This window comes from Ornithodoros turicata, chromosome 3 (assembly GCF_037126465.1).
Source record: "Ornithodoros turicata isolate Travis chromosome 3, ASM3712646v1, whole genome shotgun sequence".
Lineage (NCBI taxonomy): Eukaryota > Metazoa > Arthropoda > Arachnida > Ixodida > Argasidae > Ornithodoros > Ornithodoros turicata.
In genome coordinates this window covers 33537788-33609876 of record NC_088203.1, presented here as the reverse complement: position 1 = coordinate 33609876, position 72089 = coordinate 33537788, and the positions used below count along the sequence as shown (strand labels likewise).

Genomic DNA, 72089 nt, shown 5'->3' with positions numbered 1-72089 from the left:
AGTGTACGCTCAGCTCTTCAACCCGCTGGTAAGCACACGGACAGCCCCTCACCTGCGCGCCACCCACCGCGCGCTGAAAAAAATAATAAAAAATCGCTAGAGAAGTCGGCCCAGCTATTGTTCTTGAAGTTACATATCAGAACTTTGTAATTAAAACTTCACTATGGTGGTCATGTATAATGACTATATAATAAAACTTTTAATTTTGATTGTAATCGTATTGATTAAAAATGTCTTCTTTGATTAAAATGTGCTACTCCTTCTGCTTAATTGAAAACTTGCGTGATTATCACTAATAAAATACCCCTTCAATGTTATTGCATCAGATTTTTTGGCTGAGTTTTTCTCCTTCACACAGAGCATAACATAATTCCTGACACTATTGACTTTAATAAATATATTTTCACTTGTACTTTTGTGTATGGCTATCCTTTGCATGTAAATCGCCTACTGCACACCTGCTGTAGCGGGAAAAAAATTGCGATTGAAGTCGACACAGATTGAAAAATGATGAAAGAAGTCGGCTCAGGCTGAAAAATGTGAGCAAGTAAGCGCTCACGCAACCCTCCGGCCACGCTCCGCCCACCGCAGCAGCCCTCCACCCAAGCGCCTGTCGCGCACGGGAAAAAGTCGCGAAAAAAGTCGGCGCAGATTGAAAAATGACGAAAGAAGTTGGCCCAGGCTGAAAAATGTGAGAGGGTAAACGCGCACGCAGCCCTCCCCTCGCCGATAAGCGCGCGGACAACCCTCCCCACACGCGCCGCCCCCGAAAAAATACGCGAAGGACTCAGGGTAGGGCCCAGGGGTCTATGTCTCTGAATCGCCCTGTCTGTGAATCGGCCAGACCAATTACTACTTGTGTTTACCTGGAAGTCACATTTTTAAGGCCTGTCATTCTTTTGTCTAGATGAAGATTTATGTTAACCCTGTATGAAATAACAGACATGTATCAACACGTGTGCAGCTTGTGCACATTAAAACCAGCCATGTAGAGACAAATGCTTGTTTTTTTAAAATATTCTAGCCTATTCATGGTTGCTCTTCGCTTCTTGCAGGTTTACTCATTCCAGAAGCAAGAATTGTACCATTGTAAGGCGACTGGAAATAAACTGACATCGACCGAGATAGGTGTTCCGTCTTGGCCAGTGACTGCAGGATGGCTCCAACAGCGTCACAACAAAGCCAATATTCATCTAGCTCTCTACAAGTAGCTAACTCCACATAGTAGCCTGCTTCACAGCAACATCAACACTACCTTGTGGGAGTACACATTACACAATATGTTGCATTGTGCTGTGGTATGATAACATACCATTTGTCTCGCAATATGTGTATATAAATATGATAAGGGCCCTAAGGGCACAGTGCATGGCTTATGCCCTGCTGAATATATATCCATACCTGGCTGCGACATAGCATATCAATGCAGGTTACAACACACATTTTCACATTTGGCCGTTATGAGACATCTTCGGCCGTATTGAGACTTTGGCCGTAATGAGACCCTTGGGGATTAAAGGATTATAGGCCGTATTGAGACTTTCGGCCGTAATGAGATACAATCGGCCGAAGGTAGTCTCATTACGGCCGAAGATGTCTCATAACGGATAAAAGTCAAAATGTGTATTGTAACGTGCATTGACATGCAATGTTGCAGCCAGCTATGGATATACATTCCAGAGGGTATAAGCCATGTAGTGTGCCCTTAGGGCCCTTATATATATAGGGCCCTTAGGGCCCATATATGGGTCATTCCACGCCAAATGATCCAAAGGTCCAGCTCGACCCCTCGCACTTCTCGACCAAAAAATTATCTTTGATACCCTATGGTATTAACAGACATTTCCCAAAGTTTTACTAGTGAATATTAAGCCCCTGTCATTTTACGCGGGGTCAAAGTTTTCGGTAAGGACGAAAACCATAGTATGCTTGAAATAATCGGGCAGGTGCATCGCTCGCGTTATACGCATAATTATGGTGCTGAAACAGACCACTGGGTTCGAAAAATGTGCTGAAGGAGAAATTTTGGGGAAATATCAACTTTGAGTGCCCTCAAACGCCCCGGCTATCGACGCTTTTTCTTGCTACTTTGCGAGTTTTTAAATATACACTCTAAAAAACATAACTCCTTTTTGGGTGTAATTTAACGATACCCTAACTGACTCCCTTTTTGGTGTATATATACACCCTCTGGCAAAACTACACCCCTCAGAAAGGGTGTTCTCTGAACACCTCTTTTGGTGTAATCTAGCGGTACCCTAACTGACTCCCTTTTTGGTGTATGTCTACACCCCCAGGCAAGACAACACCCTTCAGTAAGGGTGTTATGCCGAGGGCAACAGAAACACAACGGTTAAAATAACAGGCATATTCTTTATTCGGATTACCTATAATACACTGCATGCACTGCAATAACAACACCAATGGTCACTGCACAATACAAAACATAAAAGTGTCCACCAACATGTCGACCAAGATGAAGGTATTACGGTGAGGCCAAGAGAAGTCCTGCCTCTGTAGTGAAAGAAAAAATGAACTGTGAAATGTCTTAATCAAATTAAGGGCGAAATACAAATTACATGACAGTTACGCAGATGGCTGAGGCTAGAGAAGAATTAAGAGTATACACAAACACAGCCCTCGTCCACATGCAAGCAGCTCAAGATAGAAAGTAAGAGAATCGATAAATGATGATGATGATTGAATTTTATTGGCGCAAAAGCAACTTAAGCTATAATATGCCAAAATCATGGTAATATTGTGACTAGTTAAAAATCAGATGATTATACTAAAAAAACGTAGAAATTAAGAAGCACACAATCATAGTGCAGTTAAAAGACCAATGTCCCTACAAAACTGCAATCGGTCAAGGGTCAGGGTCGAAGAGTCGGTAGCGAGACCAGAACCCATACCTCTCTGATTTCTACCTCTCGCCTCTTGAGTTGTGGCTCTTGCCAGCTGCCTTACTTGCTACCACAAATTGCACCAACTTCGTTTGTTACGTATACCCCTTGACTCTGCCTAACGACCACATGTGACGCGCGACGACACAACACGACGCGCACTGTTCTCTTATCTAATCCGTGCATTTCACTTAAGGTTCAAACATAATCTCAAAATACCCGCTTCAAAGGCACCTCAATCAACCAGACAAGACAAAATACACCGACAACACTTACCAAACAGCACGCTGCAGAAAGACGCTCGGACAAGTTACTCGATCCGATGGGCACGGCTCATCTGTTGCTTGCATCCGCTCGAGACCCGGAACCATAATCCTTGCAGTGTCATACTAAACTCAGATGGTCAAATGACCTGTAGTTCACCAAACGACCTCCCCAAAGAACACGAAAACTTCCACAACTAACTCCAAACCGCCATAGCTGGAGAACACAGAGTAAACAGCACACTGTTGCAGGACCTGTCGTAGCGAAACGTCAGAAATTCGATGGCCACTGCACCTTTTTCACACCAATTCTCGAAATTACACCCTGCAGAGCGGGACATACACATATTACACCCATTTCAAACCAAAAACAGGGTGTATTCTTCTTCCTGAGGGTGTAATAAGGGAGTAAAACAATTGATACACCCCAAATACACCCCAATTACACCTAAAAAGGAGTTCTATTTTTTAGAGTGTACTTTGCGTAACAGCTGGAATCCTTGAAATCTTTGCGGACGTTCACGAGGACCCATTATACAAGCCAGCTGGTTTTCAAAGCCGTCAATGCAGTAGTTTTTGCCACAGCACACCTTAAACCTGGCGATTTTCGCAAAGTTTGACGTTTTTACGGCCAATTTTGAAAAGGAAGCGTTCGTCATAGAACAGTCATTTGGTATACATTTGGTAAAGAAAACCCTCAGACAAAACATATAAAAAAACTAAAGAGCTACTTTTTGATAAGCGCGAGAAAATATTTTTTTCCCTGAACGTATTACGCGGAGGCGCACGCACTCTCCGGTGGAGGGAGAGCGTTGGTGAGTATCGCGGGCCAGGCGCGCTGCAACGCGGCGGCTCAGATACGCCGCTGCTTGTCGCACGGTGCCAAAAACGATAATTTTGACTTGTGGGCACCGGTTTAGTGCATGCACAACCTACTGCCAATGTCGCGACAGGTAAGGAAACTGCCTCCACGAGTATATAGCAACGCGAGTCGATACAAACCCGGCCGAAACATATAGCCTCATGAAAGGACTTTTACTTACACCTTCCTCTGATCATTTTCATACGTGTTGTACAAAAGCAAAGCGTCTGCAACAAAAATAAATGTTCCTGCTCAGTACTCCAGTATGCGCAAGGAACCCAAGATGACGTCCCAGAGTTGCGTGCATCATATACGTAGTCTACAAAGTTGAAAATTTATCAGTGGAAAAGGGTTGTTATCCTGGTCCTCCATTGACAGTTGCCTGCTTTTGGAGACAGTAGCCTGCGGTGCAGGTGGCAGCATGCCACAGGCTCTACACGTTAGTCAGCTTTGCATATGCCGCCAGTTTATTGCGCTTGTAAAAGGCAAAGATATAGTAAGATGGGAACCTTTTGGAGATAGCGGTTCTAGAGGATACAAATCTCCTCTCTGGGATGCAAATCCCAACATACGTGTAATACACTTTAATGCTCTGTGGCTGACAGAAAAGTCCCTGACGGGACGACTTTGTCGATCACTTGACGCATAAATTGGAATCACTGAAATACCACCACTGGCGCGGCAAAGCAATAACCAGAGTTCCTTCGGAATCTAAAAGATTCGCTCCCTCCTGAAGAAGGTGTCATCCTAATACATTTTGCCGAAAACTACAGCTTTATCATACATTACACTCCGCGATCTTTCTATTGGGATCAAGGAAAGGCCACCATTCATTCGAGGGTATTTTACAACCGCTTCCCTGGTGATATGAACTTGCGTCACCGTACATTCGTTGTTATATCAGATTGCTTACGGCACGATAACGCCGTGATCTGTACCTTTCGGACAGAGCTCACACGCAGAATAAGAGCAGACTATTCCCATGTCAATAAACTTCACTACTTCACGGACGGCGCAGGTTCGCAATACAAAAACAATAAATGTTTCGTCAACCTCTGTCACCACAACTCGGATTTCAGCATAAGTGCATCATGGTACTTCTATGCGACTTCACGTGGGAAAGGGCCGTGCGATGAAGCTGGGACTCTGAAGAGGAGGAGGAGGAGTGTTGTTGGGAGGAACCCGAGAGGTCTGCCTGCCTGATTAGGCGGCATGTTTCTCGGGAAGGGAAAGGTGGTGGAGAGGAGGAGAGGAAAGGGTGAAGTGGAAGACCGAGCGGAATCCGCTCGGGGGGAGGATAGCTGCGTCCATGGGCCGACTTCAGGGGAACTGTGCCGGCATACGCCTATTACACATCTGAGGGAAACCCAGGAAAAACCCCAGACGGCACAGCCGGCCCGCGGATTCGAACCGCGGACCTCCCAGTCTCCAAGCGCACGCGTTACCGCTGCGCCACCGGAGCTGGTCTCTGAAGAGGCTTGCTGCTAAAGCCAGCATTCAGAGGCCCTTAGATGGTCACATACTGAGATCCGTGGATCATAGAGCTGGGCAGAGGCAAATCTCGACGCCATTACATCGATCTGGGTGCTGGAGGAACAGGTAATGCGGCAGCAAGGGGCGTTAAGAACCGCTACGACAGCGCAAGGGCCGTGCCTGAAACAAGGAGGTATCGCTGCTTCGAACCCGTTAGCCGCACTGAAATCACCGTGAAGACAACATTCATTCCCAACTGCATCGGGTATTTCGGGTGTTCAAAAACCTGCTAGAAACGCGGAGCCGCCTTCTACTGCATCTACTACTGGACATAATCCTGAGCGCCTACACTGTGCTAGTGTGCTGAGCACAACCATTCATTTGTGTTACAGACGTTTGTTTTTGTACAACTCGTATGAAAACGATAAGAGGAAGGTGTAAGTAAAAGTGCTTTTACGTGGCTATACGTTTCGGTCGGGTTCGTAATGCATTGGCGCGACATTGGCAGTAGGTTGTGCATGCACTAGACTGGTGCCCACAAGTCCAAATTATTGTTTTTGGCGTCGTGTGACAAGCAGCGGCGTACCTGAGCTGTCGCGTTGCAGCGCGCCTGGCTCGCGATGCTTACCAACGCTCTTCCTCCACCGGAGAGCGCGTGCGCCTCCGCGTAGTACGTTCAGCGAAAAAAAAATATTTTCTCGCGCTTACGAAAAAGTACCTCTTTAGTTCTTTTATATGTTTTGGCTGAGGGTTTTCTTTACCAAATGTATACCAAATGACTGTTCTAGGACGACCGCTTCCTTTTCAAAACTGGCCGTAAAAACGTCAAACTTTGCGAAAATCGCCAGGTTTAAGATGTACTATGGCAAAAACTACTGCATTGACGGCTTTGAAAACCAGCAGGCTTGTAGAATGGGTCCTCGTGAACGGTCACAAAGTTTTCAAGAATTCCAGCTGTTATGTAAAGTATATTTGAAAAAACGCAAAGTCTCAAGAAAAAGCGCCGATAGCCGGGGAGTTTTAGGGCACTAAAAGTTGAAATTTCCCAAAAATTTCTTCTTCAGCACATTTTCCGAACCCAGACGTCTGTTTCAGCACCATAATTATGCGTGTAACGCGAGCGATGAACCCGCCCGATTATTTCACGCATACTATGGTTTTCGTGCTTACCGAAAACTTTGACCCCGCGTAAAATTTTGACCGAAAACTTTGACCCCGCGGGCTCAATATTCCCAAGTAAAACTTTGGGAAATGTCTATTAATACCATAGGGTATCTACGATAATTTTTTGGTCCAGAAGTGCGGGGGGTCGAGCAGGACCTTTGGATCATTCGGCGTGGAATGACCCATTAAACATATTGTGTGACAATCAGTATGTTATCATACCACAGCACAATGCAGCATATTGTGTAATGTGTACACCCCAAAGGTAGTGTTGATGTTGCTGTGAAGCAGCAGGCTACTAGGTGGAGTTAGCTACTTGTGGAGAGCTAGATGAACATCGGCTTTGTTGTGACGTTTTTTGGAGACATCCTACAGTCATTGGCCAAGAAGAACACCTATCTCAGTCGACGTCAGTTTTTTTCCATTCGCTTTACAATGGTTCAATTCTTGCTTCTGGAATGAGTAGACCTGCAATAAGCAAAGAGCAACCGTGAATAGGCTAGAATATTCAAAAACAAACAAACAGGCATTTGACTCTACATGGCTGGTTTTAATGTGCACAAGCTGCATACATGTTGACATGTGTCTGTTATTTCATACAAGGCTAACATAAACCTTCATCTACACGAAAAAATGTGACTTCCAGGTAAACACAATGCATAATCATTAGATGAATTTAGTTGCATTAGTTCATTCACTTAATGGAAACATGTGAATATGAAACAGTGATATATTACAATTCATGAAATGATGCATGCATGACTTTCCTTTTCTCGTTTCTTCTTATAAAAGTAGTGCACGAATTAACTCTCGTGCACTACTACACAATTTTTCACTTCAGACAGAACCGTATGATACAATTGGTAATCTTAACAGCTCACCTCTTCAGCCAAGACTCCCTGGGCAGCAACATCCTGTTAGCCATGTTTTTTTTTTTTTTTTTCGGAATCATTCGCGTACCCACACAACAGGACTGGAATGGAAAATAGCTATAAATAACAATGTACTTAAATGACTTCCTCTTGCAATATTTATTGTAATCAGATATGCTTTTGCGCTTAGTACAGTGCAAAAGCCTGCGCAACATTTGCAGATGTTCGCGGTAAGCAATTCGAGGAGATCAACTCAAGTATGCCGACTTGTGTTTTTATTTTTGAACAAATATGACGTCAAATTTTAAGAAATGCAATATGGCTCACAATGATAAATGCTGCTGTACGGTGCGGCATTATCGGTGTCTTAACTTCGAATGAATTTGTTGTTCCTAAATGCGCAACGAACTACAAACGGTGCAAATCTTTTGATTCAGTCAAATTACTCGTATGAGAATGCAACTATGTGTGGATAACACATTGCTAAGCCAGACAGTCTACGAAAGCATAACTCACCAGAATTCTTTGTTCTCGGTCTTGGTCAACACAGCGCGATATACGTTGGGACTGTGACGATTCATTCAACTCAATTTTCACCGGAACAATACGCGCTGCTCGAAAGACAACGACGGAAAAATAAAGTGCCGCTTAAGTCCGCTAATTTGCACGTTACAGCACTACAAATCGATAGATAATACTGCGTCGTAAACTACAACTGACCGCTAACACAAGAAACGAGATACCCAGCGTTGCTAGACACCATCCGAACTTCCGAAGTGAGAGCGTGAGAGTATATATAATGTATATAATAAGATATCAAAACACGAAAGGAAGAGTATTGATCGCCCTCCTTCTATAGCATGCAAAATGTGACTAGCGCTGAGATGAATATGCATGTCCATGACGCGAGTCATTTTCACTGATCAAAAAGAGGTCACGTGGGATTGCGTGACGCTTGCGAAATGTGCGGCAATGTGCGGTGAGCATCATGGCGAAACGAAACTTTTAAATCGTGCATTGCACTTCATGGTAGCTGCAGGAAACGAAGCAAACTTATGAGACACTGGATTACAGGTATGTTGGCATTTTTTTCATTCCTGAATATCATTTCACATTACACTATACGTGAATACATGGTGTCATGTCATGGGTGTCATGTCTCACGATGCTGGGGAAGTGTGCATGGTTCTAGACTTTTAATTTTTGATCGCGTAATCGGAATATCGGCACCTCCCGCGTTGTGGCTTGCATGTGACCAACCAAGTGCTGTTCCCTTACTAGCGCTTCCTACAAACGACAAAACGAAACATGTGGGAATGTATATTTTTGATTACTCATATATAACAAGAAAATGTATCGTTTTCAGGTTGCTGCCACTACTCCATGTGCCCGCAATTGTCCTGCGTGTATGATTGCACTAACGACGTCGCCCACCACGGCGGAAGTATTTTGCGTACACGCGTTTCAGCATGAAGCCTGCAGGTAACATCTGACGCTTACGCTTCGGATATTCTGAATTTACATATTGTAGCTTAGAGGAATTCCGAATGCCCAGAGTGACACACACTTATAACATTGTGACATCAGTGCAGTGGCATAAGCTCTAATGTAGTGCCCCACGAAAATGAACGAGGGGCAGTGGTTTATCCAGAATCCCAAGCACGAGAGGGGTGTTGGAAAAAATTGTGGGGGGGATGTCATCATTATAGTTACGTCATTACAGCTTAACATATCATTACAGACGTGTCTGAAGCTGAAATCGCAAGGGCACTCCCTGTAGGGGGTGCACAGGCAAAAAGGTTAGGGGGTGTAGGGGGGTCTGGATAAAGCACTGACGAGGGGGACTCCTCCACCCAATGTAAAGCCTCATAAAACACCTCCTGAAATATTTTCCTGGCTATGCAGCTGCATCATTATGACGTAATTGTCATTGTTGTCCATAATTCTTGAATATGTTTTGAATATATGAAAGAAAAGTCTGCTTGACAGCATATGTCTTATGATCATCATCAAACAACAGCATATGTCATTTTGTTCAGCGCCTTATGTACTTTTTTTAAATTTCAGGTGGACGTAAATTGTAGAAGACAGCTAGTGGGGGAGAAGATCATGGTCATAGGTCATGTGGCTCCTGGAGCTCCCAGTGGGCTCCCTTGTGGAGTAACTTTTCAAAACACACACACACACACAGTTTGCTGACAGAACCAACGAGTAGGATGTTGCTTGAATACTGAGAGAAAATGGCGTAACACATACAAATATCTTGTGACACATATGACAATAAAAACATTTTTCACGAGGGATGCATGAAACACTGTCGCAATATTGTGTGCATGAACCATTGTGTGTGACACAAGCCGTGGGGGCACACCGCCTCAGACACATTTTGGGAAGCATAAAACACAGCGATTGCGAATATGGTGGATTCTTCTTTTTTCTTTTTGGCCGTGATGAAACATCTTCGGCCGAAATGGGACTACCTCCGGCCGTAATGAGATTTGGCCGTAACGAGACACTTGGGGATTAAAGGATTTTCGGTCGTAATGAGACTTTGGCCGTAATGAGATGTTACCGCTTGCATGCAGTGAGGAATACCTGAGAGAACTCGTGGGCTTTGTAGGAATATTTCCAGTCCAGCTCGTTCTTGTAGGTCAATGAAAAATACATGTTTGTTGCTTAGATATGCATATGGTTTGTCATTTCACCGCAGAAAATCAGTTCCTGACATAGGCTGTTTATGACTGTATAGTACAGTGTAGTAAGTATACAAAAAAGCTTCCCATCACTAAATGGTCACGTTCGTTGTACTCATTTTGCCTGCTTTCGTTGCATTTGTATCGTGTGATGTAAATTTGGGACAGTGATCCTTACATTATATCTTGATAAATGAGGTCATGCTCATTCTTTCAATTATGCATGGGACTATTTTAGCGGTTGTCTTGAAATAGTCTTCGAAGCCATGAAACTTCTCAAAAACATAAAAATTAAAGTAAGTATATAGATGTATTATCATATGTGCTTTCATTTTCAAATTTATCCTCCTGATTAAGGGAGAAAATAATGATTCGACACATGTGAAGCGGTTGTTTATCCATGACATAAAAAAACAGTATGAGTATATTTAAAATTTGTAGTGATAATGAATGCTACAAAGAGAAAAAGCAAAGAAAAGGGATGATGTTTACTTTGTGTTACAACTTCTTCACTTGGGCATTCTACTTTCAATTAAACCATGTCGTTTGCTTTTACCCATTGTATTGTTGAAAAATCTATGACGTTACTTGTGCGTTGATATCATCCTTCAGTCCACTGATATTGCCATGCAACATGAATTTCAGCCTTGAGGAAACCGTAGGTTGCGCTGGGGGACCTCTCCCGCAGGTTTCCAGAAAAGAATGGAAAGGAACAAATGAAAAGACAGGGAAAATCGGTTCTGTAGGGACTGGGGGACAGTGAACTTGTCTCTGTGTGTATGCTATTGTGTCCTTCTCATGGAAATATTCAACAAAATCCGAGAATGTGAGTCAAAATTGTGTTTAATCTGTGCACATGTAATGATCCCGAATGCAAAAGAATGTAGGCTTTGTAGCCTCTTTCGTATTGATGAAAACTGTCCTGCTATAGAAATTAGTGTTGCTTGGTGTTCGTCCTAGGTCAGGTCGCAATGACAGCATGCATAAAAGTTTTAATTAAAAGTTGTGTTAATAATATCCCTCTGACAGTTTTTAGCAATGGCTATTGATTGCTTTAGAAACCTCAATGACTGCTCGCCGTGATTCTATCCCTTTAATGATTATTCGATGTTCCCCTGTTAGCATGCTATTCCTAACATTGACTATTGATCATTGTTGCTACGATTCTGTGTGTTTTATTCTACTCCTCCAAACTTTCTCCATATAACTACATGTTCCTCTGTTTTGCTCTTCACTTGACAGATTCGTGTTTGGTAGCTTTCGATTAATATACGTTGAGAATTATTATTCCTTCAAGCAATGACAAACGATAATGGTTGCTGCGATTCTGTGTGTCTAATTATAATCCTCCATCTGTCTATATGTTCCTGTTTTTTTTTGTTTTTTTGTTTTTTGTCTTCACTTGATAGATTCGTATTTGGTAGCCTTCGATTAATACAAGTAGATAATTATTATTAATTCTTTAAGCACTGACTTACGATTCTGTGTGTCTGATTTTACTCCTTCATACTTTCTCCATCTATATATACATGTTCTTAACTTGTGCTTGTTCCTCTTTTAGCATAATATTTGACTAAGTGTTGACTAATGGTAATTGTTGCTGTGATCGTGTGTCTGATTCTACTTCTCCAACTATCCACATGTTCCTGCGTTTTGCTGACTTGGTAGATTCGTGTTTGGTAGCTCTTGATTAATATAAGCAGATAATTACTATTTCCATACACTGTGGGATTTGTTTTGTGCTGTCGTCGACAGGTGTCGCGATAGACAGATGGCGCGTGTCGCTTGCGCGTAGATTAGGGGGCGGATACCCGAAGAACTTATTGTTGGCGGACCGGAGAGGGTCGCTCTTCTTCTTGGGGAAAAGCCTTGGCTTGTGCCGTCTGAAGGTATGAAATAAACCCTTTGTTAATTGTTCGAACTTGTGTCTGCGTTCCTTGCGCGGGTCGGATGAACGGGCATGGTCCCGGTGGTGGGTTAACCGGAAGGTTTCCCACAGCTGGCGCCCAACGTTTTGGTTACGGACCGTTCGACCTGTGGCGTGGAACATGAGACCGGTATGCGTTGTTTTTTTTATTCACTATTGCTATTTCAGGGACGTCAGAAACAGCCACGCGCTGTTGTCCCGGTGACGGGGCGGCCGACATGCTTGTCGTCAGGACAGCATAACCGGAATCCCCGGTATTTTTTGTATACGCAATGGCCTCATGGTTCCTCCCGTGCCTGTAAGGACGTACAGTACCCTAGTTCTGGGACCCGTCCGTGTGCCCGGCAGCGCGGGACACGCAGTAACTTAGCGTCTTGTCATTACGTTCTTGTTGCGAGTTTCGCAGTAGCCGACATAGGCTTTCTAGTCAGCAAACGCACAGGCCTACGTAGGTATTTGCCCCCAAGGAAGATTGCCTCTCCGACCGTTTGCTTCGGTCGGACGGAGTACTGACACTCGGTAACCCGTGTAGTCACATTGATGGGGTTATGGTGTCTGCAGTGCCTTCCCCGCAGGACGTCTTAGCTGAGGTGCCTCCAGGGCCGTAGCCCGACGCTTCCTCAACGGCAGAGTTGTTAGCAACGTGCAACCAAGCTGTGCACGCTAATGACGGTGCGCGTTGATGCTAGGTTGGTTTCGCCGCCGTAAGCATAGCTGCACGCGCCGTTACGACTTGCATTTCGGTGCCTTCCTTTCAGGAGGACGCGGACTGTAAGCCATTATCAGACTTCGTAACCAGACTGCCTATCAGACCAACATGGGAAACAAAATTGATGCTATAATCACGTGCATCCTGTAGGTTGCCGTGATATCTGATGTGTTGCACGAGCTATCCCCGCCAGTGCCACACCCCTTACGCTTGTATCTCCGAGCATATCGCTTTGATAGCTCCGATAGCGTGGGAAGATCGTACTTTCACGATATCTTCCTAGTAAATTTTGCTTCTACTCTGTTAAGTGCCGGCTTTTAGCTGGTTGGGATGAGCAAACCATGCTTCTAATGCGTTATTCCTCCAAGCACCCAGACGGCCTATCAGACTGACATGAAAATCATGGATGATTTCATCACGTTGCTTTCTTAGCATAGCTCGACTAAAGCCCCCGCTGTCGCCAAACTGGCGTTAGAACCGCATTACACGGTCAGCGGGAACAGTCTCTGAGTGCTGGCTTTCAGCTGGCGTGGACGAGCAAAACCGTATTTCTAATGTGTTGTCGTTCCCAGAGTATTTCATCCCTTTGTATTCCCGCAGAGGGCAATCCCAGCAGTTAGGGACCAGGAAGGGCCCTCACATCCCCAACTATGCCAGGATCCGACCGGACCTGCTTCCAGTTGCTACAGTATGCGTCTCCGCACGCAGCGCAAGTAGCAGTCACTATTTCGGTCACCAGAACCTGGTGCGCGCGTTGTAGTGTTTTTGGTGTGATTTCCGTTACACGGTCTTCCACATGTAATGTGGGGAGTACCTTTCCAGGCGCTCGCAGTGTCGAGTTACCCTCTTACTGCTTTACCCTCTTACTGCTTTACCCTCTTACTGCTTTACCCTCTTACTGCTTTACCTTCTTACTGTTTTAATTCCAGCATGCAAAGACAGAGACAGCGCTCCAGTGTGCGTCGCAATTCCCGCCGAGGATCTCTGTCCCGTCCTCCATTTGATCAAGCACGATCTCGGTCCCCAGGTCGGAGAAAGAAGGCCGTGACAACGTGGACCGTGGTCCACCTTCGGTACCCCGTATCGTGGGCTTCTCATAATAAGTGGTCATCCCAGCCCAGCCCCCTCAGGAATGCCGACCCCGCTACCACTCCGTTGCCGTTCCGCGGCTTGACCCTGCGAGAGAGACACCCCGCCGACCCTCTTCAACCCCTCTCTGCAGACGAACAACGACTCCTGTGTCCGGTCTGCCAGGTGCCGGAACTGCACAGAGCCACCCATCGTCGAGGCGAGCTCCATCGTTCCCGTACCGAACAAGCACGCCCGGAGGTCGTGGATGTCGTCGCCGCCCTGGCCACCTTACGTCGGCATCGCAAAGAGTTACTCCGAGAAACTGAGAGAGAGTTAGCAGCCCCCAATCCGGCAGAGGACGATATCCTCATCGAGCTGGACCACAATGAAGACCTGTAACTCCTTCCGCGTATTGTCCAGTTTTGAGAGGGGGGAAGTGTGGGATTTGTTTTGTGCTGTCGTCGACAGGTGTCGCGATAGACAGATGGCGCGTGTCGCTTGCGCGTTGATTAGGGGGCGGATACCCGAAGAACTTGCGAAGATGTGTTGGCGGACCGGAGAGGGTCGCTCTTCTTCTTGGGGAAAAGCCTTGGCTTGTGCCGTCTGAAGGTATGAAATAAACCATTCGTTAATTGTTCGTTGTCTGCGTTCCTTGCGCGGGTCGGATGAACGGGCGTGGTCCCGGTGGTGGGTTAACCGGAAGGTTTCCCACACCTATTTGTGATGGTGATCTGATAAACAAACAAACAAACAAAAAAGGGGGTGTGAGTTACAACAAAATTCGAATTGGCCACCCTGTAGATGCTTACATATAGAGTATTTGTGATCATTGTATATTGTTCAATTAGGATAAAACATCTCCTTCATATAACAGCAGGATCAGTCGTTACTTGTGGTTTGATATCTTTCACTCTAATGATGATGGCACCCAATATGTATTTTGACTTTGGGAGGGAATAGTCGATTGGGGTTGAGGGAGATCTCCCGCGCGTTTCGAGGAAAGAGTAAAAGAGGAATGTGTGAAAGGAGAGGTGAAACCGGTTCTAGCGGACTGGGGTCAGGAAATAAGATTATCTGAGCTTGTGCGTGTCACTGTGTTCTTCTCATGGAAATGTTCGGCAAAATACGTGAATGTGAGTCCGAATTGTATTTAATGTGTGTACATATAATGATTCTGAATGCACAAGAAAGAGAGGTCTGTATTATCTTTCATATCAATGAAAAGTGTCCTCCATATATAATTAGTGTTCCTCAGCATTCGTCCTAGCTCAGGTCGTTTTGATAGCAAGCTTCGAAGTTAAAGATTATTATTAAAGGGGCACAAAACAGGTCGACGAACATTCTCCAATTATTATGCCCAATGAAAGAACGTAGCTCACGATATGCAAATATGAAATTCTTTTGCTCCTAGCGAGCGCCCTTAACACGAAACAATGCCATTCAGAGAGGATAATCCGCGCGAGCCTCTCCTTATCCTTGGAACCGGGTCACGTCCCTATATTCCAGCGTATAGCAACACAGAATTCTTGGCGCTGGAGGTGGGGGAGGTTTCGCTCTCCTAGCCAATGACGGACCCCACTGAGACAAGCTGCAGCTCGCGAGGGCACCGGTTGCGGGAACATCGCGGTGACCTCGCGGAGCAATACAGCACAGAAAACATAGTGCGCATGTGAAATAGAATACTGAGGGTTTTTGATACAGTTTGAACTGGCTACCTTGGATTGGACAAGTGGGAATATGTTTAGAGTTGACCTCAGTTCTCGATATTACAACAAAATTAATGTACAGGGTGTGTGCAGAAAAACATGACCGGCATTTTTACATGTAACTCGTTGTCTACTTAGCCGAGGAACTTCCGGTGGCGCACGACGGCGTATTTATGCGTGCGAAAGCTACAAAAAATTCCTGGAAGCCATACTCAGGCTGTGTTTCAATACTCGGCGCAGGAGAAGCTGTCTGAGTGGACAGCTAGATAGACGCCTTATCGGCGGAGATTTGGAACAGACTTGCGGACTTGGCGCCGCTGTCGCCATCTGTCATGGCCCGTAGGAACATCAATTCCGCACTTTGTTTAAACGCCGCGTAATTCATTAATAAACGCTGAAATAATTCAGCTCACATGTCGATGCATTCTCCCTGCGTATCGTTATATTGCAGAACACCTAGTGACCTCAGTATCATTAGTTAACAATGATCGGCAAAAATGCCGGCACGGCTCATTCATATTACGGCGTAGCCTTTCAAGAAATACGCGTTTCTTGTATTTTCTTGATGTGTTCATATCATTCGTATATGTCTCCATTTCCTCAGTGTTCCTTGCATTTCGTTGTTCTTCACGTTTTGCAAAACTTCACTCCGCCATGTATTAACCCTGGGTCCTTATGGCACTACAATAAATAAATTCAATAAAATATCACTTTTTGGACTTATTGTTGAACGCCGTAAACACGTCAGACGTAATCGCATCTATGTCGCAGACAAGTGTATTAATTTTCAAGGCTGCTGTCAATGACGACCACTCAGACGCATAGCTAGTCTGCATCGATGCAGACTAGGCGAAAGACGCCTGAGTAGCAGTCTAGGCGGGAATTGGAACGAAACTTAACATGGCGGCACTTCCGGTTAGACCGCCAAGTAGTCGACTTACCGGAGTATTGAAACACAGCCTCAGTGTAAAAAAATAAACAGGGCGCGAAAACATGGGCTTCCATGCATTAGAATATGGCGGTCATCACAGTGCATGGTAGTGCATTTCGGTCTCAGGAGAGTTATGTGCGTAGGCACCGCTAGGGGTACTGCCGATGAGCATCCATGTGGGACATCGTTTCGATTTATGCACCGATAGCTCCCCTAGCGGTACTTGAACACAACTCTCCTACGTCAACCATGTTGCCCTTTCACATACACCCTGTTGTCCACCATGTTGCCCTATTCTGATGCACGGAAGCCGACGTTTTCGTTGTTCCGTTTATTTTTTAAGCTGAGTATGGCTTCCACAATTTTTCTGCAGATTTCGCACGCATAAATGCGCCATCATGCGCCACCGGAAGTTCGTTAGTTAGGTAGGCAACAAGCTATGTGCCTAAATGCGGGTCATGTTTCTCTGCACACACCCTGTATAAGCGTCCCGCATTCTAAATGGCTGATGATGTGGGACGTCAAAATGACGTGTCGCTATTGTCGCCAGGACATCGCAGGGCGGGGCATGAGGGCGAAAGAGTGCAGTGAATATTCAGTCGGTTTGGAGCCATTATTTACTTTTTTGCGACAACATTTTGAAAACGTTCACCGTCGGCAACGTATCACAATGTATTTAAAAAAAGTGCGCCTCGTATACCTGTTTATTGCCCCTTTAATTAACTATTGTGTGTGTGTTAACTATTGTTTGTTTAATTAGTGCTTTCCTGGATGGTGCGGTGTGTCCCCCTGTTGTGCTCTTCAATCGAAAAGACTCGTATTTAATAGCATTGAAATGATTTGAGAATGGAATAATTAATTATTTACATGTATGATTTTTTTATGTTGATTTTAAATATTATTGTATGGACTAAGGATCTCTTCCTTAATTAAAAGTTGTGTTCCTGAAGGTTCTTTAATAAATATTATCTGCTCTGGGGAAGTGATTGTCTGTGCGCTCGAGTTATCGAATCTATCCATTTGATATTAAATTGGTTTAACTGCAGATATTACAATATCATGAAATTGTAGTTTGTGAGTGTAGGATGTGAATGTTGCCTGCAGAAATTGCTCGTTTCAACTTTACACCTCTCTATGCTGATTGCTAGTACTTTAGATTAATAAAAAAAAATCACTTGTACATATGTGCATGTCTGGGCGCTATGTTAAGGGGAAGTATGAAACACTCTTCCATGGAGTGGACCTCCTCACTCAATTTCCATCTCATCTGCGGCGGTCTCGGATGGTGACTCCGTGGATTCCGTTGTAGTTGCAACTGAGTTGGTAGCGGACGTTTGAGAAGGCGGTAGCAGATCAAAAATCCTTTGCCCTTCAGCACCAAGGCAGTGATACAATATAGCCTTACGGCGGGTCGTTGACTCTTTGTCTAGGCCAGACGCAACCAAGTAATTCTGAAATGCCTTCTTCCACGATGGCCACGTCATCGTAGGCTTGCCGGGCTTCGGTAGAAAAAACGGTGGTGGCGGTAATCCCGACATTGCAGACGGTGAACGGAGAACGTGCAGGAGGATTGAAGCTGAAAGTCAGTGTTCAGGAGAAGTTTTCCAATCGTCGCCAAATTAGGTAGCCTGTGGTATCGTTGGAAGTACGCATACACCACCCGTTCCTCATTCCACACTTTATTCTCTTCCCTGCCCCATCACGATGAGGCTGTCCCAAAACTCACGTGCACAGTATATCACACTCACTCAGGATGTATTGTATGTGGAACTGGACCGGAGAGGGAATAAGATGGGCGGGCAATAACATTTTGGCTGGTGGTTATGTACTTTGCATGTTCATGCATGCTCGAATGTGAGAGACAGAGAGACGTGAGAAGCCCTCTGTACGCGGCGCGCGACTGCGAAACGCGTGGGACGGTCTTGGCGCGCGCTCCTCCTTGGCGCAAAGTATCTTGCTCCAACTACCTTCCTATCTAGAGCGGGGGGAGGGGGGGGGGCGTACCGATGGTCGGAACTATCCCTATTTCATGGGATACAAGGAATCTATTCCACCTTCTATGCTACTAATCTGCATTTTGTTTCTGTGTTTATTTTGTACCGTTCTGCATTTACGGGTCAGAAGCTCTATACCTTGCAAATTTCTGTCTCATCTTGCCCCAGGGTGTTTCTTTTATCCTTTATGAGAGCAGCATAGATGTAGTTTTCGCATTAGTAGTTATGCAGAGTAGTTATGCAAAGTATACAAGATACCTATTTGTCTAAAATTCATTAATAAAGCACTTAATTAGGGAATTTCGGACAAAGCAGAATGAGACTAGTAGCCACGTTCCACGTTCAAAAAAATCCTGGAACACGCACGTGAGATAAAATACCCATCCCCGAATTTTGATATGCAAATGGGAGCAAAAGCTTTGTCAGGAATGCCTGACATATCTGGTCACAGTGGTCATCCCAGTGTAATCCGCACTGCGTTGCTGCGCACTGCAGTGCTGAACAAGGCCAACATAATAAACATAGCCAAACAAGGCCACAATATCATTCTTCCTGGCAAGGATACTTGGGAAAGCCGTTCATTTTGTCATTTTGCCGTTCATCTTTCTATCATTTATATATTGCAGGTCAATCAACCGCAACCACATATACAATAAAAACTACCCACAAGAATAGAGAAAACACAAAAGACGTTCGAGACACCGTTCACGCCATTTATTATTAGATTTAGAAGTAAAACAAAATTGAAAATTAGTAGATTAGTAAAGATTAGTACGAATTAAACTGAGAGAAAAAGGCTGCTGACGCCAAGGATCAAACCTGGTTCTCCTTATATCCGGTCAGATATGGGCGTTTCTGGACGTGTCTGTGTCGTCCCTTGGTCTGCCTCGACTATTTCTCTAATTTTACTAATTTTTACTAAAGCAAAATTCTGTATTTTATATCCCTATGCGCAAGTCGCTCGGACGCACCCCTAGCGTGGAAATGTAGAAATTCCCACATTACCCTTTTCATATTGTACTCCCCAAATCGACAGAGGAGCGGTCGAGGGGCCGTGCCTGGAGTCGAGCCACCCGGTGTACATTCATGCCTTCCTAACCCTACATAATTTACGGCTGTGCCAGTCATTTGTCTACCAAAATAATATGTCTGTTTTGAGAAGTTAGCAACATTGCTCCTGGATTACCACGCCATCACCACATCCTGCGGCCGGCAATGTGCACACCCTGTTCCTACACTGTTAAAACAGAACTTTGTGGTGTCGCCACTATGGCGCATGTGTAGAGGCACGAGTGCCATCGTGATCAATAAAGTGTTCTGGAACTGGCTGTGGTCCGAGCAAGACACGACATTTTGGCGACGTCGGACGGACCTACGTGGCAATCGAAAAGGGGTGTGCATCCATCTATTCAGATTAGAGTTATGAATTTCGGCGCTCCTGCTGCGGTGCCGCCGTTTCTTGACCGACCTGGCAAGCCACCGATACCATGGACTCAATGGAGACGTATCTTCGAAAACTACATACTTGCCATCGATGCCGTATCCTATACCCCAGAACGACTGAAAGCTGTGCTACTTCACTCTTTGGGAACAGAAGGTCAACGGATCTTCTATACGCTGCCAGCTGCTGACGTACCTACCACACAAACGATCGAACGAGCATCGTCCACAGGCACGACCAATGTTTATGTGCAAGCGCTAGCTACGCTTGAAAAGAGGTATGCCGAAAGTTTCAACGTGATAGTGGAACGTCGTAAGTTCCGACAACGAGCACAACTCCCCGATGAAACCGTCGAGGACTACGTTACAGCTCTTCGAGGACTCGCCATTACTTGTAATTACGGGACGATGCTTGATGAAACTCTGCGTGACCAACTTGTCGATAAAGCTGTATTGCCGCAGGTACGGGAACGTTTACTACTAGAGGGCTCAGCACTTACTCTGGACAGAGCGGTTCTGCTAGCGGGTCATGTAGAACAGAGTCGGAGAGCAGCTCAACAGCAGCTTCATGAGGAATCCGCAACAGTTGGACGACTTTCCTACAATAGAAGGAAGAACTCAAACAAACCCCGGGACAAGCTAAAAACAAAGAAATCAGCTGTCTGCTATCGCTGTGGCTCAACGCGCCATTTGGCTAACTCGCCAAACTGTATAGCACGGGATAAGGAATGCTTCAAATGCAAGAAAGTAGGTCACTTCGGAGCCATGTGCAAAGGTTCAAGCAAACAGCACCATGGTACTACTCGTGAAGTAGTAACAGATACCTCAGAGGACGAAGCCAGTTCTCCGAATACTGCAAGTGCTATGCTTCTCGAGGTGCATACGACCAAGGAAAAGGCCATCTACGTTTCAGTGGAAGCTGCAGGCAAGAATGTCAAGTTCTTAATTGATACAGGATCGTCTGTTTCCCTACTATCCTGGGACGTCTACCAGTCTACCTTCTCGAGAGAGTTTTCACTTCGACCAGCTTCGATTCAGCTTCATGATTATTCAAGAAAGCAGATACCAGTGCGAGGGTGCGTTGTCATCCCTGTCAAGTACAAGACGCAGAGCGCTTCACTTCTATTTTACGTAGTGCAGCAAGGTACTACACTCTTAGGACTTGATGCAGTCGCAGCACTGGATTTACACATTGACGGAGCGCAAATGCGATGCCTAGAGACAACGGTCACGACGTCTGATTGCGAGCACATTGCGAAGTGCGAATTTCCGCAACTGTTTGCTCCAGGACTGGGCGTTGCTAAAGGTTACGCACACAAAGTGAAACTGAGACCAGAAGTGGAGCCCACTGTAGCTAAACTTCGAAGACTACCGCTAGAGGTAAGGAGCGATGTCTCCAAGGAACTGAAGAAACTCCTGGACATGGATATGATAGAACCCATTGATGCGTCACCATGGGTATCGCCCATTGTCGTCGCTAAGAAAAAGGACGGTCGTATTCGACTTTGTGTGGACCTACGAGGACCGAACAGAGCTGTCATACCAGATTGCTATCCTCTACCACACATAGAGGAACTTGTTAACAGACTCGCCGGTGCGAAAGTCTTCTCCAAACTAGACCTAACTGCGGCATACCACCAGCTACCGCTAGCAGAAGAAAGCCGTGATATCACTGCTTTTATCACGCACGATGGATTGTTCCGTTACAAACGGGTATGTTTTGGCCTGGCGTCAGCACCCTCTGCCTTCCAGAAGCTCCTCGCTAATGTGCTCAAAGACTGTAGTGGAGTACTACACTACCTTGATGACATCATCGTTCATGGAAAAAGTGAAGAGGAGCGTGCCAGGAATTTACGCCAAGTTTTGAGATGTCTTTCGGACGCAGGTCTACGGCTAAACGAGAAATGCATGTTCGGTGTCAGGGAACTCACCTTTGTGGGTCATACAGTCGCGGAAGGAAAAGTTATGCCGCTAGAAGAAAACGTAAAGGCCATTCTGGAAGCTCCAGCACCCACCGACTTTCGCACATTGAGGTTATTCCTGGGCATGACTGGACATTATGCGAAATTTATAAAGAATTATGCGGACGAAGTGGAACCGCTACGTCATTTGCTCCGAGGCGAAAAAGACTTTCAGTGGAGCACAAACGCTCAATTATGTTTTGAGAGGCTCAAAAGACTCATGTCCACATGCTCAGCGTTGAGCATGTTCGACCCGACACTTCCAGTTACTGTAACGACTGATGCGTCTGGCTACGGCCTCGGCGCAGTACTGCGCCAATGGGAGGGTAACTGTTTTCGAACCGTGTCTTTCGCATCCAGAACTCTAGCCGCCCAAGAAAGAAAGTACTCCGCTGGAGAAAGGGAGGCTCTGGCATGTGTTTGGGCAATAGAGCACTGGCACGTGTACCTCTGGGGTCGTCCTTTTAATCTGGAAACAGATCATCAGGCGTTGCGAACTCTGTTGGGCACCCAAGGAGCCGGACATCGACCGCTTAGAATTTCTGGGTGGTTAACGCGACTACTTAATTACAATTTCGCCGTCGTGTACAAGAAAGGAACAGAGAACCAGGTTGCAGATGCACTGTCACGACTACCCATTCCCAGTACTGAGGAGGGAATTCCTGAAGACGACACTGTCTGCCTAATTACAGAACGCATCTCGAAAGACGAACTACAGAGAGCCACTGCTGCTGACCCGGTATTACAGGATATAATGCGCTACCTAAGTACACAGTGGCCAACGAAACGGACCCTCCCAGACAAATTAGCACCGTTTTTCAACCTTCGAGCGGAACTGTCTCAAGTCGATGAACTTTTGCTGCGTGGAGAAAGGATTGTTGTCCCTTCCACGCTGATCCCGAAGGTAATTGCCCTGGCACATGAGGCGCATGGCGGCATGGTGCGTACCAAGCAACGGCTTCGTCAGCTGTACTGGTGGCCTGCAATCGACAGCAGCGTCGAGGCTGCCATTCGCGAATGTGCCGTGTGTCAAACGGCTGACAAGTCGGCAAAGACAGTATCAGCCCCACTTACCCCGGTACCGCTCCCAAACGCACCGTGGGAAAAGCTCGGAATGGACATAATGGGTCCTTACGAGGAAGCACCACACGACTGTCGGTACATGATTACACTGATAGATTACTACAGTCGGTGGCCTGAAGTTTGTTTTTCAAGTGCGGTCACCAGCACGACCGTCATCAAGTTCCTTCGACAGGTTTTCAGCCGGGAAGGCTACCCCTCCCAAATCATTACGGACAACGGACCTCAGTTCGTCTCACAAGAATTCGAAAGTTTCCTTCAAGGATGTGGAATTCGACACACTTGTTCCTCTGTGTACCACCCGCAAGGCAACGGGATGGTCGAGCGGTTCAACCAAGTGTTGAAGAATTTCATACAAATATCACGCTTGGAGCAACGTTCAATCAAGGAAGCTGTTTTAGAGTACTTACTGGTGTACCGAGCCACACCTCATCGATCGACTGGGCTAGCACCGGCTTACTTGCTTCATCGAAGGAACATTCGCACAAAACTCGACATAGTTGGTTTCCCAACAACAAGATTTTTCGAAGATCCAGCTCACGAGATGGAACAGCTACGTCGGAAGGTTGAGGAAAAACAGAAGGACACAAAAACATACGTTGACAGCAAAAGAGGGGCGCAGCCAAGGGATTTTAAACCAGGAGATTTCGTACGTGTGAAACTCCCTCGTCACCAACGGAAAGGGCGACCTAGGTTTTCTGAGCCCAAGAAGATCATCGAGAAAAGAGGGCCGAACTCCTCCTTGTTGGATGATAAGAAAATTTGGAACGCAAGCAGGTTTTCCAAAGTACATAAGGACGTGGCACCAAAGTTACTACAATCAAGGAGTCCCGAAACGGAATCGACGCCTGTCGCCTTGTACTGGGAGCCGGAGAGCTCCACCAGAGAAGACCTCGTCGTCCAGGCTGGGGCACAGGTACGCCAGCCAAACCTTCCTGAGCCACCAAGACAAAACAACGAAGACTGCGCACCTCAGCTTCGTAGAAGTACCAGAAGACGCGCACTTCCAACTCGTTTAAAGGACTATAGTTGTTGATTTGATAAGATTTTACTGTTTTTCTTAGCATGTTTTTTTTTTTTCGCGTGGGGGAAATGTGGTGTCGCCACTATGGCGCATGTGTAGAGGCACGAGTGCCATCGTGATCAATAAAGTGTTCTGGAACTGGCTGTGGTCCGAGCAAGACACGACAAACTTCACCACATAGCACGCTCCTGACGAACCATCATAGCGAATGATATCATTCTGTGTCATGATTTGTTCAAAACAGGGGGGAGGCGCCTATCTGGGACAAGATAATCTGTCCCAGATAGGCGCCTCCTCTCATTTTCAACAAATCAATGCACAGAATGATATCATTCGAGATTATGGTTGGCTAGGAGCGTGCTATGCGGTGAAGTTCTGTTTTAACAGTGTAGCGCTCGTGGCCCTTGGTGGTTGTTAACTGAGAGCACTGACGTTTTCTAACGTTATTGAGTCTCTGAGCGAGGCTTAGTTAGAACACGAAATATATTTTTATTCTTATCCCGCTTCAGCAGACCAGAGCGATGAAGCTGTCAAATTTAAGCTTTCTCAATGTGATGCCAGCCACTTCCAACGAATACCAACGAATAGATTGGCTTACCTTCCCGTGTACTACACCACGCGTTTGTTTCGTGCACCTTGTACTGTCCTGGGATGACTGAACATTCTGGTGGAAGACAACCAAAAAAAGTTCATCCGCGTATTATATTGAGCAAGCGCGCCATGCCGCAATATCGGTTTTGTGTTGGCGCATCTCGTCTGCTACGGGATATCTTAAGGCTGCGCTCCAGAAGAGCCCTTGTACGTTCAGCCCTGCAGTTAAAATCAATGACGTTTTTCGCGTCTTCCGCTAGACTATTCCGAGGAAAAGTGTCTTGAGAGAATACATAGAATGGTGCGCTTTGCATTTCTCCCCTTTCATTCGTCCACAGTAACTGTCGTGTTCTCGGCTAGAGCAGCCGAGCCGAGTGTGGTATGCTAGTTTTCTGAACAGGTCATTCCATTTCCCTGCCTACAGCGAGGGATGAAGAGAGAGAATCGCAGTATTTTGTGTAGCTCTATGGACCAGAAGACTCCTCCCGATTTCGTAGGAGTCGTAGTGCTACTTGAGGGCTGTTCTCCGCCACGGCTTGCGTGGTTTACAGATATTTTTCGGTGAAGTGACTGCATACCGTCTAGTATTTCATTGTCGAGAAAGCAGAAATGTATCCGAAATTTCGGGATTTTACCTTGCGAAATCCCGGGATTTCGGGACATGACATTATGCAGAAATCCCGGGATCCGAGCCGCACTCTTAGAAATGAACTTCACCTCATAGCACGCTCGTAGCCAAGCATAATCTCGAATGATATCGTTATCTGCCCTGATTTGCTGAAAACGGGAGGCGTACGCCATTTTTGTGACAATTATGAACCGCATAAGTGTCACACAAAAGGCGTACGCCTACCGTTTTGAACAAATCAGGGCACATAGCGATATCACTCGAGATAATGGTTGGCTAGGAGCGTGCTATGCGGTGAAGTTCATTTTTAAGAGTGTAGTTGTCAAAAGAACACTTCAAAGGACTTACGTATAGATATGCATGTCTCCTGATTCTGACGAGTTGCAAAGCTCATGGGAGTCAAATGGAATAAAGTTGCGTGTTACGTTCATCGTTGTCTCCCTGGTGTGAGGTGTGAGAGACAGAAGCTGGATCGTTGTCTTAGGGATCTGCAGTGTCCGTCGCAAGTCCAATGAAGTTACCTGGATCGTTACATGGTAAATTGTGAATTAATTTCAATAGAGTACTTCATAGCAGTCAGAGGCAGAATGTCTCGGGACCCCAGAGTTTCAACCAGCTACCTTACCATAAATAAGCGGAAGTCGCACAGTCGCAAACCGGTGACAGGTATGCCTTTCATACTGGTAAAACCAAAAACCGAAGTTACGGTTACAGGGAGCTCGCCTTGCGCAATTTGAAACCCCCTATGTTGGGCACCATAACTCCGGTATTATACAATTTCCCCTTTTCCCACTCTTCGGTCACGTATCGTGGTGTAGCAATCTAGCAAGGTGCGTTCCCACATGAGTCCCCGTACATTCACACGAGCGGCATTCCCAGAATACTCTAGCGGCATATCATATCCCTGTTGGAAATTCCTACTTGACTCCATATGGTATTATGACACCAGGTCCTACATGATGAAGGAACCTACATACAAATAGGATCCTGTTTAATTGTGGGTCCTACATGCAAATGCGATCCTACATATAAACAGGATCCTATTTGGTTGTGGGACCTGCATGCAAATGCGATCCTACATATAAACAGGATCCTATTTGATTGTGGGACCTACGTTGGGTCCTACATGCAAATAGGTCCAAGTCTCTCGTGGTGATCCTGTATAATTTGTGCATCCTATTGTGCTGTGTATATTAGGAAATAACAAATCATGCAGCTTCTATTTTTTTTTTATTGATATCGTTCATCATCCCTCTGACATGTCTGTTGAACAATCACACTCTTGCCTGATGTACAGCGTCTTCAACACCTTTACAGATCATGCTAGATGATAGCTCTAAGATATATTTCTTGTAGGCATCTGAAACAATAAAGCGAGTTAGGAAGCTAGATTTAACAAGGAATAATACATTATGTGTCACATAAAATATGCCAAAACTCGTGCACGGCTTAACCAGGCTTCCCACACATGCTGTTACTTGAGGTCCAAAGACAATGGTTTTGTTTGTTAGCAGTAAGATCAATTAACTATGACAACTGGGGCTACAGCAAGGGTGTCAGTAAGGCATTACCTGAACAGGGTGAAAACAATGCATGTTGAGTTATAATATCCGCAATTATTTACATTCTGTACACATTCCTTCCACACTCGGGGAAAATATGCATGACCCAAGCTGAGTTATTATGAATTAATAACCAAAAAAGGAACATCTGTATCTTTAGAGCACCGGTACCCTGTAGCAGGGCCGCCGAAGCATCACACATGATATCAACCTGATGTTAAGTGATGATACAGGTTAACCAACAGGGTAAGAGTACAAGATTACAGATGGAGGATAAGGAAATAGGTAACAATAGGGTAATAATCGCACTGAGCGGATGAAGTTATGGGAACCCACACGCTAGGAAGAATACAAAGCAAAAGGTGCACGAAACATGGCATTACATGCACACAACTAACCTTCAATTCACGAAATCCAACAGCTTTCGGTCTTCCAAGGTACACACACAGAAGCAGGTCCAGATACCACTAGTAAGGCACGAAATACAGTCAGAGCACTGTGGGGCACCAAAACCACCAAAACTACGACGACAGACGCTTCCCGAACGAGAGCTCTCTGGACATGCGTCCGAACGCTTCTAAGATTTCCCTTCCAAATGAGCTGGAGGAATTCCAAGCTCCAAGAGCGCCGCCTGGCTGTAACGGCTCTCCACCATGCTCTCCTCGCGCTACATCCAGAAAGCAGAATGTCGCGCGTACGGGTGACCAGAGCCATTGGAAAGAGGACGTTTTTCCCGTCAAAATAAGTATTCAATCACATTTCTACGCCAACAAACAACCGACATCGAAAAAAATGCCCCCAGCCCCATGTATAACGAGCCGCTTTTGCCATGTTGTCCTCACTCGAGAATGGAGAGAGATAAAAAGATCCCGCAAGTTTCTAGCCGTTCGGTGTTCGGAGTGGACGGATCCGTTAATAGGTGATTCAGACCTCCCACAGGGTTCAAACCTAACAACAGGGACGAAGGTTGCAGAAGGAGAGTCAGCCTAAGGAATTTCGGGAATAACGCCATAACCTAGAGTAAATAGACGGAAGGTGCGGATTGAAAAGTTGTAGAGCAAAGAACGAAGAACACGCATCCAAAATTTCCAGTAAATTGGACGTTAGGTAAGCTAGATGACAGCACTAAAGGAACGGCACCCACGGAAGCGTCTCCGAGCGGCGTCAGCCAGACTTGCTGGCGCCAGTGCCATGACCCTCCAACTCCAAAGCCCATATCTGGGGAACGGAGTGTCGCGCGCTTACGGGATTAATGCGGTTGGAAAGAGCACGTCAAGAGCTTCAACACTATGTCAAACATGACTCTGTGGGTGCGATGGAAACGGTTTTAGGAAAAAAAAACAGCCGGCAGTTCCATGTATTGGGAGGAGTGTAAACACGGAAACCGGTAGCTCGAGAACCAGAAGACTTTGACAGCTGTAGTAAATTTTGCCACGTTCACCGAGTTGAGGCGAGTACACTCTAGAAAGATGAAAACTGTCCGACGCGGGCTTCCGTCCGAAAAAGGGCATCAAAGCTTAGAAAAACAGAGTTACGAACGCGTCTCTGCCCACAACCCCCGAACCGCTAAAGACCGACCCATGGTTCCATTTGACCGATCGTAGAGCGACTCAAGTCCTACAAGGACGGAAATTCTGGCGTCGACATGACCAGCGGGGCGGATGTTACGGAGCTCCGAATGTATCGGAAGTGCAGACGGAGGCCTAGAATTTTCAAGTATCTCGACTACTCTTAGGATTTCCTACGAGCCGTGAGCGTGCACGTGAAGGCGAAGGATTGGGGAATCCGTCACAACAAACCGCGTCCTGATAGAACCGGTTTAGTCCTAGAAATTAGACCGAGAACCCCATCGACACCGCAGTGTCACTCGATGGGGTTCAACCGCCACCTCGACCTGTTGCGCACTGCTGTCGAAGTTTGTTCTCAAATAGCACTCAAAGGAATGCACGCATCATTGTATGCTTGATGTTTTGTCGACTAGTAATGGACATACTCTATGCATGTTCCATAAATGAATGCAACCAGTCCGCATCCAGTTGTTTTCAACCTAAAAAAATATTCATTCGCAGTGGTTCTAATGAATTCGCACTTGATAACCTGCCGTATGTGTGCGCGTTGGCAAACATGATTGAATATGACTAGTTCGTTCTGGGCCCCAGTTTTGAAGGATATATATATGCAATCAAATAATGTTTGTTGCTGTGTTAATATATCACTTCTATATCTCAAAATAATTCCCCACGTCCTCCCCACATGAAACCAAACAGGTCACGTAAGATCTCCCATAGCTCCTTTTTGATGCCTTGTTGTAGGACACTACATTGCCTATATCCGGCTACGTAGCAGACTTGTAGGATCCTACAAGTCTGCTACGTAGCCGGATATAGGCAATGTAGTGTCCTACAACTCTCCTATATTGCCGAATATGGGACAAGTAGGACACCACAACTCTCCTACATAGCCTAATATGAGACATGTAGGATCATATGACTCACCTATATGTGGATGAATATAGGACATGTAGGATCCCACAACTTTCCCACATGATACAAAATAGGACATAAAGGATCCTACATCAATTTGTATAGGATAAACAGGATCGCATACAACCTATTTGGCTTTTTTTTCAACAGGGATCGTTCTGCTGCCACGTGCAACGTCATGTCTTTACGTGCTCTTCCAACCATAGAGAACATACTGCGGCACAGCAATAATATAGTATTCCGTAGCAGACGACAGGGCCAATGGTGTAGCCTGTTATCTGCACACTCTGCCACTCACGGTATTCCGCGCCGTGCTATGATGGCCGTGCGAATGATCAGCATGAGACTGAGCGGAACCTCCGCCCCGTGAGCAGTTTCTCTTCCATGGGGATGTTGCTAGTGTGAATACACGGTAATACCCCGCGTCAACGAAGACGACGTTCCACGCCCCCCTCGCGCGATCGGCCATTATGCCCTATTGGAAATTCCTACTTGACTCCATATGGTATTATGACACCAGGTCCTACATGATGAAGGAACCTACATACAAATAGGATCCTGTTTAATTGTGGGTGCTACATGCAAATGCGATCCTACATATAAACAGGATCGTATTTGGTTGTGGGACCTACATGCAAATGCGATCCTACATATAAACAGGATCCTACTTGATTGTGGGACCTACATTGGGTCCTACATGCAAATAGGTCCAAGTCTCTCGTGGTGATCCTGTGTAATTTGTGCACCCTATTGTGCTGTGTATATTAGGAAATAACAAATGATGCAGCTTCTATTTTTTATTTTTTATTGATATCGTTCATCATCCCTCTGACATGTCTGTTGAACAATCACACTCTTGCCTGATGTACAGCGTCTTCAACACCTTTACAGATCATGCTAGATGATAGCTCTAAGATATATTTCTTGAAGGCATCTGAAACAATAAAGCGAGTTAGGAAGCTAGATTTAACAAGGGATAATACATTATGTGTCACATAAAATGTGCCAAAACTCGTGCACAGGTTAGCCAGACTTCCCACATATGCTGTTACTTGAGGTCCAAAGACAATTGTTTTGTTTGTTAGCAGTAAGATCAATTAACTATGACAACTGGGGCTACAGCACGGGTGTCAGTAAGGCATTACCTGAACAGGATGAAAACAATGCACGTTGACTTATAATATCCGCGATTATTTACATTCTGTGCATATTTCTTCCACACTCGGGGAAAATATGCATGACCCAAGCTGAGTTATTATGAATTAATAACCAAAAAAGGAAGATCTGTATCTTTAGAGCACCGGTACCCTGTAGCAGGGCCGCTGAAGCATCACACACGATATCAACCTGATGTTAAGTGATGATACAGGTTAACCAACAGGGTAAGAGCACACGATTACAGATGGAGGATAAGGCAATAGATAACAATAGGGTAATAATCGCACTGAGCGGATAAAGTTATAGGAACCCACACGCTAGGAAGAATACAAAGCAAAAGGTGCACGAAACATGGCATTACATGCACACAACTAACCTTCAATTCACGAAATCCAACAGCTTTCGGTCTTCCAAGGTACACACACAGAAACAGGTCCAGATACCACTAGTAAGGCATGAAATACAGTCACAGCACTGCGGGGCACCAAAACCACCAAAACTACAACGACAGACGCTTCCCGAACGAGAGCTCTCTGGACATGCGTCCGAACGCTTCTAAGATTTCCCTTCCAAATGAGCTGGAGGAATTCCAAGAGCTCCAAGGGCGCCGCCTGGCTGTAACGGCTCTCCTCCATGCTCTCCTCGCGCTACCGCGCTACATCCAGAAAGCAGAAAGTCGCGCGTACGGGCGACCAGTGCCATTGGAAAGAGGACGTTTTTCCTGTCAAAATAAGTCTTCAATCACATTTCTACGCCAACAAACAACCGACATCGAAAAAAATGCCCCCAGCCGCTGTATAACGAGCCGCTGTTGCCATGTTGTCCTCACTCCAGAATGGAGAGAGATAGAAAGATCCCGCAAGTTTCTAGCCGTTCGGTGTTCGGAATGCACGAATCCGTTAATAGGTGATTCAGATCTCCCACAGGGTTCAAACCTAAAAACAGGGACGAAGGTTGCAGAAGGAGAGTCAGCCTAAGGAATTTCGGGAATAACGCCATAACCTGTAGTAAATAGACGGGAGGTGCGAATTGAAAAGTTGTAGAGGAAAGAACGAAGAACACGCATCCAAAATATTTCCAGTAAATTGGACGTTAGGTAAGCGAGATTACGGCACTAAAGGAACGGCACCCACGGAAGCGTCTCCGAGCGGCGTCAGCCAGACTTGCTGGCGCCAGCGCCATGACCCTCCAACTCCCAAGCCCATATCTGGGGAACGGAGAGTCGCGCGCTTACGGGATTAAGGCGGTTGGAAGGAGAACGCCAAGAGCTTCAAAACTATGTCAAACACGACCCTGTAGGTGCAATGGAAACGGTTTTAGGAAAAAAAACAGCCGGCAGTCCCATGTATTGGGAGGAGTGTAAACACGGAAACCGGTAGCTCGAGAACCAGAAGACTTTGACAGCTGTAGTAAATTTTGCCACGTTCACCGAGTTGAGGCGAGTACACACCAGAAAGATGAAAACTGTCCGACGCGGGCTTCCTTCCGAAAAGGGGCAGAGTTACGAACGCGTCTCTGCCCATAACCCCCGAACCGCTAAGGACCGACCCATGGTTCCATTTGACCGATCGTAGAGCGACTCAAGTCCTACTAGGACGGAAATTCTGGCGTCGACCTGACTAGCGGGGCGGATGTTACGGAGCTCCGAATGTATCGGAAGTGCAGACGGAGGCCTGGAATTTCCAAGTATCTCGACTACTTTTAGGATTTCCTGCGAGCGTGCACGTGAAGGCGAAGGATTGGGGAATCTGTCACAACAAACCACGTCCTGATAGAACCGGTTTAGTCCTAGATATTAGACCGAGAACCCGATCGACACCGCAATGTCGCTCGATGGGGTTCAACCGCCACCTCGACCGGTAGCGCACTGCTGTCGAAGTTTGTGCTTAAATAGCACTCAAAAGAATGCACGCATCATTGTATGCTTGATGTTTCGTCGACTAGTAATGGGCATACTCTATGCATGTTCCATAAATGAATGCAACCTGTCCATTCAGTTGTTTTCAACCTAAAAATATATATTCATTTGCAGTGGTTCTAATAGAATTCGCATTTGATAACCTGCCGTATATGTGCGCATTGGCAAACATGATTGAATATGACTAGTTCGTTCTGGGCCCCAGTTTTGAAATAATGCTGTGTTAATATATCACTTCCATATCTCAAAATAATTCCCCACGTCCTCCTCACATGAAATCAAACAGGTCACGTAAGATCTCCCATAGCTCCTTTTTGATGCCTTGTAGGATCCTACAAGTCTGCTACGTAGCCGGATATAGGCAATGTAGTGTCCTACAACTCTCCTATATTGCCGAATATGGGGCAAGTAGGACACCACAACTCTCCTACATAGCCTAATACGAGACATGTAGGATCCTATGACTCACCTATATGTGAATGAATATAGGACATATAGGATCCCACAACTTTCTCACATGATACAAAATAGGACATAAAGGATCCTACACCAATTTGTATAGCATAAATAGGATCGCATACAACCTATTTGGCTTTTTTTCAACAGGGTGGGCATCTTTACCAGTGAACAGCTATCCTGTCTCGTCTTAAATCTCGTTCGATTCGAATCACATTGAACCTAAAAATTGCGGCATATTCCAGAATTGCATTCCCATTTTTGCAATTGCTCTAGCTGCAATAAGTACCAATTTTCAGATTAACTTCCTCCGAGGCTACAATGACCACTTATAGTTACACAAATTCCAGCGCCACACATCCATACGATCGCGCGCAGACCTTTACCGCATAATCCACGACAACCATCGAGGCAGCAGAGGTATGGTTTATAGCTACCCCGCATCATTCAGACATTTACCACGTAAGACGCTCCTGGCCAACCACCATTCCATTTTTGTTGAAAGCGGGACAAGGCGGGCCTATGCCTGCTCCAATTTTCAAATTAAATCAGGATGAGAGCTTGCCTACCAACGTTTTAGTGATGGGCAGGGAATGAATGATTCGTTGTTGGCGAACGAATCGGTTCATTGATTAAACGAAGATTAACGAACGTTCTGATTTCAAAACATTTGACAGCGGTCCCTTTGGCGCCATCTCTGAATGCGAGCCGAACGCAGAGCGCATCAGCAGAGAACTGCGCATGCGCGCACACGTGCTAGGTTGTGCCCCGTGTGGAGAGCACGACCCACTACATACAGTCACCAGGGGAATGAACGTGTAGTATAATTCTATTGTTGGGAAAAACTCACGTGACCTCAAGCGTTGGGCCAATCGTTGGACGTCGGTTGAGTAGCTTTTTGCTTTGCTTTTTTTTGTCTCCCTGGGTGACCTGTGACGCTGGCGAGGCTTTCCCTTTCCCATCGGTTCTCTCCCTCTCCCCCGCTTTGGCGGTTCGGGGCAGTTCTGGGTGGTTGTGGATCTCCGTTCGCGTCGAGTGAAATAAATAACAAAATGTGGAAGCGTTGGCTGTCTCTGTTACACAAAGTGCGATATAACGAAACCCACGGGGACTGCAATTTCTTTCGTTGTATCGAACATTTCGTTGTACCGTATTGAAGGTCACGGATCGCGACCTTTGCGAGGGCGCGCGCTGTACATAAGCGTCGATAACTCCCGCTACGACGCGGAAAAGTTTTTTTGTGAAAAATGACAACAACTACAAATACAGCGTCAAAGTGCACCTACGGTATTTTATTCTTGCGTGAAATAGCCCGTTATACGCGTCTGCGTCGTGCCTAGAAGACGCGGTGTCACGCATTGTTCGTACGCCGCCGAAACCTCCGCACCTTTCTCCATATCGTGTTGCGATCTCCCGCAAACCTTCTACGTCTATGACAGTGCGTTTTCTGTAAGGCTCTCCGTTGCTACGGCATGTTTGTCCCCGTCAAGAAAATCATCTAGGCTGATTTCGTCACTTACGCCGCCACGCGAACGAAGCGTTTCCCACGCGCGCGATGGCGCCTTGCGTCTCGTGCTCTTTTTACTTGGCTGCAACCGGACAGTTTAAAACAAGCGCGAAAAGGAGAAGGAGAAGCCTCGGAAGAAAATCCCTAACCTTCCAATGATTCATACTTCCTTTTGTAGGCACCAGATTCCTCCCGACCCTAATCGCGCGTGCCATCTTTCGCCGAGGGGACAGGGCGCTACTTGCGCTCTTTGTTTTCATGACCCTAAAGTCGGCTTTGGGGTCATAAACCTTATATTGTTCTTTTGCTGTATCGAGGCGGTGGCTAAAAAGTGTTTCGTTGTAGCGGGAGTTAAAATACATTGATCTCTATGGCCCTCTGCCGGGGAATCCAAATTATTTCGCTCTATCGCGAATTTCGTTATATCGCGTTTCGTTGCAACGAGGTTTGACTGTATTTCCAAAGCACAAATATGAAGTCTGCTGTAGCTGTGCACAACACGAACATGATATGAACATTGTTTCTGAAGTTCGAATGAAATGCCGAAGCAACTTTGCATTCACTGATAGCAGATGTCTCACGTGGAAGATTTCACAGTAGAACAACAGTATATTGGCTGCACAGGCACACACATTCAGAGGTCCGGCATGACAGAGAACGTGTCCATATTGCTGCTTGTGTAGGCGCCCGGTTGATCCGTCACAAAGGAAATTGTGAAGCTGCTACGCCGAAAGATGATGATCCAACCACTCTGAGTGTCATCGTGTCATATCCATTCTACTGTATCCATGCAGATGCTATTCTGAAGCAGATATGAGTTGAGTGCTTATACAAGAAAGATAGGGATCAGAAGTGTGAAAACCGAAAATTCTACCTGCCACAGGTGCGGCGCTATGTTATGCTAAGCGGCAAAATAGAATAGGAACTGACTTACCTGTCATCGAGTGAGTAGCGGAAAAACACAATATTCGTCCTCCTTGAATCGTTGTCGCACCAAGCAAGCGAAGCACACCTTCCTTCCACTTATCTACCACTCAATTGACTTGCAGAAGTATCCATGAGGCACCGAGTTTTTCAGAGTCGGTATCGACAACATGTTAGGGAAGGACACTAAAAACCATCCAAAGCGGTACCGGCGTAGATGCTTTGCTTGCGTCCCTGCTGCACCCAACACATTTCGAAACTTAGCGGCGAGTTACTGGAGTTGCTCCGGCACCGCCGACCATAGGTGGGCATTTTGGTGAAACCTCACTCGCCCTCACCCTCAGGGCCCTCACAAGCGCAAGCCCCCACTCACCCTCACCCTCAGGGCCCTCAAGGGCACATGACCTCACTCGCCTTCACCCTCAAGGCCCTCACTGGCGCGTGCCCTCACTCGCCCTCACCCTCACGGCCCTCAAAAGCGCAATCCCTCACTCGCCCACACCCTCACGGCCCTCAGGGCAACATGCCCTCACTCACCCTCACGGACACACACCCTCTCTCGCCCTCACCTCACGGCCCTCAAATGTGTGCCTTTACTGGCCCGCGGCTTATTCGCGAATCGCGGCTAACACTGCCCCCCCCCCCCCAATGTGTCCCACAAAGCAAATTTTTCCCCACAAGGAAAAGTGTCCCACATGGTTACAGATATGGTTCTGACACCGCGATAGGAGCCTTTCCGGTTGTTTTAAAGGGCTGTTGTGTCGCGTCCTTCGGGTATTCGGGGCTAACGCTATCAAAGTCCCTGTGGGAAAGTGTCCCATACGGTTACAGATATCGCTCTTGCACCGCGATAGGAGCCTTTTCTGTCGTTTTAAAGGGCTGGTGTGCCACGTTCTTCGGGTGTTCGCGGTCAACACTACCGAAGTTCCTGTGCGAAAGTGTCCCATATGGTTACAGATATCGCTCTTGCACCGCGATAGGAGCCTTTCCGGTCGTTTTAAAGGGCTGGTGTGCCACGTTCTTCGGGTATTCGCGGTCAACACTACCGAAGTCTTTGTGGGAAAGTGTCTCATATGGTTACATATATCGCTCTTGACCGCGAGAGGAGCCTTGCCGGTCGTTTTAAAGGGCCGGTGTGCCGCGTTCTTCGGGTGTTCGCGGCCAACACTACCGAAGTCCCTGTGGGAAAGTGTCCCATATGGTTACAGATATCGCTCTTGCACCGCAGTAGGAGCCTTTTCAACCGCTTTAAAGGGTTCCTGGGCCACGTTTTTCGGAACTAGGGCCAAGCGCTGCATGTGTCCTAGTGTAAGCCTTGAAGGTTGTAGCTATGCTAAGAAGGTTGTAGCGAAGCTATGAAAGGTTGTAGTTCGTTGAACTGCGACACAAGGACGACGCCGGTGTGTCTGCGCATAGCGAGGCTGTGAGAAACCTTCTGATGTTATCGCTTGTTTGAGGCTCCTCGGGGCTATAAATGACATAAAGTAAAAGGATTAGTGCGGTGGGTGCAATAAAATTTTGCCGCGTATACGGGTGGTAACACGGCGTCCTTGTGATTTCGGGTGTTTCTTGTGGCCACAGTAACGTATTGCGCCAGTGTCGTGCACCTTCAGTGCTATTTCAAACGTGGTCGTGAACGGTGAGCCGTCCGAAGAAGAGCTGCGCAGAGGGCGAACTTGTTAAGGACCCTACGCATGCTGTACCTGGGAGTTTAAAGAAACACTTATCCATCAAAACCATATCATCAAACCATAAATCCATATCCATGAAACCATATCAGGAGTAACCATAACCATATGTAGGAGTAACCAGTCAGCCCCAGGACGCGTCGCTGTATTCCCAGCGAGACATAGACGAAATTGCTAAATATATGCACACCAGCCCTTTAATGTGCACCCCGCTGGTAGTTGGGTCATTGGAACCATATCATCAAGTAACCAGTCAGCTCAGGACGCTTAGCTGTATTCCCAGCGAGACATAGACGAAATTGCTAAAAATGTGCACACCAGCTCTTTAATGTGCACCCCGCTGGTAGTTGGGTCATTGGAACCATATCATCAAGTAATCCGTGAGCTTAGAAAGCTTCGCTGTGTTCCCAGCGCGATGTAGACGAAATTGCTAAAAAAGTGCACACCAGCCCTTTAATGTACACCCTGCTGATAGTTAGGTCATTGGAACCATATCACCAAGTAATCAATCAGTCAGCTTAGGACGCTTCGCTGTGTTCCGAGCGCGACGTAGACGAAATTGCTAAAAACGTGCACACCACCCCCTCAGATGGCTGCGCAGGAAATACAACAAAGCGGTCCCTGCCACGGTCTAGTTTTTTCGTCATCAATAAATAGATACCCTGTCTATCCCACATATGAGGATGAGTGCACTCACCATAGGCCTTATGGCTTGAGCGTCGTCAATAGGCTTCGCGTTACTGAAGGCCTCACGTGTGAGTGCCTTCATAATTTGCGCAAGCCTCGCATGGGTCATTTGACCTCATTTCTGAGTGCACTCATAGTGACCTCACACTCCTCAGGCCTCACCAGTGACTTCACTCACACAGACCTGGCGCCCCTCATACCTCATGAGTGCACTCACAGGAGGTCTCATGAGGGGCAAAACCTCATGAGTGCACTCACAGGAGACCTCGTGAGGGGCAAAACCTCATGAGTGCACTCACAGGAGACCTCATGAGGGGCATAACCTCATGAGTGCACTCACGGATGGCCTCATCGCGAGCTTGCCCTCACTCACCCTCACCTCAAAGGCGTGAGGTGAGGGTGAGGGGCACTCATGAGGGCCCTCATGTGTGAGTTCGCCCAGCTATGCCGCCGACACCATCGCCGACTTGAGCGCGCCAAGGAAAGTTCATAATTTCAAACCAACCAATGAGCGCTCGCATACCGGGGGAGCGGCCTCAGGAGCCAATGGGCTCGTGACGGTTGAGAGCTCGCGCTTCGACGTAAAAATTCTGACGTTTCATGACGTTTGATGACGCGAAAAGCTCGCAGCGCCTCACTTTAGTCCGCAAGTGAACTCGCGAGTTTCATCCCCTTGCAGTCACTATACAGCTTCGCTTACATTATCAACACGCTTTTCCCCCATTCACCTCGCCGCTCACGGTGGCCATTGGTTTTGAAGACTCGTGGTGCTCAGCGTGCCGTGCGGAGAGCTGTGACTTGGGCTTCAGGAGAGGAAAATGAGTTGCGCTGCGAATGCTCTAGAAGTGATGTGACGTGTCTTTCTTTGCCGCCGCCGTGCCGTCTGCTCGCTTCGCGTGCGCATGCGCTAACAGACAGCGGTTTGTTTGCTTGAGGATGAGATTTGTGGTAGCGGTGAAGCAGCTTTGCCAAATATTCTCCCCACTCAAAATAAAGTTGTTGTTGTCAAATATTCCGTTCAAGTTCCTCGCTGGATGTCCCGCTCGTCCGTCGATGTTCAACAGGTGAGGGGATGTTTCAGCAACGCCTGCGAGTTTCATGGACGCTTCGAAAGGTGAGGGCGTCTGTACAAAATTGTTGTCTGTACAATACCTGTTCTATCTTAACACCGAAGTCGGTATATGAGTAAGAAATACCGTGGTTTCGGCAATTATCAGTCATATTTCGTTGTGCTTAATGGTTCCTATTATTTTGTATGTTTGTTTTTACTCAGAATCATCATACTGTATTCTTAACTGGAGCAACAAAATTACGAAACACATGACGATTGTGTTAAAATTGAGGACATTGCTTATTTTCACCGATTTCAGATTTTCAGGCATGGAGAGAAGAAATGCAGGATGCAGCCAAGAGTCATTTTACTAAAGGAACAGGGGTAAAAAGATTGGACGATGGAGGTTGAAAGTGTTATTGTATTTGTAACAGATCGGCTGTTTTTACAGAGAGGTCCATCAAATCACAAGGTTCAGTCAGGCGTGGGGACACCTGCCTTGCTGATATGTCTGCAATTTTCCAAACTGGCAAGGTCTCATTTGTCTTCCGAGCTTCCTATTTTGCACATGATTTTGGGCTGACCCACACCCCACTGACAAAAACAGATGCAATAGAGGCGGCCTGTGCAGGCACTGGAATGTCCTTTTTTTACCTTCAAGAAACTATTTGTTTATGTTAGGGAAACTACGTGACGGCATTGCACTCAGCGTACTACGCAGCTTAGTATTCGGGGTGTGCTGGATGGCACGTTTCAAAGGATCCAATTCACCTCGCTACAAGGCACCACCATGAGGAACTATAATATATGTTACGGTGAGAGGAAACACGACGACAATCAAAGCAGTGTTGCCCTGTTGGTCAGTTCCATCAGAGCCCAAACAAACAGATCAGTGCTTTCCCTCACACACAAAGGCAAGAAGGATGATCCTACTGTCTTTCAACAAGGAAATACTGACTTGTTGAGGATTTCTTGCTAGTTCTCATGACAGGCATGCAAAAACAGCTGTTAAGGCATTTGGGCACCAACAAAATGCGATGAACATAGGAGGAGCAGGCAAGCTAGCTGGTGTTGACTTGATGTTAATGCCGAAGTGCACACTTTCTTTTTACTCTGTCTCTCTTGCACTTTGTATATTAAATTTTTATTGCTGGTTCGTGTGTCTATGTGTTCGTCTCGTCCCGTGCTCGTCCTGTGTTTTTCCTCAAACTTTTCAAACTTTTTCAAACTCAAGGCAATGTTAACATCAAAAGAAAAGTGTGCATAGATCCTACACATAGCACCACAGGTGGGACATTCTATGTGATAGTTGTGTACTGCCACTTCATACATTTTGGGTAATGATTTACTTTACAGCAATGCATGCTGTCCTGTGTTGCTTTTCAACTGAAGACAATATGCCACATTTTGAGCGTGGTCTGGGGTATTTTGCAGCAGGTAAATACATTTAAGTGTGATGACATACATACACATAACACACATAAGTGGCAATTTGTATATGTATAGTGCTCTGACCTGAGAAATCTCGTAGAAAATATTCTGCCACTAAGAAGTGAAATAAACTTTCCACTCACTGCACTAGGCAGTTTGTTTTATTCTGTGTTATTCTGTTATTCTATGTTTATCTCTCCAGTACTGAGTACTCTCTTGCAATATAACGACACAACTGCCCCCGACTGATGGTATTGTTTTCCTAAGCTGCAACAGATGCTTTTTACCATGAAAATACTAACATCAGTTGGCATTACACGCATAAAGCCTTGATGAGCTCAAAGCCGGTGTGTGTGTTCTTGTGAATGATTTATCTAAGGAAATGTACACCCTTCCAACAACAATCAGAAAATTCTTCATTATATATAATGCATCATTATATATATATATATATATATATATATATATATATATTGCCATCACACCGGCTCAATTGCAGTCTTTAGTTATCATCAAAAATATGGTGGTGGCAAAAAAAAATGCAATCTACTCAGTATTGGCCAGTTAGATCAAACAACTTGGTTGATTCAGCTTTGTTTCACACCTCAAGGAAACATAGCTCTTCGGTAACCTCAGTGAGCCAAACACGCAGTTCATGTCCAGTTTTGGATATTTTTACTGGTCTCGTTTGCTCGTTAGCAATACATCGTTCCAAAACACCACAAATTCCAGCTGAACACCATATCAATGAGCCTGTTTGCTTGGCACCTCATCGGAGCAGCCCCCTGCTGGCTAGCAGGAAGATATCGAATAAGAAACAGGTGACTGGCTGTTCTGAGCACCTCTCAGTGTGTGTGGCCATTCCTGTTTGCTGCTAGGGTGTCGCTCCCATGAAGAAATGCGACAACCCGGTGCTCCGTAAAGTTTTGTCCCAATCTGTTCGAATATTGATGCACAGATGGTGTGAAGAAAGCAATAGCAGCAGGGCAGTTTTCAGAAGCAGCTTTTCAACCAGATTCCAAGAGTGTGCCAAGCAGCAGGAAATACACCCAGCCAGAGGATTTTTGTTGAATTTATGCTTAAGGACCTTAAGGACATCATTTACTCATGAATGCAGCACTGATGTCATGTGACAACACATGAACATTAATGCTTTGAACATGAATTGAGCTTTACGCCTCTGGTTGGGCGTGAAGCAATGAATCTTTCAACGGCTCATGACCCATTTGGGGGTCATGTCCCACAGTTTGAGAAACACTGCTGATACGTAGGGTAACATGCAATTACTTTTTGGTTATGTGCATTTCTATGCTGTGCAATACCTTTGCTATTTATTTCTTATACTTGTCACGTGTTCTTGGTATTTCTGTTCCCCTCAAATTGTCTAGACATTTGCATTGACTGTGTCTTGTACTGTTCAACAGGGCTTGCCCTCTCAGCCCTATTATCAGTAATCAGTGTATACTCTCATGGAATAACAATAAAAACCTGAAAACTGAAAAAAAAATCGTCTGAAACACATCTGTTTGACTCGAACAATCTCCTCACAAATGCTCAATGAATGATAGTTCATGTGACCACTCCTCTGGTTGCATGGCACAGGATATGCACCTTGAAGATGTCGTTGTGGACAGAAACAAGCTCAGGCCGAGGAAGTTTAGATGATGGGTGAACATATGAGTGTGTTGTTGCCTTGAATGGGCAATCATCGCTCAGAGGTAAAACTTATTTATGTTGACTACTGCCTTCAAAGTCAATTTTCAATTTTTTTTATGTTCTGCACTTGTCTTGGTACACCGGAGTTCACCCAAATGACTTAAGCGTTTTTGCAAGAGCAGCCTTTGTGGAAGAAATAGGCAGCAAAGTCTCAAATTGGAACACTGACCATGCCAAGCAGTGTTTGTTAGTTGTCGGGGTTATACAATGTACAGCTTGGTATAAATGTTTACGGACCACCGTGGTGTCACATTTCACCATTGGAGTGGACACCCGGGACATCCAGCGAGGAACTGGAGTATCTGGCAAAGCTGATTCACCACTATCACAAATCTCATCCTCAAGCCATGCTCAAGCTGCTCAAGCAAACAAACCGCAGGCTGTTAGCGCATGCATACGCGAAGCGAGCAGGCGGCAAGGCGGTGGCAAAGAAAGACACGTGACATCACTTCTAGCGCATGCGCAGCGCAACTGATTTTCCTCTCCCGAAGGCCAAGTGAGCCGTGGGCGCCGTCATCTTCGAGTTGTGTTTTACGCCCAGAAAGCCAAAAAACTGCGATATAAGCCGTTCTGGGCCGCGCTATATTGTAAAAACAGCACCGCCAAGCGACGTTCGTGTATTTCCTCTCAGAAAGAAGGACGAACATTATATCGCGGCGTGAACATCGTGAATAGTAAACCTATTTACTTTCTACAGAAGTCCAGCTGCGTGTTTGAAAAACACGCACTCCCTGAGGTTTCAGAAACAATAAAGCTTAGAATCGCAGTCACACGGCGCTCTTCACTGGGAAGTCAATGTTCATTGAAAATCGGATATGTGATTCCATCCCATATCAAGTCGAATGGTAGAGTGCACATGCTTTTTGCAGTGTCAGCGGTTTTCTCTCTCTCTCTCTTTTTTCAACATGTGTTTGGTTCACTAGCAGTTCAAAAGCACCGTGTGACCGCCGCATGAGCAGTGAGACATGCGAACCGGAAAACAGTTCCATGCACTGCATACCATTCGTGATTTATAAATAGTAAACAAGTAGTAGAATAGTAATAGAGTAAGAGTACATTTGTCGGTATGGCGCAGCGTTTGTGTACGTTTATTGAAGTTGTAACTTCAACGCTGGCGTTAACAACGGCAGCCTAGTCACTTGGTAAAAATAAGGCCATATCAGCTGTCCGTCTGTGCAAACTACGCACTGGAATTCGGTACCATGAACTGTGACTTACAGAAAGAACAGCGTAACGTTCGCGCGGAACGGTGGTAGCTGCAATAATTTTTTACGACGATTTCACACGACGATTTCGCCGTACGCCACGAAATGGCCACAGTGTTCGCCCGCGTTCCTCAGTGACGATACTGTAAGCGGTGCTTATACCTATAGTGACTAAACAGTATATACGAGGGTCGTTCCGAAAGTAATGAGCAGCATTTTGTTGCGAACCACGCGCTAACAGCAAACTAGGGGACTATGGCGGTAGGTGACGCCATCTGTTACATTGCCCTTGAGAGCCTTGTGACGTCATTACATTGCATCACGTGACCACTTACGCTCCTAGCGAGATGGCTGACAACGATATGTCGTTCTGTCAGCGTGCTGTCATCGTAATCCCTGCTGCAGTAATTCATCAGAGACTTCAGCGTGCTTATCAAAGTGTGTGCATGGGTGCTGTCCAGAAGTGGGTGAAACATTTCAAATCTACGAACACCAGCATCAAAAATCAGTATCGTGCTGGTCGCCCTCGGGCAGCTTCAGCCGAGCACAAGAGGCTGGATCCCATTGTTCAAGGCGACAGACGTGTGACTGTGGACATCATACATGGGAATAGGGCAAATTGCAGTGCAGGGCACGATTGGTAGCCTAGGCTACAGGAAAGTTTGTGCTTGGTGGGTCCCGCGCTTATTGACAATGGTCAGCGAAAAGCCACTTGATCTGAACTGCTGCAGCGATATCGGCACGAAGGTGATGACTTTCTGCTTTGCATTGTGACACGCATCTTACAGCCACGATCTGGCACCCTCTCACTCTACGTGTTAGGATTTGTGAAGGATCAGCTGCGCGGACGTTACGAGACAACGCAGGTCATCCAAAAAGCAGTGAACGGATTTCTACCGCAGGAAAAATCTGAGCTCTGGGACAACCGTGTACATAGTGGTGGCGATTATTTCGAAAAATAAAGGAGCGACTGTAGATTAAAATGATGCATCTTGTTTGCCGCCAATAAGGAATGAGGTTTTAGAGAAAAAAAAAGTATTGCTCATTACTTTCAGTACCATCCTCCTAGCAGGGCGGTGAGGGCAGCACGCAAGCGAGACTGAATGACTGGGTCACTGAATCACATGAATCGGTGTGAACCTTTTGAATTTGAATTGTATGAATCATCACGAATCACTTGGGCGACGACCAACTGAGGAACGGTTGGCTGTTGGCGGTTTACTGTGCATCTTAATTCATAGAGTCACGTCACCTGGTATTCCGTTCGCTTCGGACCGTTCGCGAGAGAATATGTGGTTGTACATTGTGCTTGTGCGGCAGTGATTCGTTCCAAATGATCCTGTGGCGACCCATGGACGACGACGACGCGCCTCTGCTGCCGCGCGCTACTGCGCCTGGCAGCCAGTTCTACTGGCACCGTCCTGAGGTCACGACCATCTGCCCGCTGGGACATTCCATCATCGCCGGTCAGGACTCATGTAGGGGGACACCACTTCAGGGGCAAAGAACACCATGTTCTGCGTAATTCGGCCATTCGCCATCCTAAATTTTTCGACGGCAAGCGAACCACCTTCTGGCAGGCAAGTTCTCACCGGGACCCCAGTTCCACCGGGGACCCGCAGTGTGATCACAGCGAGTTTCCGGCCTCCACCTGCTTCATGATGGCCCTCCCCGGCACTTCTCTGGTGACAACCAGCATTCGCGCCCTCGTACCGGTCGCGGCACTGTCGCCCACTAAGCAACGCACTCATTCAGCAACAATCAACGCTCGGCAGCAATCACTTAACGCACTCAGCGCACTCAACAAGGGCTCAACGTACTCAGCACACACTCAAGCATCCAAGCAGTCCAGCTCTCATCACTGGAACCCGCCCGGATTGCATCGCTCTTGTTTCCACCATCCCGCTGCTGCTGCATCAACTGCCACAATCACAAGCCGTGTGTCCAGTCGTCAATCACCCACGAGTCGTCCTCATCCCCCTCTTCATGCTATCGACGCGGACCTCAACCGCATGTGAAAGGTCATGTAAAGCTACCGGATGATGCTAATCCAATGGTGGCAGCCATCATCTGCAGGGGTCTCGTAATGTGTACCTTTTACGTTTTTCGAAACTTCCACAACGTTCTTTTACCAATGAAAAGGATGTGACTTTCACACTGCCTGGGGGACTGGCGGCAACCTGAAACAAAAGCTACAATGTTACCATTGGATAAAGATCTTTACGAAGCTCGTCGTTTCTTCTCACTGCTTTGACGGTATGTTCGTCCAACTGGGGCTTCTCGTCAAGGGCGCACAGGCAACACATGTACTCTCCCACGGTTTGAATGAGCCTGACGGAACTGGGAGACCATTGCTCTGGGGGACACTACAAGAAGCTCACGCAGTGTGGTCATTGATTTCTCTGTCAGCGGGAGACCTGTAGCAACGAGGAGGTTGAAGGTCGCGTGCGCGGGCGGGATAGGGCGCGCAAGGCCACAGTCACGTGGACCCTGCTTCACAAGAAAAAATCGCTGCGCGTCTATCAGGTAAAAATAAAAGATTGTCTCTCTTTGGGTCTAAAGTAGAGACATGACGCCACCTTTTCAAAAATAATCAAGGAAATCGAAGATGGCATTTGAGAAAATTGAGATGCAACATTGCCAATTTTCGCCTACCATGTGCGATACTCAAGCTAATAACACAAACCTCTGGGGTGAAAAAAAATGAACTCTATACAGCACGGAAGTTTTTTCAACGTCCTATCGAATGGCACTAAGCTCGATGTCCTCAGACGTTCCGTCATGAAGCAAATTGGTAATAAAGTTTGGCCTCTTTGAACGTTTACGCCAAGTTTTTAACAGGAAATCTGTGGCCCTCAGAGTTCTGTGGGTGGCTGTCGACAGTGTCTATGGTGCAGCACATAATCAGAAAAAACCTCCAGTTCCTAGGCAAAAAATCAGCGGTGCTAGATCCCGTCAAAGTCGGTCCAGAAGAAAGCGCGCTCAAGCAGCCTCAGACTTTCCTCCTCTCCCACGCGGAAACTACTCCACGCACGAGCGTAGGTTTTCTGGGCGAATTAAAAAAATACAACTTTCACACGTTGTTCGATTTAAAATGAAACTACCCTGAATCACTGAACGGATATTTTTTGAACGAATCGCTAAGAGATTGAATCACATGAATCGATTCACCAAAAAGTCATTTTGCCCATCACTACTTTGATGTAGTAAACCTGAACCGCCTCCCTCACCCCTTTTCTACTTCAGACAAAATGCTCTTCCGAGGTGCAGACAGGTGAGGGGACAGTCGTTGGTCGCACAAATCTAGTGTGCTACTATGAGAATACATGTGAACACCGTCCGTTTTTTGAGTGCCCGTGAGAATTATGCCGACTGCCGATTGCCGACCGTGCTGTCCAGACTTGGCGCCCGGGCCTTGAACCTGGCCTCAAAATACGCCCCGTGCACAGCTTTAATTACTGAGTACATAGGAACTGCTTCTTTTCAGTTGAAATTCAATCACAGTGAATTCACTGAATTCAGTGAATTCAGTTCACTTGTGTGTCAGTAGTCGATGTACACTTCGTGAAATGTCATTTTTCTTTTCCATCTGCCACTAGAAATCTTTCTCGGGACTCCCCCCCTGTGCGCGTCTAGCTTTATAGTATGAAATTACAGCGAAACGTGGTTCTGCTGAAATTCGGGAGCATCACAACCGGGATGACTAACAGCGGGACGAACGAGGCTGTGCGCTCGTCGTGTACGAGCCGTTAAGGCACTGATATGCGCAACGTCTCTCCCACACTCCTTTTGGTGGCAGCACATCACAACAGGGCGATTCCATGCGAAATGATCCAGCGGACCTGCTCGACCCCCACGAAACGATCCCGAATTTTTACGAAATTTTTTTAGCAGTCTCTAATAGTGCAAAACGACACACCACGAAACATTTCTTCCCAAATCTCAATGTGGCGGGTGCTAGACACGAGCAAAGTTCGCAGCGCTGGCGAAAACCGTGCCTGGCGTGAACGGCAGGTGCGGCTCATTGAAAGCACCTAGAACTGTACGGTTTTCTTCTGCGTATAGAGGAAGCTATGCTCTACGCAGCGTCCACATCCCGGTTGTCGTGCTCGGTGCAGGTATACAAAGGCCGCAAGTTTCGCAATTTTCCTCCTACTTCGCGATTTTTTTGTGGAAAATCAAACCATTAAATTTTATGGAATATTTTTTCCTGCCAAGGCCCCATGGAATACTTTAACAGGAAAAATCGCCAGACACGTAACTTTCATAGTCGTTGCAGGAAGAAAAAAGAGGAAGTATGCGGTTTTTCCAAAATTCGCTACAATCGAGCGTAAAACACGCAATGAAGAGGTCGGAAGAGACGCCTGAAACCAACGCAGTTTTATAGAACGAGCCTTCCTCTACAACATATTAAAAAATCTCGAGGGTGTTTTTTCGTATATAGGAGAAATAATTTTAGTAGAGGGTATTACGTTGCATGTATCAAGTGGGGTGCTATATTTGTTTCTTGGGCTCCTGTTTTAATTATCTGTATTTTAAATTTTTCTCTGGTCTGGTTGGGTCTTAATGAGCAAGCAATATGCTGTGGCACAGACTTCTGCAAGGTTTCTTTCCTTCTGTAGCATAACACGCGTATTGCAATCCTGAGGGCTTAATCGCTTCATCGTCGTTACGGTCGTTACAAGCTAACGAGTGGCGGTAAATTTAAAAAGGTGTGCACGTGGTAAAACACGTTCACGGCGCTCTTCGCGCGATACGTGAAGGCCGTGGTGTCACGCGCAATGTGTCACGTGCCCACCTTTTTGAATTTCCCGCCGCTCGTTATCTTGTAACGACCGTAACGACGATGAAGCGATTAAGCCCCCTGGGTGGTTAAGTTTATGGCATCGTTTCCGGTGCGCACGGTGCCGGCAACGGAGATTGGGAATTAGCGGTGATGGGCAGGTCTAAGTAATACTTTTTGTCGTGTGAGCTAAAGCCCTGCGCGGACGAGCTTTTCGACATCCGCATCCTATCCGAAAAATCCCACGGCACGCAGCAGTAGTTTAGTACCTATGCTCGATATATCAGGCCAATTTTCCAGGAAATAAACGTTATTTCCCGTCAGCACAAAACAGCAATTCTCTTCCGTTTTTTTTTCTTTTCTATAATCAAACTCAAACTCAAACAAAACAGAAAAAAAGGCCAACAACAAACGCTGTCACCAAACTTCATCCACACGGGCGACTTCCTCTCTTTCGTTCTGACAGTGAAAACCCCGGAGCGGCATAACTTTTGTAGCGAGGACAGGTCCTGAGCGTCCATGATGCTAACAAAGAATACACGACAGCAAGTACAAAATTAGCTTCCACGAAAGATTATACGGCACCAAGCACAGCAACACATTTTGCACCAAACAGTGTGGTGCATCTTACCATGCCATGTGGTGCATGACCAAACGGGATAAGTAGAGTTTATTGCAAGTGAAACGCAAGATCGGCGCCGAACGCGCACCTCGACTCGAGACGCCAGAGATCTCTCTCAGATGCGCGAGCCTGAAGCGCACTGATGGCGCAGTCTCGCGGTTTATCCGAGTCTGACCCGCTCCTGAGCCGGCGCCATCCGCGTCCGATCCGCAGATCACAACAAGCGTCCATATTTCATCCGAACCCAGAAGTTTCTTGCGGATATCCGCGGGTATACGCTTCCATACGCGAATGGTGCAAGGCTTTATATAGCTGTCAGCCTCACTGGAACCTAGGACAGCATGGACGACGAAAACCATCACCACGAGATTCCGTCGTTTCCAGTACTGCATTCTAAATGACTTTCTTGCACGTTCGTCTTTTCCTCTAGTGTTATAATTTGTTAGACTTTTCGTGGTTAATATTTTTGCTGAATTGTTCAGCATTTAAATATGACAGTTAAAGGAAACTTTCATCAAGAGAACATGCATCTACGGAAAAGGGTTACACCTGGCCGCTCCACCAGAGCTGGCTCGCGCGCATCCGGTAATGCGTCTGGACCAGACCCATGCAAGCAGCCCGCCAGGACAGAGAGCGACTTCCCGCCCCTACCGCCACCGGGTCACGGTCGCCAGGATGAAGCCCCCAACCCGCCCCCCTCCGCCCCCAAGCAGCCCCATACCCCCAGTGTCCGCACTTACCCACGGCCCTCCTACCGCGCATCTTGGGAACGCTCACACGACGCGCACGTGCCAATCATCATCCTTCGGGTCCTCTTCGCGGCGCTCAAGGCCACTGTCACCGCCCTCCCTCAATGTACCGCTCTCTCGGAAGTCCAGTCGATCCTGAACCTCGAAAGCGAAATCGACTCACTCCTCCAAGTCGGTCTAGGCCGACACTAGGCCCCCACCACTCACCACCACCACTCATCGACCACCACTCATCCAGTCATGCCGTACCAAGAGACGACAATCTTCCAATGGAACGCGAGGAGCCTCCAGCCCAAAGTGTCTGACCTTCGCCAGTTTGTTTCGCGCCACAAGTTCCCGCTTTTGTGCATCTCCGAATGTGGAATCACCGAGGCTTTCCGCCTAGCGAACTACCTCACTTTTACCTCCAGCTCCCATGGACAGAGATGCCGTGCCGCGCTGTTCGTCCGCTCCGACATCCCTGCCATTAAGCGGCCGGTCCCCACCGTGGGTACTGGGGAGTATGTCTGCTGTTCCGTACATACATATTAAACATATCCCCCCCCCCGTACATATGGGTGACCTCGTGCTCACGGTGATATCTCTGTACCTGCCTCCTGCTACAACCTATGACGTCAACGACCTGGCTGCTCTACTCGACAGCGTGCCGTCTCCGTGTCTCCTCTGTGGCGACTTTAATGCCCATAACACCATCTGGGACAGCACACGTACGGACGCTCGGGGCGCGCGCCTTGCGGTTCTATTCGAGGAACGGGACCTCCTTGTTCTGAACGATGGCTCCCCTACGTTGCTTATGTCCACGTACCTTTCTTCGTGCCTGGACCTCACCGTCGTCTCCTCCCCCATTGCGCGGCTCTTCAGGTGGGGCGTCGACGCCGACTCGCTCGGAAGCGACCACCTGCCCGTCCTGGTTAGCGTGCTGGGACCCCGGCGGGCCTGCCCCTCTCGCCGTGTGACGAGGACAGACTGGCAGTGCTACAGGTGTACACTCAGGTCCCACGTGGCTGATCATGCTCCGGACAATATGGAGGACTTCTCCCGAGAAGTCGTGTCTGCCGTGGACGCAGCAACAGCAGTCCTCACCTTACCCTCTAAGTTCACTGCCGTCGACGCGGAATATGAACGACTCCGTGCCGTACGGCGCCGCGCTGAGCGTCGTGCAGCCGCACCAGTCTTCCAACCCACATCCGTGAAGCCCGAAACATACAAACGGCAATACAAAGGCGTTTACGCACACTAGCGCGGAATCATTGGAGAAACTTTCCATCATCTTTGTCCCCCCGCACCCCGCTCTCCCGGATATGGACTGTCCTGCACGGCCTCGCAACACCAGTCACCCAGCGACACCCGTTTCGGTCGCTTGCAGTATCCTCTGGACAGTCCGAAGTCCAGGTAGCCGAGGAGTTCTGTTCGCGCTTGACGTCAGCGCCGGCCAACGCCCTTACGTCACCTTGTCATATTCCTATAGCCTTGGAGCCGTCGATGGAGCCATGCTTAGACGCTCCTTTCTCCCTCTTTGAGCTCGAGTCCGCCATAGCACACTCACCCATGCACACCTCTCCAGGGTCAGACCAGGTCACGTACAAGGCACTCCGCAATCTCCCTCGCAGCGGGCGCGAAGCCCTCTTTAACGAATCATGGCGTTCAGGATGCGTCCCGCAGCAGTGGAAAACGGCGATGGTGGTTCCCATCCTCAAACCAGGGAAATCCCCTCATAACATAGACTCCTTCAGGCCAATAGCCCTGACAAGCTGCGTCGGAATGGTTATGGAGCGCATGGTGTCCTCCTGCCTCAACTGGTACCTCGAGTCCACGATGTTCTTCCCTGAAACCATGGCAGGTTTTCGGCAAGGCAGGTCGTCAATTGACAATGTCATCGACATTGTCTCCAGCACACAGCAAGCACGCTCTGAAGGGAAGCTCACTGTGGCGGTCTTCCTGGACGTGATGAAGGCCTACGACAGCGTCCTCCACAGCACCATCCTCGTGACGCTTCAAGAAGCGGGAGTGGGCAACCGCCCGCACTCGTGGATACAAGATTTCCTCTGCAACCGGTCCCTGTTTATTCGTACTGCCGACGGCAACACCGCTACCTTTGCTGTGCAGCGCGGCGTTCCGCAGGGCTGTGTGCTCAGTCCCCTCTTCTTTAATGTCATCATGGCCTCCCTCCCTTCGCAAATAAGTACTGATGTCAACGTCACGATCTACGCGGATGACATTTGCATTTGGACATCATCCACCCGCCGGGACACTATCCAACGCCGCCTGCAAGGTGCTCTCAACACCGCCGAGTCCTACCTCTCCGACCGTGGTGTCTCCGTGTCCCCATGCAAAACGTCGGCCATGGCCTTCTCTCGCCGTTCCTTCCAGAATTACGCCCTTCGAGTTGCGGAAGCGCAGCTCAGCTTTGTCCGACAGTGCACATACCTAGGCATAACCATTGACGCAGGGCTATCGTGCTCGCAACATGTCAGGGCCCTGTCTTCCAAAGCCAACATCCTCGCAAATGTGCTGCGCCGCATCTCCGGCGACTCCTGGGGCCCGTCGTACGCTGACCTCCGCCATGTGCACAACTCGCTCACGCTGGGCGCTCTCCACTACAGCCTCGCGGTCCCGCACGGTGTTGGCCGTACAGGAGAGCGGGAACTCTTAAACATCCAGGCCCGTAGCCTCCGTATCTGTCTCGGCGTCCCAAGGACGTCCGAAACCTTCTCGGTCCTTGCAGAGGCGGGAGAACCCCCAGCCCCCACCCTCCGCGACAAGGAGACCCTCCGAACCTACGCGCGCTTCATCACACGGCACCCCCCTGCATCATCTGCGAACGATACCGCAGAAGTACCCGGACTCTGCCTTCGGCGACGCCATTCGCAGACTCAACGGGCGCCTTCCGCCTGCACCGGCGGGGTCGTTCGCACCCCCTATGTGGACCTTCGACCGACCTACAACGATAACACGCATCCCCGGCCTCCCTCGCAAGCATGACACACCCACGGGGGTCGCGCGGCAGCTCGAGTTGGAGCACATTTACTCGCTTCATGACCAGCGAGTACCCCTATACACGGATGGCTCGGTGATACCGGGTCGGCAGCAGCCTTCTACGTGCCTCACGCTCACTGCAGCCGTAGGTTTAAACTCCCGTACGAGACTTCATCCACCGAAACCGAAATGATCGCCATTCATGAAGCCCTGAAGTTCATCTCGGCATCTGTTCCCGCACCATGGACCATCTTTACAGACAGCAAGGCGGCGCTAGAAGTGCTGTCATCGTTGGCGATCCCCCTTGTTCAGGACATTGGCGCGCTCATCGTTCAGTGCCTCAGCCGTCTCGCAAGCGCGGGCCACAGCGTTTGCCTTCAGTGGGTCCCCGGTCACACAGGCCTCCCCGGCAACACATCCGCCGACGCCGCTGCGAAGCAGGCCCACACCTCTGCACCATTGTTATCGGTCCCGCTATCACCCTCGTCATGCCGACTCCACATACGCCGCATGTGCGCCCAGCACACTCGCCTCTTCACTGAGAGCGCCGTCCCAGCCCACACTTTCCTTCATTCCATCGATCCCAAGATGGAGCTCACTATCCCACTGAGCCTCACTCGAAGGGAGAGCTCACTCCTTCACCGCTTGTGACTCAACGTCGCTAAGACCCCATCGCGCCAGTTCCTCATGGGCAACATAGGTTCCCCACTATGCACGAAATGTGGTGTGGTGGCGGACACTACCCACCTCCTCCTGCACTGCCGCCTTTGCTCCTCAGCCAGAGCCGCACTTGAGCAACAGCTCACACACCTCGGCCTGCACCTCACGCTGCGGACCTTACTCGGCCCCGTGCAGCGCGCCCGACAGTGCGTGGTCACCAGACTGCTCCTCCGTTACCTCGCTGTAACCGACCTACTGGTCGCCCTGTGAACCGGACTGTGCCCGCCTGGGTACTCTGATTTTTTTATTTTTTATTTTTTGGAAATAGCAAGCCGACACCCTGTCTGGCTGACCTTTCCCTCGTTCCTCTTCTTTGTTATCATTAAAGATACCTCCCTCCCCCCTGCATCTACGCGCCTATAATATTCATACTGGTGAATTGGAACTCCACAGCGCTCAACTGGAGCCATGTTCCTTTGGTCCAGGTGGTTGTCATATTGAAAACCAACCACAAAAAAACCGGAAATACGTAGAGTTAAAACGGGAGCCCAAGAAACAAATATAGCACCCCAGCGGATACATGCAACGTGGGTCAGTGTGGCCGTAATACCCTCTACTACAAAAAAAAAAAAAACACCCCCGAGATTTTTTAATATGGTGTAGCAGTAGTATAGAGATAGACTGCATAATATTGGAGCGGCATAAGAACCGAGCGGCATAAGAACCGAGCGCTATAACGGCATCTTTTTTCTAATCCAAGATGGCCGATTCTAAGCCAACACAATCCAGTTCTAAGCCAACACAAGCCAAATCCAAAGCCATCTGATTGGCCGCCATTAGCTCCGCCCACTTCACACGTTGATTGGCCCATGCTAAGCCTACTGATCTTTGATTGGTTGACCGTAGCTCCTTCATGCTAATTAATTGGCTCCGCCCCCACTTGACACGCTGATTGGCTCATGCTAAGCCTTGACTGAGCATTGATTGGTTTACCGTAGCTCCACCCCTTCATGCTAATTACTTGGCTCTGCGCGCCCCCGTTGATTGGCCACCGCTACTGATCGCGTTGATTGGTTCACCATAGCTCCGCCCCTTTTATGTTAATCACTTGACTCCATCCCCACTTCACGCTGATTGGTGCACGCACGCCGTGCTAATTAACCGGCTCCGCTGATTGGTCCATTGTAGGCCTACTGATCACTCTCCCACGCTTTCTAAGCCCTCTGATTGGCCGTCCCCACCGATTGGCCCGTTCTAAGACCACCGATTGGCCCGCTGAACATAGCCTTCAGTAGCGCCCGCCAGACGGCAGCGGCCCCGCTGCGGCTTTATCTCAGATGATCAAACTTACCCGTGCCCCGGGCTAGCGGGTGGCATAGCCTTCACCGGCGCCCGCCAGATGGCAGCGACTCCACTGCGGCTTTATCTCAGATGTTCAAACTTACCTTGTGGTGTGCACCCACTTCATGCTGATTGGTCTGATTCAGACGTCTAAGCCTACTGATCACCCTTCCAATGTAAGCCTGCCGATTGGCCCGTTCTAAGCCCACTGACACCGGACTTTACTGGCTCCGCCCACTTCACGCTGATTGGCCCATTCTAAGCCTACCGATGGCTGGCCCTGATTGGTCCATGCTAAGCCTACTGAACGGTGATTGGCTTACCTGTCGCTCCTAAGCAGCTTCAGATAAGACACACACGACAATTGTTGATTTCAACCTTTATTTGGTACAACAGCCTCTTGGTTCAGCTGTGGGTATAGGTTCAGCTGCATCAGAGAGACCATTGGTCTACGTGAACATCTCTCACGCTCACTCAGCTCCCTTGGTAGATTCCAACTGTTATTGGTTCATCTGACTGCACGTGGCCGCTCACCCAGCTCCTTATTGGTTCTAGTCGGTCACCGCTCCCTCATAGGCTCCAACTCCGATTGGTCCATCTAACAGCAAGTGGTCACCGCTATTGATCCATTGAACCGCAAGCCACTCATTGGTCACTCACACTCATCTCTAGACGAGATAAATTTAACTGTGGAACTTTTACTATAAGATAACTTTAGCGGGGGCTGGTAGGCTCCAACGGCTATTGGCCCGTGCCTCCACCCATTGGTTCACAACGCGCATGCTCTGACGGCGCCAAAGAAGGTTCCCTACACATTTAATAGAAATTATGCTATTGGTCCAGCTGCGTCATAGGGCACGGCTGTGGCTGGCCCTGATGCTACTTACTTCGTGGCGCAACTCTTTAATGGCTCCACCCACTTCGCATTGATTGGTCCATTTTAAGCCTACTGGCTTCTAAGCCAGTCCACGCTAAGCCTACTGATCACTCTACCAGCGCTCTGATTGGCCGCTACCAATTGGCCCTCGTTCTAAGTCCACTGACACCAGATGGCGCAACTCTTCACCAGCTCTGCCTACTTCATGCTGATTGGTCCATTCTAAGCCTACTGACTTCTAAGCCGAACCACGCTAACCCTACTGATTGTCCCTTCACACCAAAGCCTACCGTTGTCTGGCCCTGATTGGTCCACGTTAAGCCTACTGAACAGTGATTGGCTAGCCTGTCGCTCCTAAACCACAATGCAGCAGCTTCAGACAAGACACACGACAATTGTTGATTTCAACCTTTATTTGGTACAACAGCCTGTGGGTAGGTTCAGCTGCATCAGAGAGATCCCGGTCATCCCTTGCGCTCATTGGTCACTCAGCTCCCTCGATAGACACCATATGGCTCATCTAACTGCAAGTGCTCATTGGCCCATCTGACTACAAGCCTCTCATTGGTCACTTATGTCTAGGGCTCCCTAACAGGCTCCAACTGCCCATGCCTCCATCCGCGGCTCCTCACTGGTTCACAATGGAACTTTTTCACATGCTCTACACTACACAGACAAGAGATGGCGCCGCTTGTGTTTGCAAAGATGGACAGCTGCCATTGCATTGGTGACTCATTTCTATCCAACTGGTTCTAGAGAGCCAGCGTGCTGAACAGCTTACATGCCGCCGCCTGTTCACACAGCCACAGTTGGAAATGGGGAAAAAATTTTTTTTCAGGGTACACATCTCAAAACACACTCTACACGAGTAAAGTTGGCTTCCCCCGGTTGCACGCGGGCGTTAGGTCAAGCCCACCCCATGAGAACAAGCTTAGGATCGTTTAGGATGTGTGTGTGTGCTTTGCAGTTCAACCTAAAAATTGTTTCAATCAAGCAGAATGGCAAATGATGCAATGGAGCGCGTTCATTCTTGAGAACCAATTTTGTGACAGAACAGAAACAAAACAAAACATTTCAATGTGCAAAAAACTCATCGTGATGCTAATCAGGGAAGCCAGCACGCGTTCGAAATAAGCAAGAAGAAGCGCATGATCGAGAAAACAACGATAGTTGGTGCTGTGCAGAGAAGCTGGTTTGAGGGAAAAACAGCTTGTATGATCAATAAACCCTTGGGCCTGTTTTTATTTTAGACAGCGCGCATTCAACACGCGAAATTAAATAAATCGAGCAGAATGACAATAGCATAGTGGCGCTATGTGGTGAAGCTCAAGACGCAGTGACACTCCAACGCTTATTAAACAATGCTATGCACGCACGTACTGAAGCTAAAAAAGAAAAAGGCAGGCTCAACCCAAGCTGAGTATGAAGAAACACACTGCTCCCCTCAGAATACCCTGTTCAAACATAGCCAGTGTACACGACACAGCTCGCAGTCCTGGAAGCACTCTTAGAAATATAAGTCCAAGGCACAACGTCGCACTATGAACGAGTTCATCTCGGAAAAAATGCGCGCTCACCTTCGCAGACGGGTCACGAGCACCATACCGCAATATCTGAAACATGCGGCGCGTGGACAGCTCACGTGACTTTAGCCAGCCCGTGCAGTTTTAGACTTCAACATAAGAAATTAACTAAATCAAGCACAGTGATGCTATGTCGTGACTGACGCTTATTAAACAATGCTATGCAGTGAAGCTTCGCACGTACTCAATGTTAAAAACGGACACTCAACCCAAAACTGAGTATGAATCGTACGATATCATAACTTGTTTCAGCGTGCTCAAACAAGTTCTGGCTTTTGTGGTCGTATGATGGTGCAGATTTGTAAGAAACACTGAAGAGAGTCAAGGATGATCCTCCGACATGAGAAAAGTGATGAGCAGCGACTTGACAACCGCGAAACTACGAAGCCTCAGTGTGTCGTGTGAGATGGATCAGTTCGTATGCAAACGCCTGCTGGCAGATTTACAATGCCTACACAACTTTTTAAATGGACACGGAGAAGAGAGTGATTTTAGTGACATTTTGAGAGCTATTCCCGTGCGGAGTACTCATAAAATAAGACAGTTTGTGAGATACAAGTTGGAACTGCTGGAGCGATATAGAAACGGAGAACCCATCGACGAGACAATCATAAATGCCGGGTTTTCCATCCCCGTGGTGCGCGACTACTGGAAAAAGAACCACATGAGCTTGGACATTACCGTCATCGAGGGAAATGAACGTGTTGTCTCCACGTTAGAAGACATCCTCGCTAAAGTGTTGTGAATACAGTGTTTAGCAGTACCGCGGGGTCTCTATGAAGCTTTCATCGGGAATCGATTCACCACCATCGATAGGGTAGACGATGCTGTGGACGAGATCCTACGAGTATACCACGAAATTGAGCTAGAAAAAGGAGATGCGAACCTATTCATGATATCACGCGAAGTCCTAAAGAGATACGGCTACAGAGACATCGCGGGCATAGATATTCTTCAAGCTCTTCATCTGCTGCACGTCTTAGTTTACCTCTGGAATGAATGCTGTCGTATCATGTACGAACCGGATGGCTGTCCCCTAAAGATCGAGTGAAACTGCTGCGTAATCCTCACGTAAGATAAAGCTCTTTCGTCCGCACAAAAGATTTTTGAATGCATGAACAGACGGTTTCGAACGTCCAGTTAGAAAAGGTATTGCGATTTTATCCTCGCTGTCTAATCAAAAGCACTATTTTCAGCAGGGCGAACGGTCCTCGATGTTTTGACGGCGTTTTTCGATTGGATTCCGGAAGATGCAGTACCGCGGGGTCTCTATGAAGCTTTCATCGGGAAACGATTCACCACCATCGACAGGGTAGACGATGCCATGGACGAGATCCTACGAGTTTACCACGAAATTGAGCTAGAAAAAGGAGGTGCGAACCTATTCATGATATCACGCGAAGTCCTAAAGAGATACGGCTACAGAGACATCGCGGGCATAGATATTCTTCAAGCTCTTCATCTGCTGCACGTCTTAGTTTACCTCTGGAATGAATGCTGTCGTATCATGTACGAACCGGATGGCTGTCCCCTAAAGATCGAGTGAAACTGCTGTGTAATCCTCACGTAAGATAAAGCTCTTTCGTCCGCACAAAAGATTTTTGAATGCATGAACAGACGGTTTCGAACGTCCAGTTAGAAAAGGTATTGCGATTTTATCCTCGCTGTCTAATCAAAAGCACTATTTTCAGCAGGGCGAACGGTCCTCGATGTTTTGACGGCGTTTTTCGATTGGATTCCGGAAGATGCAGTACCGCGGGGTCTCTATGAAGCTTTCATCGGGAAACGATTCACCACCATCGACAGGGTAGACGATGCCATGGACGAGATCCTACGAGTATACCACGAAATTGAGCTAGAAAAAGGAGGTGCGAACCTATTCATGATATCACGCGAAGTCCTAAAGAGATACGGCTACAGAGACATCGCGGGCATAGATATTCTTCAAGCTCTTCATCTGCTGCACGTCTTAGTTTACCTCTGGAATGAATGCTGTCGTATCATGTACGAACCGGATGGCTGTCCCCTAAAGATCGAGTGAAACAGAAGAAGAAAATGCGTCTTTGACGAGCAACCGATTGGAGTGCGGAACAAATAAATAAATGTTTTGTCAACACAGTTGTCCGTTTGTATGACTGGATAGGAAAAGCACGATATTTCTTGCATTTTTCTAAAGATATAGATTAAAAAGTTGTGCATATACTCACACATACTATACAAGATATATGATTGTGGATTAATTGCTAAAATTTATCGATCCACATTCACGTTTCGGCAACACGCAGGGCCGCGTTTCCCCAATGCCGTACCCGAAACCGAACGCGATTCTGCGCCCGACGCGTTAACGCGCTACCGCACGCGTGCGTGTTGCTTTTTGCGGAAACGTCTTCGTCGACGCGGGTGACCCTTTCTTCGAGTTTTAAGTAAATTTCATTCGGAAAATATTCGTAACTTTTAATATCCACGACATAAAGAATTCGCATTATGTTATAGTGTATATAGAAAATATCAATCCATTGGATTAAATTCTCTGTCATCGTGAAAGAGTGCTCGTCAAAGTGAGCGAATTAAAGCTTGCGTATTGTGAAATTACACATTCTACAACACTGATCATAAATCGCAACACTTGTTCAAATTGTGATTAAACTCTTACTGATGTGTGGTAGTCACCACTTCTCCTGAATGTGGATCGATAAATTTTAGCAATTAATCCACAATCATATATATTGTATAGTATGTGTGAGTATATGCACAACTTTTTAATCTATATCTTTAGAAAAATGCAAGAAATATCGTGCTTTTCCTATCCAGTCATACAAACGGACAACTGTGTTGACAAAATATTTATTTATTTGTTCCGCACTCCAATCGGTTGCTCGTCAAAGACGCCTTTTCTTCTTCTGTTTCACTCGATCTTTAGGGGACAGCCATCCGGTTCGTACATGATACGACAGCATTCATTCCAGAGGTAAACTAAGACGTGCAGCAGATGAAGAGCTTGAAGAATATCTATGCCCGCAATGTCTCTGTAGCCGTATCTCTTTAGGACTTCGCGTGATATCATGAATAGGTTCGCATCTCCTTTTTCTAGCTCAATTTCGTGGTATACTCGTAGGATCTCGTCCATGGCATCGTCTACCCTGTCGATGGTGGTGAATCGTTTCCCGATGAAAGCTTCATAGAGACCCCGCGGTACTGCATCTTCCGGAATCCAATCGAAAAACGCCGTCAAAACATCGAGGACCGTTCGCCCTGCTGAAAATAGTGCTTTTGATTAGACAGCGAGGATAAAATCGCAATACCTTTTCTAACTTGACGTTCGAAACCGTCTGTTCATGCATTCAAAAATCTTTTGTGCGGACGAAAGAGCTTTATTTTACGTGAGGATTACACAGCAGTTTCACTCGATCTCTAGGGGACAGCCATCCGGTTCGTACATGATACGACAGCATTCATTCCAGAGGTAAACTAAGACGTGCAGCAGATGAAGAGCTTGAAGAATATCTATGCCCGCGATGTCTCTGTAGCTGTATCTCTTTAGGACTTCGCGTGATATCATGAATAGGTTCACATCTCCTTTTTCTAGCTCAATTTCGTGGTATACTCGTAGGATCTCGTCCACAGCATCGTCTACCCTATCGATGGTGGTGAATCGATTCCCGATGAAAGCTTCATAGAGACCCCGCGGTACTGCTAAACACTGTATTCACAACACTTTAGCGAGGATGTCTTCTAACGTGGAGACAACACGTTCATTTCCCTCGATGACGGTAATGTCCAAGCTCGTGTGGTTCTTTTTCCAGTAGTCGCGCACCACGGGGATGGAAAAGCCGGCATTTATGATTGTCTCGTCGATGGGTTCTCCGTTTCTATATCGCTCCAGCAGTTCCAACTTGTATCTCACAAACTGTCTTATTTTATGAGTACTCCGCACGGGAATAGCTCTCAAAATGTCACTAAAATCACTCTCTTCTCCGTGTCCATTTAAAAAGTTGTGTAGGCATTGTAAATCTGCCAGCATGCGTTTGCATAGGAACTGATCTATCTCACACGACACACTGAGGCTTCGCAGTTTCGCGGTTGTCAAGTCGCTGCTCATCACTTTTCTCATGTCGGAGGATCATCCTTGACTCTCTTCAGTGTTTCTTACAAATCTGCACCATCATACGACCACAAAAGCCAGAACTTGTTTGAGCACGCTGAAACAAGTTATGATATGGTACGCGCGTTGGAGCGGGACTTGTTTGATCGCGCAGAACAGTTTACGTTGTTGCCTGATGCGCTGGAAACACCCGCCTGGGAACCCAAAACTACTTCTTTTACTAATAGCCAGAACTTGTTTGAGCACGCGCACGCACCGTGATGCGTGAAACGGTTTTCTTCTTTCCGTTTGATCGCGCAGAACGTTTGGGATATGATATAAAATTACTTTAAAATAGCGTGGCGCTCCCCACAAACTATACTCGCTTAGTCGATGAGTACGTGCTATATAATCCTTCTCGTTATCACCTATCTATATAGCGTCTCCATCACACAACACAGAATTTTCCCTCCTAAAAACAGGAAATACTGCCGAATGAACTGAAAACTTTCCTCATCTTCCTCGTTGTGCGCTTAACCCAGAGTCGACCGACGGACGGAACTCAAATGCGCCCTTGGAGGGTGGTGCGATTTTGTTTACACAATCGTGCCCGTGATGCGCGCCCGTTAGCTGCGAGGGACATTTGGAACCTCTTGGAAACTGCATAAGCGAACCCTTTGTTCTCGGTGCTTGTTTCGGCAATCAGCAGGTGGACTCATAGGGATAGTTTTTTTCCTTCTCATAGCGTGGTGTGATCACTGGTTTTAATACGTGCGGCCTCGGAAAACATGATTTACGAGGTGACCCAGTTTCTCGTTACATCACCTTGACGCAACATTTTTTTCCGCTAGGGTCCGCCGCAGAGTTTGGCCATGAAGTGCGTTTTGATATAAAACAGATGGCTCATCTTCAAGGTGACCCAATTTCTCGGGCTTGCAACCTTGCGGAAACGAGCGAGCACTCATATAAAAGAGATGGTCCCAACCAGAGGGGTGTTTACGCGCCTGTGTTTCGGCTATCAAGTTTTCCGTGCGGCTGGCACGGTAAGTGGTCGACATGTTGGGTGTGTCGGCGCATGTTGTGAGGTGTGCGCGGGCAGGCTGAAATCGTGTGAGCTGTCCACGCGGCCGTGTTTCCCTACCCTGCTGTACCGCGCCATGCGACAAGAGTCTACGTGCGTAATACCGGTGTGATGAGGTAAGCCCTTTCTTTTTTTGATGAGCCGGACTTGTTCATAGTGCGACGATCTTAATATTGCTGCTTCCAGTATAGAGAAGGAACGCGGAGGTGCACGGGATGTTTGGGGAGAGAGCAATCTGAAATTGTGTTTCTTCATACTCAGTTTTGGGTTGAGTGTCCGTTTTTAACATTGAGTACGTGCGAAGCTTCACTGCATAGCATTGTTTAATAAGCGTCAGTCACGACATAGCATCACTGTGCTTGATTTAGTTAATTTCTTATGTTGAAGTCTAAAACTGCACGGGCTGGCTAAAGTCACGTGAGCTGTCCACGCGCCGCATGTTTCAGATATTGCGGTATGGTGCTCGTGACCCGTCTGCGAAGGTGAGCGCGCATTTTTTCCGAGATGAACTCGTTCATAGTGCGACGTTGTGCCTTGGACTTATATTTCTAAGAGTGCTTCCAGGACTGCGAGCTGTGTCGTGTACACTGGCTATGTTTGAACAGGGTATTCTGAGGGGAGCAGTGTGTTTCTTCATACTCAGCTTGGGTTGAGCCTGCCTTTTTCTTTTTTAGCTTCAGTACGTGCGTGCATAGCATTGTTTAATAAGCGTTGGAGTGTCAGTGCGTCTTGAGCTTCACCACATAGCGCCACTATGCTATTGTCATTCTGCTCGATTTATTTAATTTCGCGTGTTGAATGCGCGCTGTCTAAAATAAAAACAGGCCCAAGGGTTTATTGATCATACAAGCTGTTTTTCCCTCAAACCAGCTTCTCTGCACAGCACCAACTATCGTTGTTTTCTCGATCATGTGCTTCTTCTTGCTTATTTCGAACGCGTGCTGGCTTCCCTGATTAGCATCACGATGAGTTTTTTGCACATTGAAATGTTTTGTTTTGTTTCTGTTCTGTCACAAAATTCGTTCTCAAGAATGAACGCGCTCCATTGCATCATTTGCCATTCTGCTTGATTGAAACAATTTTTAGGTTGAACTGCAAAGCACACACACACATCCTAAACGATCCTAAGCTTGTTCTCATGGGGTGGGCTTGACCTAACGCCCGCGTGCAACCGGGGGAAGCCAACTTTACTCGTGTAGAGTATGTTTTGAGATGTGTACCCTGAAAAAAAATTTTTTCCCCATTTCCAACTGTGGCTGTGTGAACAGGCGGCGGCATGTAAGCTGTTCAGCACGCTGGCTCTCTAGAACCAGTTGGATAGAAATGAGTCACCAATGCAATGGCAGCTGTCCATCTTTGCAAAGACAAGCGGCGCCATCTCTTGTCTGTGTAGGGTAGAGCATGTGAAAAAGTTCCATTGTGAACCAGTGAGCAGCCGCGGATGGAGGCATGGGCAGTTGGAGCCTGTTAGGGAGCCCTAGACATAAGTGACCAATGAGAGGCTTGTAGTCAGATGGGCCAATGAGCACTTGCAGTTAGATGAGCCATATGATGTCTATCGAGGGAGCTGAGTGACCAATGAGCGCAAGGGATGACCGGGATCTCTCTGATGTAGCTGAACCTACCCACAGGCTGTTGTACCAAATAAAGGTTGAAATCAACAATTGTCGTGTGTCTTGTCTGAAGCTGCTGCATTGTGGTTTAGGAGCGACAGGCTAGCCAATCACTGTTCAGTAGGCTTAACGTGGACCAATCAGGGCCAGACACCGGTAGGCTTTGGTGTGAAGGGACAATCAGTAGGCTTAGCGTGGTTCGGCTTAGAAGTCAGTAGGCTTAGAATGGACCAATCAGCATGAAGTAGGCAGAGCTGGTGAAGAGTTGCGCCATCTGGTGTCAGTGGACTTAGAACGAGGGCCAATTGGTAGCGGCCAATCAGAGCGCTGGTAGAGTGATCAGTAGGCTTAGCGTGGACTGGCTTAGAAGTCAGTAGGCTTAAAATGGACCAATCAATGCGAAGTGGGTGGAGCCATTAAAGAGTTGCGCCACGAAGTAAGTAGCATCAGGGCCAGCCACAGCCGTGCCCTATGACGCAGCTGGACCAATAGCATAATTTCTATTAAATGTGTAGGGAACCTTCTTTGGCGCCGTCAGAGCATGCGCGTTGTGAACCAATGGGTGGAGGCACGGGCCAATAGCCGTTGGAGCCTACCAGCCCCCGCTAAAGTTATCTTATAGTAAAAGTTCCACAGTTAAATTTATCTCGTCTAGAGATGAGTGTGAGTGACCAATGAGTGGCTTGCGGTTCAATGGATCAATAGCAGTGACCACTTGCTGTTAGATGGACCAATCGGAGTTGGAGCCTATGAGGGAGCGGTGACCGACTAGAACCAATAAGGAGCTGGGTGAGCGGCCACGTGCAGTCAGATGAACCAATAACAGTTGGAATCTACCAAGGGAGGTGAGTGAGCGTGAGAGATGTTCACGTAGACCAATGGTCTCTCTGATGCAGCTGAACCTATACCCACAGCTGAACCAAGAGGCTGTTGTACCAAATAAAGGTTGAAATCAACAATTGTCGTGTGTGTCTTATCTGAAGCTGCTTAGGAGCGACAGGTAAGCCAATCACCGTTCAGTAGGCTTAGCATGGACCAATCAGGGCCAGCCATCGGTAGGCTTAGAATGGGCCAATCAGCGTGAAGTGGGCGGAGCCAGTAAAGTCCGGTGTCAGTGGGCTTAGAACGGGCCAATCGGCAGGCTTACATTGGAAGGGTGATCAGTAGGCTTAGACGTCTGAATCAGACCAATCAGCATGAAGTGGGTGCACACCACAAGGTAAGTTTGAACATCTGAGATAAAGCCGCAGTGGAGTCGCTGCCATCTGGCGGGCGCCGGTGAAGGCTATGCCACCCGCTAGCCCGGGGCACGGGTAAGTTTGATCATCTGAGATAAAGCCGCAGCGGGGCCGCTGCCGTCTGGCGGGCGCTACTGAAGGCTATGTTCAGCGGGCCAATCGGTGGTCTTAGAACGGGCCAATCGGTGGGGACGGCCAATCAGAGGGCTTAGAAAGCGTGGGAGAGTGATCAGTAGGCCTACAATGGACCAATCAGCGGAGCCGGTTAATTAGCACGGCGTGCGTGCACCAATCAGCGTGAAGTGGGGATGGAGTCAAGTGATTAACATAAAAGGGGCGGAGCTATGGTGAACCAATCAACGCGATCAGTAGCGGTGGCCAATCAACGGGGGCGCGCGGAGCCAAGTAATTAGCATGAAGGGGTGGAGCTACGGTAAACCAATCAATGCTCAGTCAAGGCTTAGCATGAGCCAATCAGCGTGTCAAGTGGGGGCGGAGCCAATTAATTAGCATGAAGGAGCTACGGTCAACCAATCAAAGATCAGTAGGCTTAGCATGGGCCAATCAACGTGTGAAGTGGGCGGAGCTAATGGCGGCCAATCAGATGGCTTTGGATTTGGCTTGTGTTGGCTTAGAACTGGATTGTGTTGGCTTGGAATCGGCCATCTTGGATTAGAAAAAAGATGCCGTTATAACGCTCGGTTCTTATGCCGCTCGGTTCTTATGCCGCTCCAATATTATGCAGTCTATCTCTATAATACTTGTAGCGGAAGGCTCGTTCTATAAAACGGCGTTGGTTTCAGGCGTCTCTTCCGACCTCTTCATTGCGTGTTTTATGCTCGATTGTAGCGAATTTTGGAAAAATCGCATACTTCCTCTTTTTTTCCTGCAATGACTATGAAAATTACCTGTCTGGTGATTTTTCCTGTTGAAGTATTCCTTGGGGCCTTGACAGGAAAAAATATTCATTAAAATTTAATGGTTTGATTTCCCACAAAAAAATCGCGAAGTAGGAGGAAAATTGCGAAACTTGCGGTCTTTGTATACCTGCACCGATTACAGCACGACAACCGGGATTTGAACGCTGTATAGAGCATGGCTATACGTAAAAGAAAACCGCACACACTTCTAGGTGCTTTCCATGAGCCGCACCTGCCGTTCACGCTAGGCACGGTTTGCGCCAGCGCTGCTAACTTTGCTCGTGTCTAGCACCCGCCACATTGAGATTTGGGAAGAAATGTTTCGTGGTGTGTCGTTTTGCACTATTAGGGACTGCTAAAAAAATTTTCGTAAAAATTTGCGATAGTTTTGTGAGGGCCGAGCAGGTCCGCTGGATCATTTCGCGTGGAATCGCCCAACATACTACCAACACACTTCAATTTGCTCGGCGCTGCTGCACTGCGCAAACAGCCATAGCCATAGCCAGACCGAAACATCCCGAAATTCCAAATAGTATCAGAAGAAAATACAGGATTCGTGAAGACCTGATCAAATTCAATGGTTGACCACATCTGTCTGTAGCCAAGAGAATCCCCACCGACCAGAAGAGATGGAAGAAAGGCAGGCGGGCGAACTGCTCACGTGACATATGTCGCCGTGAGGCGGAGTCCGTGACTCGAACTACAGCCGAAAAGAGTCTTCCCTGAATGCAAGGCCTAACACTATTGTTGGTATCGCTTACAAATGTCGGCTGGCGAGGCGATGTTCCTTTCGGCACAGTCCAGACCGAAGGGGCCGTCATGAAGCATTCGGTTAGAGAGGTGACTCTCCTGAGATAGGTGGTCAGGAATAAAACACCGTCAGGACGTGCTTCACTGCAAGAGGATAATATCATATAGCTCAGTGTTTTCCAAACTGTGGGTCACGACCCCCGCAACAGATTCAGCAGAGTATTCTGCGTCCCAAAAAAAAGCTCGTGGTAGCGGACCACAAGGTCCACAAAGAACTTAATGAATAGGAATACAATCAATACAATACAATACAATAGAAATACAATCAACTTAATGAATAGGAACAGTCACCCCTCCTGCACCACGTTTATTTTCTGTCTGATAGTTTTTAGTCTGGCTTACTACCTTTGTAAACCGGTTTACCAGCCAGGAAGAGCAGGTTACACATGATCAAACTATGGCGTTCTAAACTGCCGGAAATATAGAATTTTTATGCGCAGAAGAATCATATCTGATACCAGTCTGCGCAATCTGATATCAGTAGGGTCGTGTTAAACCCGATTTCTCCCCGAATACCAATCACTATGAAATCCTCAAGTGACGTTTCCGCTGAAGACGAACAAAGGTCGCCACGTGTAACACATGTAAGAATGGGTCACTTATATACTTTTCAAGCACTACACCCATGGTGTGTCAACACCAGTGGTGGGCAGTATCGCAGATACATGTATCTTCGATACAATCTTTCGATACATTTTGTGTATCGGTATTAGGTATCGCGTGCCAAAAATGAGAGTATCGGTATCGAAAATACATTTTTAGTGTATCGTGTATATTTTAACGGTACTCGACACTAAAAAAAGACGCAAATATTAAGGCTGTTGTGAGACTTAGGGTCGGCGGCGCTCGCTCAGGCGGTAGTACAAGCCAGGCCGCAGCGGCGTAGACATGTCGACCATAAATTCGTTCGAAGCTTACGTCCGCGCGCGCGCTCCATCGTCAAGGTCTCCCGGAGAGGGGGCCCTGGGCCCTGCCCTGGGACGCGCTCATGGGCGCGCGCGGCTTCTAGTTGGTTCCAGAAGAATCTCTTCCGTCTCTTTCTACGGCGGGCGCGCCGAAAACGCCTTACACAGGACCAACCTCACGGCTTCTGGAACTGCGCTGCCCGATGTCCACCTCCTCAGTGCGCAAGAGCACGTCCACTTGACTTGAAGTGTGAATTCCGCGTCTGCCATGCGGAAAGAATAACCGCCGGCTTAGCTTGAGCACTGTAACCCGTTCTACAGCTCAAAACAACGGCCAACTAAGAAAATCAAGGCAGAGGCAAAGTCAGAGGCTACCGGGTAAGTACTGCAGTACCAAACGATAAAAGCAGCAGAAAAAAAGTTTCAGGTTTATTCGTATGTATAGTCAAGTGCTCACAGACCGGTACGCACGAAGAACATTGTCTTAAAGAATTGTTTTTTGCTAGGCTGCTTATTGATGCGATCGTTTCAACGCTCCCATGGCTTCAGTCTAAAGTTCTAACAAGACTAGCTGCTTAGACAGTGCAGCTTCATTAAATCCGTGCGGTCGGATACGTTCAAGCCCTGTCAGAAAAAGTGCGCTATAAAAATACACTAAAGGCTCTAGAAATAAGGAATAAATGTTTTACTTCTCTAATCATATTACCAGCTTTATTATATTGTTATTTCAGTGATGTGAACTTCGCGAATCATAACACCAGCTGTATTATATTAGGGATTTCAGTTATGTATCGAAGTATCGGCGATACAGTACCGAGTATCTATCGAAAATCAATTTTGGTTCTGTATCTTGTATCGGTATCGGAAATACAATTTTTGAGGGTATCGAGTATCGGCATCGAAGATACTTTTTTGAAGTATCTTGCCCAGCCCTTGGTCAACACTGTCTAGGCCTTCGGGGATTACCGCTGGAAGGTCACGATCTCGCAAAAAAAAACAACAACAAAAGAACAAAAAAGGCAGCATAGTAAAGGACTTAATAGATATAGCAATATATCCTGAGCAGGTTTCCGCACCGGTTTTTCCGAGACAGAGGCTGGCTTGATCGGAAATGACACAGACGTGGGCCTCCTATTCAGTGCAGATCCTTGCTTCGCAGCGCCGGGGAGGAGCGGGAACGCCTTGTGAGTCCGTGGTGGAATAGTCCGTGGCGGTGGCTTCAGCGGCGGCTTCGGTTGCGGTTTAACCATAGCAGGGTTGATGGGCCCGCTGCGCGTGGGCTTGTCCACGCAGGCGCCGCGTGTCACCGCTGCCAGCGCGGTTTTTCGCCTGGGGCATCTGCCGTCGGTAGCCGGATGCGGATCCCTACAATTGGTACAGTGTGGTTCATATTTTGTTGGGCAGTCTTTAACAGAGTGAGTGCCGCTGCACGCACGGCATCTTTCAGGGCGTCGGCAGTTTCGGGCCAAACATCTGACACCTGAAGCATTGAGTCGGGATGAAAAACTTTCACATGATACTTATTGAGCCCAAAAGCTACTTGTTCGGGCATGGGCATATCACTTTTGAATGTCAGGATCACGTTGTCGGTCGTGACTACTTTAGTTCCCCATTAGGTTTCTTGTGCACTCGCTTCTCTCCACAGGCCTCAACGACTCAGCAGGGACGGAGGAAAGCAAGCAGTTGGTCATCGGTGTAGGGTGCACTCACACTACTGATTTTGCCGAGGTTGCGAACATATGAGTCGGGGATTCATGGAGTGACAACAACGCTCCCAACGCACTTGATCTGCAAGAGGGCCTTGGCTGCTTGTAGTGTGCCAACTGTGATGGTGAGACCACCGTCTCTAGAAAAGCGGTGGGCTTTTATTCTTTCCTGTAGCGCGCAGCACTTCAGCGGCGACAATGTCTGGGTGGACGTTTACCAGGGTCTCGTCGGGATTCACGCGTTGCAGAATCACAGGAATACCCGCTTTGCGTGACTTTTTATAGATGACTGTGATCAAGCCGACGTCGTCAGTGTCCTTCATTTGTTGCTCGGTATTTTGCAGTTCGAATGCCTGGGTGGGCAAAACCGTCGTTGGTTCGTTGAAATGGTGACACACTTCGGTCTCACTGGTCGAGACCAAGGTCTCGTCTCTTTGGGGGACAGGGCAGTTGTCAGTGGACAGCTGGCACAACTCGGTCTCGCTAGTCGAGTCAAAGGCCGGCCAGCCGGTCGTCACAGCTCATTCCCTTTATGTGGAAGGCCACTCTCAGTAAGCGCATGTGGAATGTAGGCGTAATTGATCTTGTCGTATGCTCGCAATATCCGAGAGTACAGCCACAGCTACCTCTGCCCTCCGAGCTTCTCGTGCTGGTGGCTCTCAGTGCAGTACTGAGTCAGGTGTATAGAACGGGATCGAAGAAACCCCATCTACTCTTGCAGGAAGACGTCACCATTAGAGCTTGTGCGGAACCCAGCGCGCTCCAGCAGCTTCCCAAAGCAGCAAACCCAGCTTACGACCCCAGATAACTCTGCTGGAGGATTCGAAGCCTTTAGCTGCAGAAATAGCCTGTAAGTTCTGCGCTATATACAGCACTGACCTCTGACACTGCCTAATCCCAGACGAGAGAGTGTGTTGCTAAGTCAGGCAGCGAGATGCCCGTATTCGTTTTCCAACCGCTGTCTGTAGGTGAGTCGCTACGATTTGTTCTAATTACCAGAAACAACGCCTCTCGAAATCGGAAACGTTCACCACTGGCGAGGCTGCGGGTACACCATGATAAAAGGCACGAAGAATTCGAAGTACGCACGAAGAATTACGTAAAAATGAAGTCATCACTTCCCCTGTGGTATTCGCAAACCTGGGTGAACGGATGCACCCGGCTGTCTCTGTGCTGCCGTCGTGTATCAGAAAAGCAAAAGAAGTATACATACTGCCACGAATCATCATCGTGAAACTTCCAGTGCAGGCACGAAACGGTACATCTCATCCCGGCGCATGCTGAAGAAGAAGCAAGAAGCTTCCAGACACATCGCCTGCTCTCTGGCAAACGCACGTGCTGTTTCTAGACTTTTCGGTGCGACGCTTAAATGCTTGTGCGCTCCAAGCTGGAGTATTCATTCTTTGGACTCAGTTGTGTTCAGAGAGCTATCACTCTTGTGTTTTCCTACCAAGTAGTCTAATAAACCGTTCGCTGTTTATTCGACGACTCGCCGACCCATTTCGCTTCGTGACATTTCTGGTGGAGCTGCGGGGCATTCCTTGTCCAACGGCCTGGAAGACCAACTGTGACAAAGCAGAAGACAGCTTGGTCTGCCTGCAGAATTCGGTCCATTAGAACCACCTAAACGCAAGAAGAAGGAGACCAGTACCCAAGTGGCGCAACCTGTTGCCACGCCCATAGCCCCTGCACGGTCGCCGAAGACATTTAGCGGGGAGTATTACGACGACGTAGACGATTGGGTCGACCACTATGAACGGATCGCCAAGTTCAACAACTGGAGTGACGACCAGAAGCTCGTCAACGTCTATTTCTCCCTGGAAGGCACCGCGAAGACATGGTTCGAGAACCGGGAGACTTCGCTCACGTCCTGGGACGTCTTCAAAAGCAAACTCCACGAGGCGTTTGCTTTTCAACAACGAGCTGAACGCGCTGAACATCTGCTCCAGAGACGGATCCAGCTGCCAAACGAAAGCGTTACAGGCTTCGTCGAAGATGTGTTGCGGCTCTTCCGGCGAGCTGACCCCAAAGCATCCAAGGAGAAGAAGGTTCAGCGACTCATGAGGGGCGTAAAGGAAGAAATTTTTCGCGCCCTGTCCCGGGATCCACCCGCCACGACCGACGCTTTTCTGGACAAGCCGTCCGCATTGAGAGGACCCTGCTCTCTCGCGCTACCGTCAACGAACGACACCAGGGCTACGAGGCTTTCTCCACGACCGCTGGCCTCGACGTCTGATCGCTCAGACAGCTGATTCGAGAGGTGGTACGCGAAGAAGTACGAGCTCTCCTCTGTCCTGAGAAGGCTCAAGACCATTTGTCTTCGATCGGTGCGATCATCAAGGACGAGGTTCAGCAGGCAATCCAGACATCGTCAACCGCCAACCCCGACGCCGAAGTACCGAGACCAACCTACGCCGCCGCTGTGAGACAGGTGCCACCTACTCGTCCGTCGTACTACGGAAACCGTTGGACGCCTCCTCGGCCTGTCCAACCTACTCCGAGCGTCCTGCCACACTCTCAGCCGTTTCGCAAAACGGACGTTTGCCGGACTCCCGACTTCAGACCCCTCTGCTACCATTGCAGAGAGGCCAATCACGTCTATCGCCGATGTCCCTACCGACGACTTGGCCTTCCCGGTTTTTCATCCGACGCCCCCGCCCCCAGCGCAGTAGTCGCCCCGCCGCAATTGAAGACTATCTACGGCAGCAGAATGCTTCTGCTGGCTCGCGACGCGACCTGTCCCCGAGCGTCCCCCACCGCAGCAGGTCGCCAGGAAGAGCACGTTCACCGTCACCGGCAAGACGACCCGTGTGGCGCAGCCCTAACCGGGAAAACTGAAGACTGCAGCTCCGGGAGGTGAAGCTGCGGACCGACGACAAGTTACAATTCCTCCAACTCGACGAACAGCAACGCAGCACCAACACGAAGCTCGAAAAATTACCAATAACCTGAAAATACTCATCGACGGCCATGTTATAAGTGGTAGGTTGGCTAAGAAGCTTCGCAAGGTGCAAACGAAGTGGGATGAGCCTAACATCGGCACTGCTGGTGGACACGTCGTAACAC

The 72089-nt window shown here is 47.7% G+C and overlaps 1 protein-coding gene across 1 annotated transcript; it reads left to right on the top strand.

Moving 5' to 3' along the window:
* Window positions 1-19990: 19990 nt before the first annotated feature.
* LOC135389278 (uncharacterized protein K02A2.6-like) lies at window positions 19991-45096 on the top strand. Its single transcript, XM_064619341.1, has 3 exons — window positions 19991-23965; window positions 43867-44007; window positions 44659-45096. The coding sequence occupies exons 1-3, from the start codon at window positions 19991-19993 to the stop codon at window positions 45094-45096; spliced, it is 4554 nt and encodes a 1517-aa protein (XP_064475411.1).
* Window positions 45097-72089: the final 26993 nt, after the last annotated feature.

What these genes read in the sequence shown, in the direction of transcription:
- LOC135389278 (XM_064619341.1), top strand. Translation starts at nt 19,991, where the DNA reads ATGAATTTCGGCGCTCCTGCTGCGGTGCCGCCGTTTCTTGACCGACCT. An exon ending in TCGTCCAGGCTGGGGCACAG is followed by an intron (nt 23,966 to 43,866) that starts GTACGCCAGCCA and finishes CGCATCTTACAG; the next exon opens with CCACGATCTGGCACCCTCTC. An exon ending in CTGAGCTCTGGGACAACCGT is followed by an intron (nt 44,008 to 44,658) that starts GTACATAGTGGT and finishes ACCTTCTGGCAG; the next exon opens with GCAAGTTCTCACCGGGACCC.